Source organism: Tamandua tetradactyla, chromosome 8, assembly GCF_023851605.1.
Source record: "Tamandua tetradactyla isolate mTamTet1 chromosome 8, mTamTet1.pri, whole genome shotgun sequence".
Classification (NCBI taxonomy): domain Eukaryota; kingdom Metazoa; phylum Chordata; class Mammalia; order Pilosa; family Myrmecophagidae; genus Tamandua; species Tamandua tetradactyla.
This window is the reverse complement of record NC_135334.1, coordinates 5,977,182-6,048,254: the sequence shown is the minus strand read 5'-3', so window position 1 is coordinate 6,048,254 and position 71,073 is coordinate 5,977,182. Positions and strand designations below refer to the sequence as shown.

General features: G+C 46.1%; 1 protein-coding gene and 2 pseudogenes across 3 annotated transcripts; 2 read left to right on the top strand and 1 right to left on the bottom strand.

Annotated features, from left to right (window-relative positions):
* Nucleotides 1-1,303: 1,303 nt before the first annotated feature.
* LOC143643973 (putative E3 ubiquitin-protein ligase TRIML2 pseudogene) lies at nt 1,304-2,146 on the bottom strand (annotated as a pseudogene).
* A 9,807-nt stretch (nt 2,147-11,953) lies between these two features.
* LOC143643156 (poly(rC)-binding protein 2-like) lies at nt 11,954-13,516 on the top strand (annotated as a pseudogene).
* Nucleotides 13,517-23,223: 9,707 nt separating this feature from the next.
* On the top strand, nt 23,224-69,975 carry ST14 (ST14 transmembrane serine protease matriptase). 3 transcript variants are annotated; one of them, XM_077112424.1, is made up of 19 exons: nt 23,224-23,488; nt 49,012-49,171; nt 49,533-49,660; nt 49,905-49,975; nt 50,760-50,917; nt 51,020-51,055; nt 51,304-51,544; nt 54,674-54,813; nt 55,075-55,172; nt 55,678-55,787; nt 55,898-56,028; nt 58,230-58,334; nt 58,468-58,578; nt 58,734-58,847; nt 59,165-59,287; nt 60,389-60,575; nt 67,583-67,857; nt 68,931-69,067; nt 69,362-69,975. In XM_077112424.1, the coding sequence occupies exons 1-19, from the start codon at nt 23,408-23,410 to the stop codon at nt 69,521-69,523; spliced, it is 2,568 nt and encodes an 855-aa protein (XP_076968539.1). In that variant the 5' UTR covers nt 23,224-23,407; the 3' UTR covers nt 69,524-69,975. The 3 variants fall into 3 exon arrangements, with proteins under 3 accessions (XP_076968539.1, XP_076968541.1, XP_076968540.1); XM_077112426.1 differs by lacking the exon at nt 23,224-23,488 and adding an exon at nt 26,217-26,631; XM_077112425.1 differs by lacking the exon at nt 23,224-23,488 and adding an exon at nt 41,188-41,466.
* The last annotated feature ends 1,098 nt before the right edge of the window (nt 69,976-71,073 follow it).

Here is a 71,073-nt window from a genome sequence, read left to right as displayed (position 1 = left end):
CCCACTTTTGGTTGTCCTTCTATCTTTCGAGTTATCTGCTTCAGCCTTCTCTTCTCTGCTCTTTGCTCGTCCTCCACCTGAACTCTAGGTATCAGTGCACCTCAGGGTTGGGTCCAACGTCTTCCCTTCTTTTTGCTGCACTTGCTTCTTTTTTTAATTTAAATTTTTAAGCATTTTTCTTTATTAGAGGAGTTGTGGGTTTATGGAACAATCATGCATAACACATAGGATGGGTATATACCACCCCACCTCCAACACCCTGCATTGGCATGGAACGTTTGTTATAATTGATGACAGCACATTTTTATAACTGTGCTATTAACTATAGTCCATGGTGTAACTCAGGGTTCACTGTTCGTGTAGTGTAGTTCCACGGATTAAAGAAAAAATGTATTCTGTTACCATGTATACACTTTAATATTCCCCCTTTTAATCATATTCAGATATATGTGTCAGTGTTGTTAACTATGTTCAAATGTTGTGCCACTATCACCCTCATACCACAGTCAGAAAATATGCCACAAGAAAACTACAGATGTATCTTATATCTTATATTTCTTATGAATATGGATGCAAAAATCTTCAATAAAATACTAACAAACTGAATCCAACAGCATATTAAAAGAATGATATACCATGATCAGGTGGGTTTATCCCTGGTATGCAAGGGTGGTTCAATATAAGAAAATCAATTAATGCAATACATTACATTAAAAGAATGAAGGGGGAAAAAGAAACATGGTCATCTCTATCAGTGCAGAAAAGGCATTTGACAAAATCCAGCACCTCTTCTTGATACAAACACTTAGAACACCAGGAATAGAAGGAAACTTCCACAACATGATAAAGGGCATATGTGAAAAGCCCACAGCTGACACCTTACTCATTAGAGAGAGACTAAAAGCTTTCCTTCTAAGATCGGGAACAAGACAAGGATGCCCACTGTCACTACTGCTATTCAACATTGTCTTGCCAGAGCAGTTAGGCAAGAAAAAGAAATAAAAAGCATCCAAATTGGAAAGGAAGATGTAAAACTTTCCCTATTTGCAGATGACATAATCCTATATACAGAAAATTAAGAAAAATCCACAATGAAACTCCTCAAGCTAACAAATGAATTCTGCCAACGTTTTAAGAACTATGCTAGAGTCCTTAACCTAGGCCTAAGGACTCCAATTAATTTAAGGTCATATTTCCATCTAATTTCCCAATCCTATATTGCATATGCATTTGTTATTCTAATCAGTGTGGAGCCCTTTAGTCATGACTCAGCTTAAATGCAACCTATTCTACTAAATGAAGGTTAAAAATCACGGGATGCAAAGGCTCTGGGGTATTGCACTGGGTTCCAGTTCAAGCGCAAAAAGGCTTTTATAGAAATGCTTTCCAGAGTCATGCTTTTAACTTTCTGGCCCCTCTGAACCTTGGATTTCACACCAAGGGAGTTGGGGGCTAACAGTAACACCACAAGAAGGAACACGAGGGGTGCAGATAATGAAGAGTCTGAATTCATGCTTTCATTTGGGATACAAAGAGAAAATACAGGCCTGAGAGTAACTTGGAAGATAGGATAAGAGAAATTGTAAATGAACGATCTCTCACATTGGAGAGTGCTATTTGCCCATATTCACAGTCTAGGAAGACTCCAACTTTGTACATTTGCTTTCTCAGGAAGACCCTATGAGTGACAATTTATCTACAGAAGATCGGGCCTATCACCCTTTCAGCTTGCAGTCTAGAATATGCCCAACTTCTGCCTTTTCTACATCCATCTCCCAGTAACACCTCCCTGAGGTGAAGCTCTCCACACCCAGCACATTGACACTAAGTCATATCTCTCTGGGTTATCAGGTACATCCTGCAAGATATTTCCAACTCTCCTACTTCTCAGATCCTCAGATGAGACTAGACAGGGATGAGCTTTTTCAGGATCTAAAGTTATATATGTTTGGAATACTCTCAGAGTTTTGCTCATTCCTGTTATTTGACAAAAATTCAGAGTTGTGATATGGGCAGGTTCTAGACACTGAAGCATTAGTAACTCCTTTCCAGAAGAATATCTTGCATTCTGGGGCTCTGTGGTGGTTCTCTGGAGGCTGCTGATGTGGTCAGAGACCCTGATTTCACTCACCTCCAATTTATTCATGTTCAGTCCCTGTAGCATTTCCTGGGACTTCTTTAGCTCTCTGGGAAACCTGATCAGGTGACGCAAACTGGCTTCTCTCATTTTCAGGTTGAATAAGCATCCTTACAGTCTCAAGAGGTTCATCTCATTCTCTTCATTAAACAACCGGAACCTTATCCTATGTTCAGATTCTATCATTTCTTTAAAATTCTGCTCCTCTTTCTGAATCGTCACCATTCTTTCTTGCTCATCAGCCAATATCCTTTTAGCTACTTCAAATTTCTCTTTCAATGTGTTCAACATCTGGAATAACTTCCTGTAATTCACAGCAACCTCTTCTACTTGACACATCATATGATTCTTGTGCTCTTGGTACAGAAAATACTTGACAGAAAGGATGATTTGGTCATCATCATAGAGTAACTGTGGAGGCCCCAGGTGTTTCCCACAGTGCTAATTTCCTGGGATTTTTTGCTGTAAATGGGGCTGAGCCTTTTGGACATCTTGACATGTGTCGTTAGTTGAAGATAGGACTGTTTATTTCTGATGTGGATGGGGAAAAGATTAGTGGTTTCTTCCGCTTTCTGGACCAGAAACACTTGGCATTGCTACGTGTGGCATCGCAATGCCAAGCCTCAGTGGCCCAAGGAAACAGTTCATAGAGGCCCAGCAGTTTGGCTCATCCTACACTCTTCAAATCAAGCAAACCTTCGGGATCCCTTCTTTCTCTGTAATCTTGAGTATTTCCTTTAGAGAAAACGGAACAACAGAGACTGAAGGGCTTTTAGCTGTTCAGTTGTTTCCTCAACCTCCCTCTCCCTCTATTAGGTAGTTAAGTGATTGTGGAGTTTGGTAAGCCTAAATTCCACTGCACAGGCCCGAGGCTAGGAATATCAGTAAAAGTGATATTAAAATCTGGAGTTCCGAATTCTATAGGCTGGAAACTCAGGAAAGAGTAGAGGATGTAATCTCCAGGCAGAATTCCTTCTCATCTCTGTTATTCCTATTCAGAGCTCAGCCTGCATTTGTTTCTGAGAAGATCTCATCCACTGCCATGGCTCTACAAATTATAGTTATGGTGTGACATGGAAATTTGTCTGCAGCCTGGCTTTCTCTTCTGAACTCCCTGACATCTCCACCTGGATGTCTTATAGAGATCTCAGACTGAATTTACCCTGCAACCAAACCCCTCATTTCCTGCACATCAAATCTGCTCCCTTACCCTTCCAGTGTTTCCCATTTGACATAAGATGCCATCATCCACACAGGTGCTAAAGCAGAAACCTGGAAGTTGTCTGTGTTTCATCTTTCTTCACCTACCCACTTCTGCAGGGACCCCTCCATTCTACCTCCAAAATATACCTATATATAATAGATGTGGATATTAAATTTATCTATATCTCACCAACTCCACTGCCATCAATTTATCTGAGCTCTTGCCTGGACTACAAATAGCATCTTGAGATATAATCTCCCTGTTTCTACTTTTGCCCCATTACAGTCATTTCTCTGCTCCACAGCCAAAGGGATCTTTTCAAAATCATGATTTGGATTTTGTCATCTTGCTGTTTCAGCTGCCTCAGGCTTTGTGGTACATATTTCAGCCCTGTGGGTCTGGCCTAAATGCGATCTCATCTTGCCCCCTACCCTCCTGTCACACTGGCCACTTTCTTCTTTCCCCAAAATGCAAAGTCCTTCCTGTCTGAGTGCCTTGGGCCTGCTCTTCTCTCTCCTGGGATGTGTTTTCCCTACTCTTCTGTTTTCTCCAAGCAAAGGGGAGAAGGCTGAGATGAGGCTGGAGTCATATGAATGTGTGATGGATAGACATGTACCTCCTCAGTCCCCCCTCAAGGAGGATCTCCTTTTCCCCGCTGCAGGGAGTGTCATCTGTGAACAGCCTTCAGCCCTGTGTTAGCTAGATTCAGTTGTCAACTTGGCCAGGTGAGCATACCTAGTCTTGTTACTGCGGACCTAAGCCAATGGTACGTGAACCTCATCTGTTGCTAATTACATCTGCAGTCGGCTAGGAGGTGTATCTGCTGCAATGAGTGACATTTGACTTAATTGGCTGGTGCTTAAATGAGAGAGCATAATGTAGCACAGCTAAGCAGCTCGGCATTCCTCATCTCGGCACTTGCAGCTCAGCCCAGGCCTTTGGAGATGCAGAAAGAAGTCACCCCAGGGAAAGTTGTTGGAACCCAGGAGCCGGGAGAGAAGACCAGCAGAGACCATCCTGTGCCTTCCACGTAAGAAAGAACCTCAATGGGAAGTTAGCTGCCTTTCCTCTGAAGAACCAGCAAAATAAATCCCCTTTTATTAAAAGCCAATCCGTCTCTGGTGTGTTGCATTCCGGCAGCTAGCAAACTAGAACAAGCCCCTTCAGGGATGTCCCAGTTGCAGAGAACCACCTCGCCCAAGGCATGCCCTCTCTGGGGTAGCCCTCATCCAATGACTGATGGAAATGGGGTGCGAAGGCCTGGCCACTCTTGTCCAACACGGCCCAACTCTGGCGGTTCAGAGCCATAGCTCCTTGTAGGGTTGGGCAAGACTGTCATCAGGCACCGCTGTAGTTCCACCTCCCCCTCTGCCCAATCCTGCTGCCTTTCCTTCCCTTCCACAGCTCAAGGCACACCCTAAAAACTTAACTCTTCCTGGGGAGCTAACTGGTGGCAGTCAAGCCCTGAGATGCATTATTGGCAGCATGGAGAATTTGGGCTTTTATCTTAAGTGCAATGAATTGTAATTCTTTTTCTTTCTTTTTTTAGCATTCTGATCTCATATAGTCTTTTTTTTTTAAATTTTTTCACTGACATATCTTCACACACAATACATTCCATACATGCTGTACAGCCAGTGACTCACAATGTCATCACACAGTTATTTATTCATGACAATGATCATCTTCTAGAACATTTGCATCACTCCAGCAAAAGAAACAAAAAGAAAAAATTCATACATACCATACCGCTTGCCCCCGCCTCATTGAACACTAATATTTCCATCCACCCAATTTATTTTACCACTCATCCCACCTGTTGTTTATTTACATTTCCCCATATTTTTTTTACTCATCTTGTCCATACCCTGGACAAAAGGAGCATCAGACACAAAGTTTTCACAATCAAACAGTCACATTGCGAAAGCTATAGCATTATACAACCATCTTCAAGAAACATGGCTACTGGAACACAGCTCTACATTTTCAAGCACTTCCCTCCAGCCTCTCCAATATACCTTAACTAAAAAGGTGATGTCTATATAAATGCATAAGAATAACCTCCAGGATAACCTCTTGACTCTGTTTGAAATCTCTAGCCACTGACACTTTATTTTGTCTCATTTCTCTCTTACCCCTTTTTGCCGAGAAGTTTTTCTTAATCCCCTGTTGCTGAGTCCCGGTTCATTCTAGGATTTCTGTCCCACGTTTGCCAGGAAGGTTTATACCCCTGGGAGTCATGTCCCACGTAGAGAGGGGGAGGGCAGTGAGTTTGCTTGTCATGTTGGTTGAGAGAGAGAGGCCACATCTGAGTAACAAAAGAGGTTCTCTTGGGGGTGACTCTTAGGCCTAATTTTAAGTAGGCTAATCTATCCTTTGCAGGGATGTTTCATATGAACAAACCCCAAGATTGAGGGCTCAGACTATTTATTGCTTTGGTTGTTCCCACTGGTTGTGAGAATGTCAGGAATTTTCCACAAAGCTGAATTTTCCCCTCTTCTCACCATTCCCCCAAGGGGACTTTGCAAATACTTTTTTATTCACTATTCAAATCACTCTGGGATTTATCGAGGCATCACTGCCGACAAACCTACAAAATCTCATGCCCTACTCAAGGTTCCATGTACTTATAGTGTTCAATTAAACTGTCCACATAAGTTATATTAGGAGATACACTAGTCAAAATATAAATTTTGTACCAAATAAACATTTTTTGCTTTAGTCTCACACATATATTAAAGTTTTAAAATGTGAATGACATCTATTTTCAACACCCTGCAATATTGACATTCCTTTGTTCTTCCTCATGCAAAAACATTTTTTAATTTGTACATTTAGTCACTATCATTGTACACTCTAGGCGTTCCTAGATTATACCATTTCAGTCTCTATAGTCTATCTTTCTTTCTGATTTCACTTGTGCCCTCTGCCCCCTCCCTCTATCATTCTCACATGCAGCCTCATTCAGTTTACTAATATTATTGTATTACAGTTAGTAATACAATAGTATTCTGCTACCCATTTCTGAATTTTTACAATCAGCCCCATTGCACAATCTGTATCCCTTCAGCTCCAATTACCCAATATCTACCCTATTTCTATCTCCTGATGGTCTCTGTTATTAACTAATATTCTCCAAGTTCATTCACTAATGTCAGTTCATATCAGTGAGACCATACAGTATTTGTCCTTTTGTTTCTGGCTAATCTCACTCAGCATAATGTCCTCAAGCTTCATCCATCTTGTTACATACTTCATAACTTTATTCTCCCTTACAGCTGCATAATATTCCATCATATGTTGGTATACCACATATGGTATTCCATACCACAGCTTGTTTAGCCTATCCTCTGTTGATGGACATTTTGGTTGTTTCCATCTCTTGGCAACTGTAAATAATGCTGCTGTAAACATTGGTGTACAAATGTCCGTTGTGTCCTTGCCCTCATGTCCTCTGAGTAGATACCTAGCGATGGTATTGTCAGGTCATATGGCAATTCTATACTCGGCTTCCTGAGGAACTGCCAAACTGCCTTCCACAGCAGTTGTACCATTTGACATTCTCACCACCAGCAGATTAGTGTGCCTCTTTCTCCACATCCTCTCTAGCACTTGTTGTTTTCTGTTTTATTGATAATGGTCATTTTGGTGGGTGTGAGATGATATCTCATTGTGGTTTTGATTTGTATTTCCCTAATAGCCTGGGAAGTTGAGCATCTTTTCATGTACCTTTTGGCTATTTATAATTTCTCTTTTGAGAAGTGTCCATTCAAGTCTTTTGCCCATTTTATAATTGTGTTGTTTGCCTTTTTGTTGTTGAGTTGAACAATCTCTTTATATATTCTGGATATTAGACTTTTATCTGATACATCGTTTCCAGATATTGTCTCCTATTGTGTAGGCTGTTATTTTACTTTCTTGATGTAGTTCTTTGATGCACAAAAGTGTTTAATTGTGAGGAGTTTCCATTTCTTTCTTTCTTCAATGCTTATGCTTTGGGTGTAAGGCCTAAGAAACTGCCTCCTATTATAAGATTTATAAAATATTTCCCTGCATTTTCTTCTAAAAGCTTTATGGTCTTAGATCTAATGTTTAGGTCTTTGATCCATTTTGAGTTCATTTTTGTATAGGGTGTGAGATATGGATCCTCTTTCATGCTTTTGCATGCGGATATGCATTTCTTTAGGTACCATTTATTGAAGAGACTGTTCTGTCCCAGGTGAGTTGGCTTGACTACCTTATCAAAGATTAATTGTCCATAGATGAGAGGGTCTATATCTGAACAGTCTATTCGATTCCATTGATCAGTTTATCTATCTTTATGCCAGTACCATGCTGTTTTGACCACTGTAGCTTCATAACACACCCTAAAGTCAGGTAGTGTGAGAACTCCAACTTCATTTTTCTTTCTCAGGATATTTTTAGCTATTCGGGGCAGCCTGTCCTTCCAGATAAATTTGGTTATTGTTTTTTCTATTTCTGAAAAGTAAGTTTTTGATATTGCATTGAATCTATACATCAATTTAGGTAGAATTGACATCTCAAGCATATTTAGTCTTCCAATCCAGGGACACGGTATGCCCTTCCATTTATTTAGGTCTTTTGTGATTTAGCAATTCCTTGCGGTTTTCTTTGTATAGGTCTTTTGTATCCTTAGTTAAATTTATTCCTAAATATTTTATTCTCTTGGTTGCAATTGTAAATGAAATTTTTTTTTGAGTTCCTCCTCAGATTCTTCATTACTAGTTTATAGAAACGCTATAGATTTTTGAGTGTTAATCTTATAACCTGCCACTGTGCTCTACTCATTTATTAGCTCTAGTAGTTTTGCTGTGGATTTTTCGGGGTTTTTGTCATAGAATATCATATCATCTGCAAACAGTGAGAGTTTTACTTCTTCTTTTCCAATTTTGATGCCTTGTATTTCTTTTTCTTGTCTAGTTGCTCTGGCTAGAACTTCCAACTCAGTGTTGAATAACAATGGTGACAGTGAACATTCTTGTCTTGTTCCTCACCTTGGGGGAAAGTTTCCAGTTTTTCCCCATTGAGGATGATGCTAGCTGTGGGTTTTTCATATCTTCCCTTCATTGTGTTGAAAAAGTTCCCTTCTATTCCTAACCTTTGAAGTGTTTTCAACAAGAAAGGATGTTGAATTTTGACAAATGCCTTTTCTTCATCAATCGAGATGATCATGTGGTTTTTTTGTGTGTGATCTTTTTGTCATTGTTGTTTATTTTATTGTGGATGGGGTAAGGACAAAGAAGAAATCAGCAATATCTTCTAGAACTGGGTGACAATGGATGACAAAGGCTTTATTAAGAATGGAAAAAATGCCCTTAGAATAGATTTGTTTGATTAGTTTTTACATCGATGACTTTTAACTGACATGCTGTGAATTTGGGGAAAATAACTGGTTATTGGTAAGGTATGTTACAAACCGCTTGTCATTCCCAGAAAATATGAAATCTTCGTTCCTACCTCTGCAGTTGAACTAGTGGGTCAGCCCAGAGACCACTCCTCTCCCCTACCATACCACCCTGTTGAAATCCTTCCCATTTTAAGTGACACTTTCTTCCCAAAGTCTTTTTTGATCTTCTGTCTGGAATAATCTCACCATTTGGCAGTTTGAACCTTTCTCATACCATCTATGCATCTCTTTGGCTACATACCTCACCTCCTTTACAGCCCCTTGATTTGGGGAACCAACATAGTTCATCTGAACTGTCCTCTCAGAGCCTGGATCAAAAAGAATGTTCAACAGCATGCATATAAATTGAGTTGCAAAGACTGAAACCTCTAAGCTACTGTGTCTGTGGTTGTTGGATGAATCTTCTTGTTACATCACAAAAACTCTCCTTAAGAATCTAATTGCTCCTCTGGTTACAAGCAAACCTTCAAGTCAGCTATTTGATGCCCTCTATCAAATGGCCTCAGTGATCCCATTTGGCCTTTTATCTGGAACAAGAATTTATACTCATCTCTAAACTGTCCCATCTACATGCACTTCTGTACATCTCTACCTCTTGGGTTCAAGTATGCTTTTTTCTTAAAGAGCCCATCAAATCCCAGGTCCTATTCCAGTAGCTTTTCCCAATGAACCGTAAAAAGGAAAGGAGTCTTTCAATGCTCTGAGTTTCTATAGAATCCTGCCTCAGGATGCTTGCTGCTTTAAGTAACTGTTAACCCTACTGGATCTGGCTTAAACAAAAAAGGGGATCTATTGGCCCACATAATTGAGATGTCAAAATGGAAGTGGACCACACCCAACGCAAGGTATTAAGAATAGGGTTGTATACATCTGTGTATGATTTTTCTGTAAACCCACAACTTCTCTAATAAAAGAAAAAAAAAAGAAAGGAGGGTGTGCCTCAGGCACTTTATGGGGGCCCCAACTCTCTTTCTGGCTGAGTCACTGGGTTTTGGTCTCTTTCCCCAGTCAGTTTTGGCTTTAGGTTAGCTTTCAAGATGGCTGCTGGAAGCAAACAAGACTGTGTGCTCCCTCCTTCATATCCAGTGGTGAGTGTGCTGCTTTCTCCAATCACTGAACACAAATACTGACTGCCAGATGGAGACTGGCTTCAGGCTGAGTCAAGCCTCCATCCTTGAGCCAATCAATGTGGCAAAGAAACGGCTCACCCTTGGGCCCAATCAGGTTTCTCACCCAATCAGGTCAATCTCACTGAAACTGCCAGACTGCTAAACAGAGGAGAGAAAATAAGTACATTCAGGGAGGATAACCACAGTAAGAAGATCAGTCCCTATTCAATATCCTACTGCCAGAGTTTAAATTGCCTTGATTTTTTTTCAAATTGTTCCCTATGTTTTCAGCCAATAGCAAGTACTTAGTAGAGACCAAATGTACTTCTATTTTGTCTCAAAGACCAAGCCAAACAAAACAGCTATAATTCTGAGCTAATAGTAAAGGCTTACTATACTGATATTTACCAGCTTCATGGACTCTTCTCCCTTGTCCTTCCTTTCAACATCTGGAGAGTTTTATATGTGCCAGGATAATCAAAATACCCTGTCACCTAAGCTGTAGTTAAGGTGTGTACCAACATCTGGGAGTCAGAGGAAGAGGAGGTGGTGGAAGAGAAGCTTATGCCTGGTAAAGCTTCATAGAAGTGATATTTTAACTGAATTTTGATTCATCAAGAGAAGGAGACAAAAGGGAGTGCAGAAAAGTGGGGAAGGGTTGCAGGTAAATGGAGTTGCATATTTAAGGGTCCAAGGGCTCAAGTGTTCAACAAGTCTCCTGTGGCCATGGCACTGTGTGGTGGTGGAGTGTTGTGTGGGAAAAAGGCAGAATTACTTCGTGGCTACTAAAGTACTCATATTTATAAAGAGCACTTTCCACAGAGAAGTGCTAGAGCTATGCCAGCACAAAAGCAAAAGGGCTAGGTGTGTAATGTATAAACCTTGTTGTTTCAGAAGTTTCTGTCCAGGAGATGTTTGCATGAATTAGGCTCTGTAACTGGTTAATTCTGCTGGTTCTAAACCTCTCATATTGTGTAGGACGTGGAAGGCTGTTTACCTCACCTCAAGAACCAAGTAAAAGATGGTCCCTTTGGCTATACTGAGGACTTCTATTTTTTTATGCTAGTGTTCAGATCTCTTAGATCTCTCCTTGTTTACAGATTTCTTCTCCATGAAGGAGTGTGATGTGCCTGTAGGGCAGGCACAGTCAGCTCCTCTGGGTTTGCATGTGGGTCTCATCTTCTTGAATAACAGAGCCCAGTGATTTTAAACTTGCTCTGGGTCCACTTGATTTAGCTTCACTCTTTCCTCAAGTTTCTGGCCAGTTCTTATGGCCTGTGGCCAGCACCACTAAATGGCCCCAGGGAAATGCTGAACTTGAATTAGTTGGAGAGGCCCTCTGGGGAGCCTCAGGGACAGAGACCTGACTTCCCCAAAAGGCTGAGTCCTGGGGTCAGGAACTGACTAACTGGAGAGAAGAGAGATGGAAGCTTTGGCATGGGAGAATTGGTAGGGGTGACTGGGGGAGTGGGGGAGAAAGAAGCCCTGGGTGTGCAATTCTGGTCACTGCAGAAGAGAAATGACACAGGTCTCAAGTTGAAGTCTGAATTTGAGTGCATTTGCCCCTTGTGAATGTAAGAACCTGTCTGTATCCATTAGACTGGGTTTATTTCTTCAATAGCAATTTAGGAATTAAAGTACTTATCACACATGTCATAATTTTATGAGGATTAAACCAAATGGGTCAAAATGTGATAATACAGGGTCACTCTTCTTCCTCCATCAAGCACACAGAGTGTCCTCAAAAACCTGTCTTGACCCAGACCAGCAAAGGCAGCAGCCAGAGCAGCCGCAGCCTGTGCTCTCTCCCGTGCTCTGCTTTGCTGCCAGGTCTCTTTCCCCCTTCCTCCTCCTCCTCCTCCTCACCCCTGCTTCCTCCTTCCCCGGCCCATGGAAGGGCCCCCCTCACCTTCCCGCCCACCCCTATTGTTCTGCCCTGGCCTCCTGTCCTTCCCTTTCCTGCCTGCTCCCCTTTATCCCACAGTCGCCTCGCACCTGCAGTTCTTGGCTTTCACCCCCACCAGTGACCAAAGACTTGACCACTCAAAGTCCAGCTCCCCAGCACACGGCTCAACATGGACACCAGCATGATTGGTGGTGGAGTAAATGTCATTCGCACCATCTGGCTCCTTATGCATGGAAAGGAAGTTGGCAGTATCATCGGAAAGAAAGGAGAATCAGTTAAGATGTGTGAAGACAGCGGAGCACTTATCAATGTCTCAGACGGGAATTGTCCTGAGAGAATGATCACTTTGGCTGGATCCACTAACGCCATCTTTAAAGCTTTTGCTATGATCATTGACAACCTGGAAGAGGACATCAGCAGCTCTATGACCAACAGCACAGCTACTGGGGGTCTATCCAGTGACCCTGAGGCTGGGGGTTCCTGCAAGTCAGTGTGGCTCTCTCACTGGGAAAGGTGGTTACAAGATCAAAGAAATGTGAGAAAGTACAGGGGCTCAGGTGCAGGCGGCAGGGGATGTGCTCCCCACTCAACTGAGCAGCCATCACTTGATGGCATTTTTCAATCCATCATTGAGTGTGTCAAACAGATCTGTGCGGTTATGCTGGAGACTCTCTCAACCCCCCTCGAAGGGTGTGACCATCCTAAACTGGCCCAAGCTGTCCAGTTCCCCGGCCATCTTTGTAGGTGGTCATGACAGGTACAGCACAGGCAGTGACAGTGCGAGCTTTCCCCACACCACCCCGTCCCTCTGCCTCCACCCTGACCTGGAGGGACCACCTCTGGAGGCCTGTACCATTCAAGGACAGTCTGCCATTCCACAGTCAGATTTGACCAAGCTGCACCAGTTAGTGATGCAACAGTCTCATTTTTCTGTGATGCATGGTGTTCTAGTTTGCTAGCTACCCGAATGCGATATACCAGAAATGAAACAGCTTTTATAAAGGGGAATTTAATAAGTTGCTAGTTTAAAGTTCTAAGGCTGTGAAATTGTCTAAATTAAAACAAGTCTATAAAAATGTCTAGTATAAGGCATCCAGGAAAAAATACCTTGGTTTGAGAAGGCTGATGATGTTCAGTGTTTCTCTGTTGGCTGGGACGGGCACGTGGCAAAGTCTGCCAGCTTTCTCTTGCAGCTTCTCATTTTATGAAGTGACCTGGGAGGCATTTTCCTTCTTCATTTCCAAAAGTCACTGGCTGATGGACTCTCTGCTTCATGGTTCTGTAGCGTTCTGAAGCTTTCCCCCAAATCCTTCTTCTTCTATAGGATTCCAGTAAATTAATTAAGACCCATGTAGAATAGGTGTAGACACGTTTCCATCTAATCAAGTTTAATACCCACAATAGATTGAGTCATATATCTGTGGAGATAGCCTAATCAACCCAACTCTCCAGAGGTGAAAGGCTATTGGGGTTTGGATGCATCTGCTCAGACTACTTCTCATGAACTCACCATTCCAAACAATTTCATTGGCTGCATAATCAGACGTCAAGTTGCCCAAATCAATGAAATCTGTCAGACGTCTGGGGCGCAGATCAAAATTGCAAACCCAGTGGAACGATCTACTGATAGGCAGGTTACCATCACTGGATCTGCTGCCAGCATTAACCTGGCTCAATATATCTAATCAATGTCAGGCTTTCCTTGGAGTCAGGTGGCATGGGAAGCAGTTAGAATAATGCAGATTCATCCATAATCCTTTTCTGCAGCTCATCACCACCAATCATCCAACTGTGTAGTTTATGAACAGTCAAGCGATTCCAGGTTTTAAATAGTTTGGAAATACCCAGTTTCTACACTGTCATCCACTTGTGTTTTTTTTTTTTTTTTTGGTATGCTGTATGGCGGAGTCACATTTCATTATTTTTCCATGTGATGATCCCGTTATTGCAACACCATTTGTTGAATTTTTGTTTATTTGCGTGCTTATTCATTTTTGGTTAGTGCATAGACCGGGTGTCCCAAATAGCAGGCAAGAATTCTACCACTAAACTACCCTTGCACACTTGTGATTTTTTAATTAAAGCGTTTTAATTCCTTTCTCTGTTCAGTTGTTACTGCTGAGATCTGTATTTAGTTTTATAATCTTCTCCCTGTTTTTTTTGTTTGTTTGTTTGGGCTCATGAATTTTTTTTTATTTGTCATGGAAATGTAAGAGTAGAATATTAATACATTTCAGTTTAGTTTTGTAAGGTCAGGAATTTTTTTTTTTTTTTAATTAAAAGGTGGACTGGAGTTTTTCCTTTGTAAATAGAAACTAGGAAGAAAAAAAAAAACCTGCCGATACAATGAACAGTAAATGCCTTGCATATCAGTATGTTGAATCATGGTCCGAATGAAAGACAAGTTCTTAATCTGCATACCAGTGGGTGTGAATTGATTTATAAATAGGGCTTGTTTTTAAAACTTTTAAAATTATATAATATAATATATATAGAAAGCAAAGAATGGAAAAAGCAATAGTTTTCAAAGCACGCTCCAACAAGTAGTTACATGACAGATCCCAGAGTTTGTCATGAGCTTACCATACCATCATCTCAGATTCTTCCTTTTAGCTACTCCAGAATATAGGAGGCTAGAAGGAATAAATATTTTTTTTATCATCCCAGTTGACTTTTTTTTTCTTTTCTGTGTACAAAAAAGCAATAAATTTCAAAAGACAGCTCAACAATTAGTAGTAGAATGGATTTCAGAGTTTGGTATGGGTTACAATTCCACAATTTTAGGTTTTTACTTCTAGCTTCTCTAAGATACTGAAGACTAAAAAAATAATCAATGTAATGATTCAGCACTCATACTCATTTGTTAAACCCTACCTTCTCTGTATAACTCCACCATTACCTTTGATCTTTCTTCCTCTCTTTAGGAGTATTTGGACTATGCTCATTCTAACTTTTTCATGTTGGAAGGGGCTGTCAATAATATGGGGTAGGGAGTTGATGTTCTGGAGAGGATGGGCCCTTTAGGTTTCAGGACTTATCTGGTCCAGGGACCCATCTGGAGGTTGTAGGTATCTGGAAAGTTACCCCAGTGCATGGAACCTTTGTAGAATCTTATATATTGCCCTAGTTGTTTTTTTAGGATTGGCTGAATGGTTTTGGTTGAGGTTTGGCAAGGTATGATAGGTAGCAATGTCTAACTGAAGCTTGCATAAGAGTGACCTCCAAAGTAGCCTCTTGACTTTATTTGAACTCTCCCAGCCACTGATACCTTATCTGTTCCACTTCTTTTCCCCTTTTGGCCAGGATGGCATTGTTGATCCCATGGTGCCAGGGCCAAACTCATCTTGGGAGTCATCTCCCACGCTGTGTAAATAGGGCTGTTTGAAGATGTTATTTAGTTAAGGTATGGCCAACCGAATCAGAGTGGGTCTTAATCTATATTACTGAACGCCTTATAAAGAGAAGAAACTGGAAGCCAGAAGTCAGAGATGGCCACAGGGAGAAGCAAGAAGATAGCAGAAATTGGAAGGGCCAACACAAGGAGAGAGAGTTCACCATGTGTGTGTGCAAGGGGGGTTATTGTGCAGGGACACAGCCAAGGAACCCCAGCTACAGACTCAGAGAGGGAAGGGTTTGCTCACACCTTGATGTTGGATTTCTAGCCCCCAAACAAGCCAATAAACACTTGTTGTTTAAGCCAATGTATTGTGTGGTGTTTGTCATAGCAGCTCAGCAAACTAAGGCACATATGAATTTCATTCAAATAATAGTGCTGAATGCCACTTGCATTCCATACATGATACTAGGTTCCATGAGCTCAAAGAGGCTGCACTAGGATCCGAGGATATAACATGTCTCACTCTTTTTATAGTAGAATAGCAGACTGGGGTGCTCTGAGTGTCATGCTCATTTTTGTTATTGGATCTGACTTACTTGTAATTATCCACACTAATTGAAGGGTGTTGGGCTGTTGATCATCCCAAACAGAAAAATAAATTGTTTTTAATGCCTTCTATTTAGTTTTGGAATGTTTTATATGATGGAAAGTGGCAGATTTATTTTCCTATTTATTAATTTCCAGTTTATTGTGATAGGCATTTTGCTTGTCTCTGAGGACTCAAAGATGAGTGAGAAGGAAGTTTGGGGCTTGTTGACTTCAAAGCATGGATTTTTGCCTATTTTGTTCACTGTTGCCTCCCAGCATTTAGACAAGTGCTTAGCACATCATAAATGTTCAATGATATGTGTGGAGCAAGAGTGGAACACAAATGGAGACATTCCCAGGTGATTGTTAGTGCAGAATTGGCACTCAGGGTTGTCAGTACTAGCAAGGCAAACTTACCTATTTGAAGTTATAAGATGAATGGCTTGTCAAAGGAGAATGCATAGAGAAAGAAAGGAAGAGGTGGCAGAGAGAGCTTAGGGAACCATCCCATTTAGGGGGCCACAGAGTAGAATGGGAAACTGGGGAAGGTGGGAATTTGAAGAGGATCTGCAGATGCTGTGAATGGGTGGAGAATGGCATGAAGTGATACATGGGCATTAGGTTGAACAGCTTGGATCCCTGGTGACACACTGGGAGGGCTGGGTGCAGCGACATCAGGGGCTCCTAAGAATGAAGAGGTGGCAGCACTGTCCTGGGTAAGGAAGAGCTCAGTGGCTTGAGGAGAAGGTTGGGCCAAGGGGCTCTTTTGTGTTTTGTTTGGTGTTGGAGAGGGCATAATTGAGATTTAGCCACGGAGCAAGGTGGCCATGGTGAAAGATGTAGTGGAGGAAGAGTGAAGATGCAAGAATGAGGGAGTGACTCTCAGCCAACATGGCAAACAAACTCACTACCCTCCCCCTCTCTACATGGAGCCTGACTCCTAGGTTTGTAAATCTCCCTGGCAACATGGGACAGAAATCCTAGAATGAGTTGGGACTCAGCATCAAGGGATTGAGAAAACCTTCTCGACCAAAAGGGGGAGAGAGAAATGAGACAAAATGAAGTGTCAGTGGCTGAGAGATTTCAAATAGAGTCGAGAGGTTATTCTTACACATTATATAAACATCCCTTTTTTAGATCAAGGTGTATTAGGCTAGAGGAAAGTGCCTGAAACTGTAGAGCTGTGTTCCAGTAGCCATGTTTCTTAAAGATGATTGTATAATGATATGGCTTTCGCAATGTGACTGTATGATTGTGAAAACCTTGTGTCTGATGCTTCTTTTATCTACAACATGGACAGATGAGTAAAACATATGGATTAAAAATAAATAAATAGTAGGGGGAACAAATGTTAAAATGAAAATAAACATTTATTAGATAGATGGAAATACTAGTGGTCAAAGAGAGGGAGGATAAGGGGTATGATATGTATGAGTTTTTTTTTCTTTCTATGTTTTTTTCTGGAGTGATGCAAATGTAATAAAAAATGATGATGGTGATGAATATACAACTATGTGATGATATTGGGAGCCATTGGTTGTACACCATGTATGGAATGTTTGCATGTTAAGAATGTATGTGCTTGAGTGGGCCACGGTGGCTCAACCCAGGTTTGATTCCCAGTGCCTGCCCATGCAAAAAAAAAAAAGAAAGAAAGAAAAAAGGAGGAGGGAGAGAAATAATGTTGGAATCAAGGAGATAGACCAAGGATTTCTTTTCCAGTGGAAAAGGGCACTTACTCTTCAGGAGAGGAAAACAGTGGGAAGATTTAACTCTTTTTGTTCGTTTTAATTTTTTGCTTTAACATGGCAACATATATAACACAAATTTGCCATTTCAACTAGAACATAATTTAACGGGGGCCAGGTGGGAGTAGGGAATGGGGAGTTAGTGCTTACTTGGTGTTTTGGTTTGTAAGCTGCCAGAATGCAACATACCAGAAACGGAACAGCTTTTTAAAAGGGGGAATTTAGTAAGTTGCAAGTTTACAGTTCTAAGGCCATGGAAATGTTCAAATTAAGGCCAGGCTATAAGAGTGTCCAAATTAAGGCATCCAGAGAAAGATATTTTGGCTCAAGAAGGCCGATGATGTTCAGGGTTTCTCTCTCAACTGAAAAGGCACATGGCGATGGCTGCTAGCTTTCTCTCCAGGCTTCTCCAGCAGCTTCCCCGGGGGTGCTTTCTTTCTTCATCTTCAACAGCCTCTGACTGTGTGGGTTCTGTTGGTTCTGGTGGCTCTAAAGCCTTTTCGAAAACGGCTCTCTTAAAGCGCTCCATGAGCAACCCTACCTTGAATGGGTGGAGACACATCTCTATGGAAACCATCTAATCAAAGGTTACCACCCACAACTGGGTGGGCCACATCTCCATGGAAACAATCAGAAAGCTCCCACCCAGCAATACTGAATGAGGATTAAAGGCTATGGCTTTTCTCGGGCACATAATAGCTTCAAACTAGCACACTTGGTGAGGAGTTTCTGTTTGGGGTGATGGAAACATTTTGGCAATGGATGGTGGTAATTGTAGCATAACATTGTGAATGTAATTAACAACACTGAATTACGTATGCAAATAAGGTTAAAAGGGGGAATTTTAGGATGTATAAATGACAAGAATAAAAATTTTTAAAAAACACTAAAACTGTACAACACTGTAGACTCTAATGTAAACTATGGACTATAGTTAATAATATGTTATTAACAAAGTTACCAGACTAATGCAAAAGGTTAATAATAGGGAAAACTGTGTGTGAGGGTGGGGAAGTATGAGAACTCTACTTTCTACAACTTCTCCAATTAAAAATAAAGTATACAAAAATTTTGTCATTTTATTTTTAAGCATACAATTCAGTGGCAGTAATTACATTTACCTTGTTGTGCTACCATCACCACCATCCATTATCAAAACTTTTCCACGATCCCACGCAGAAACTCTGTATCAATTAAACAATAAATAGCTCACCATTCTCCCTACTCCCAGCCCCTGGTGGCTTTTTACCTCCTTTTGGTTTCTATGAATTTGCCTGTTCTAGATAATTTGTATATGTGAAATCATAGGATACTTGCCCTTCTGTGTCTGGCTTATTTCACTCAGCATGATGTCTTCAAGGTCCATCTATGTTGTCGCATGTATCAGGACTTCATTCCTTTTTATGGCTGAATGATATTCCATTGTGTGTGCAGTGGCTTGGAATTACGTGCTCAAGAAAAGCATGTTCTCAAATTTAAACCATTCCTGTGGGTGTGAACTCTTGTAAGAAGGACCTTTCGATGTGTGGTCCTGCTGAATTTGATTGATTCTTACTCTTATTCCTGAAGGCTTTATAGGGAAGACCATGGAGAGAAGCCACAGGAGGTATACAGAAGCTGAAGTCAACAGAAGATGGAAGAGAAAGGAGATGATGCTGCCATGTGCATTTGCCATGTGACAGAAAAGCCAAGCACCAAGACCAAGGATCTCCAACAGGCAGCCCCAAAACACCACAGTCTTCTGGGAGAAAGCATCGCCTTGACAATGCCTCGATTTTGGACTTCTCCTACCCTCAAACCTGGGACCCAATAAATTCTTGTTGTTTAAGCCCCCATTGTATGGTATTTATTTTAGCAACTAGGAAACTAAAAAGATTGTATATACATACACTTTTGTTTATCCATTCATCTATTGATAAACACTTTGGTTTGCTTCCACCTTTAGGCAATTGAGAGTAATTCTGTGATGAACATTGGTGTGCAAATATCTGTTTAAACTACTGTTTTCAGTTCTTTTGGGTAGATACCTAGAAGTGGGATTGCCAGGTCATATGGTAATTGTTGTAGTTTCCTGGATGCTAAAACAAATACCATACAAGGGGTTGGCTTAACAACAGCAATTTACTGGCTCAGGGTTTCAAAGTCTAGAAGGCTTGCTACCTCCTGGGGTTGGTATCTTCTGGTACCTGGCAGTATTTGAGGTTCCTTGGCTTTTCCATCACATGGCAATGCACATGGCAGCGTCTTCTCCTTTTTTTTCAGGATTCCTTTCACTTCCAGTTTCTGACTTCTCTCTGTGGCTTCCTCTATAAAGCCTCCAGTAGCAGGATTAAGGCCCAACCTGATTCATTCAGGCCATGTCTTAAGGAAGCAACCTCATCAAAAGCTCCTATTTACAATAGGTTCACACACACAAGAATGGTTCAAGAAAAAGAACATGTTTTCTTGGGGTACATCACTCCAATCCACCAGAGAAATTCTATGTCTTACTTTCTGAGGAACCACCAAACTGTTTTCCGCAGTGGCTGCAACATTTTACATACCCATGAACAAAGCCGGAGCGTTCCAATGTCTCCACATCCTCCCCAACTCTGGTTATTTTTTTCTGTTGCTGTTATTTTTAATAATAGCCATCCTAGTGGATGTGAAGCAGCATCCCACTGTGGTTTTGATTTGCATTTCCCTAATTAATGGCTAATGATACTGAGTATATTTTCATGTGCTTATTGGCCCTTTGTGTATTTTATTTGGAGAAATGCCTATCCAAGCTCTTTGTCCATTTTAAAATATTGAGTTGTTTGTCTTTTTGTTGTTAAGTGTAGGAATTCCTTACATATTTGGGATATCAAACTCTTCAAATATTTATATATTTCTCTCATTCTGTAGGTTGTCTTTTCACTTTCATGATAATGTCCTTTTTTTTGAACAACTTTTCATGTGTTTATTGGCATCTTACCTATCTTCTTTGGAGAAATGCCCAAGTTTCCTGCACATTTTATAATTGGGTTATCTTTTCCTGTTTCATTAACAAGTTCTTTATATATTCTGGACATTAAGCCCTTATCTAATATACGGTTTTAAACTATTTTCTCCCATCCTATAGGTTGTCTTTTCACTTTCTTAATAATTTTGATCAATGCACGTAAGTTTCAAATTTTGATGAAATCAAATTTATCTATTGTTTCTTTTGTGGCTTATGCTTTTGGTGTCATATTTAAGAACCCATTGTCAAATTCAGATCATGAAGAACTGCTTCTATTTATCTTCTAGGAGTTGTTTAACTTTAGCTCTTATATTTTGGTCCTTGATTCATTTTGAGTAGATTTTTGCATATACTGTGAGGTAGGGATTCAATTTCATTCTTCTGCCTGTGACTATCCAGTTTTCCCAATACTGTTGGTTGAAGAGACTGTTTTATCCCCATTTCATGTGCTTAGCGTATTTGTCAAAAATCAATTTGCCCTAGATGTATGAGTCTATTTATGGATTTTAAATTCTGTTCCACTGGTCTATCTGTTTTTGTGCCTTTACCACACCGTTTTGATTACTGCCACTTTGTAGTTCAATTTGAAGTTAGGAAGTATTAGTCCTCCAACCTCTTTTTCTTTTTCAAAATTGTTTTGGCTGTTCAGGGCCCCTTGAAGTTCCATAAAAAGTTGAAGCTCAGGTCTTCCATTCCAGATTCCTGGAGGGATTGCAGAGATTACTGCCATTTTTAAGGACTTGAAGGATGCAGGAAGGGATAATTCTGATCACATCGCCGTTCAACTCTTCTATTTGGCCTGCTAGACGAGGCGACAGCAGCAGTGCTGTCTCCATGACTTGGCCACGCTGTGGACCTGGTACCCAGCAGTGTGCTCCGGCCTGGCAGCATCCGGGACGTTGGCTGCCATGATAATGTCCTTTGATGCACAGCAGTTCTTAATATTGATGGAGTTCAATTTATCTATTTTTTTCTTTTGTGGCTCATGTTTTTGGTGTCATATCTAAGACTCCATTGCCTAATACAAGGCCCTGAAGATATTCCTCTATGGTTTCTTCAAAGAGTTTTATGGTTTTAGCACTTCTATAGACTAGGTAGTTAATTCATTTTCTTTTCTTTTCTATTTTTCTTAAACATTTTTATTGCGAAATAAATACAAAAAACAATACATTTCAAAGTTCATTGTAACAAGTAGCTATAGAACAGATTTCAGAGTTTGATATGAGTTGCTATTCCTCAATTTTAGGTTTTTCCTGGAGACTAAAAAAAAATCAATATAATGACTCAGCAGTCACATTCATTTGTTAAATCCTACCTTCTCTGTTATAACGCCTCCTCTTTTGATCCTTTTTCTCCCAATCTTTAGGGTTATTTGGGCTATGCCCTTTCTAACTTTTTCATGTTGGGAAGGGGTGTTGACAATATGGGATAAGGGGATGGAACTAGTTGATGTTCTTAGAGAGGCTGGACCCTCTGGGTTTTCAGACTTATCTGGCCTAGGAACCTATCTGGAGGTTGTAGGTTTTTGGAAAGTAATCTTAGTGTGTGAAACTTTTGTAGGATCTCAGATAGAGACCTAGGTGTTCTTTCGGATTAACAGGAATGGTTTTGGTTGGCATTTGGCAAACTGTGGAAATTAGTAATATCTTGCTGAAGTGTACACAAGAGTAGACTCCAGAAGAGCCTCTCGACTCTATATGAACTCTCTTAGTCACTTACTTTGTTACATTTATTTTCCTCCTTTTTGTCAGGAAGGCATTGTCGATTCCAGGGTGCCAGGGCCAGGCTCATCCCTGGAAAGAAGTCGTGTTCCACATTGCCAGGGAGACTTTCACTCCTGGATGTCATGTCCCATAAGGGAAGGGTAATGATTGTACTTGCCGAGTTGGGCTTAGAGAGAGAGTGAGAAATCACATCTAAGCAACAAAAGAGGTTTTCTGGAAGTAACTCTTAAGCATACGTATAGATAGGCTAAGTTTCTCTGCTACATACATAAGCTTCACATACATAGGGAAGCTTCACAAGAGCAAGCTTCAAGATCAAGTGCTTGGCCTATTGACTTGGGAATGTCTGATGTTTGAGACAGTGTCAGGGGTTTCCCTGGTGATAAAGCTTAATAGTTCCACATTTTTTCTCCTGTCCCTCAAGGGACTTTGCCAATACTTTCTAATAAACTGCCCAACATACTCTGGGTTGAGTTGATTCATTTTCAGCAAATTTTGGTATATGGTAAAAGCTAGGGGTCCAATTTCATTTTTTTGCAGGTAGATATCCAGCTTTCCCAGCACCATTTGTAAAAAGAAGAGACAATTCTGCATTCAGTGGACTTGGCATCTGTCTGCAAAATCAGTAGGCCACAGATGTGGGGGCTTATTTCTGAACTCAGTTCTATTCCATTGGTCTATTAGGGGCGATAGTCTATCCTTATGGAAGCACCACACTGCTTTGATTACTGTAACTTTATACTAAGTTTTCAAATAGAGTAGTGACAGTCCTTCAACTTTGTTCCTCCTTTTAGAGATTGTTTGGGCTATTCATTTTGTTTGTTTGTTTGTTTTTAGGTGATTACCAAGGGCCTGCTCTGTCCGGGTCCTGGTGGACGATAAAGACATCATCTCCCCCACCAACCAAGCCTCAGCTCCCAATTCTCCATCGCCTTCAGGCATTCACCCGAAAGCGGAGGGCTACTTATTTGGTTGAGAGGAGGGTAGGACCCTGCGCAACGCCAGCCTCCAGGGAAAGGTGCGCCGGCGAGCGTGCAGTGGGCGGGGCCGCGGGCAGGCCACACCCTGAAACTACCTGGGCTCCTAGGAACAGTGAGAGTGAGAGCGAGAAGGCGGCCTGTTGCGATATCTGCGGACCCCCCGCTCTGCGAGTCCCTTGCGCCTCTGCGTCCTGCGTCCCCGAGCCATGGGAACGGGTCGCCTGGAGAGAAGGCGCCTCTGAGACCCGACCCACACCGGGACCATGAAGACCAATCGGGCCCGGAAGGGCGGCGGGGGCCCCAAGGACTTCGGCGCGGGGCTTAAGTACAGCTCGCAGCATCAGGTGGGCGCGAGCGGGCCGGGGACACCCCGCGACCGTCCAGCCGGTGTGCTTCCCCCCTGCCCGACAGGGCGGGCGGCACGGGGACGGACAGACCCCCATCGGGGCTGGACGTCGAAGACTGGATGGGTGGAGTGGGGGTGGGGCGGGGGCGCGATCGGAGTGGGGTGGGTGCGTCCCATCCGGTCTCGGCCGCCCTGCGCCTTGTCTCGGTCCCGCGCGCCACCGCAGTGCCCAGCTGGGCGCCCGAGCGCTGGCGACCAGGTGGAATTTCCTGTTTGGCGGGTACCGGGCGGCAGCCAGCCGCGGCCGGGGGAGGAGGAGGCTGCCGGGCAGGCCGGACCCTGGGGACCAGGGCCCGACGCACCAGCCATGATGGAGGCGCAACCCCGGGCGCCTCGAGGGGCGGGAACCCCCGGCTTAAGGGAGGCCGCGTCCCTCCTCCGGGCTTCCCGTGCCTCTCGGTTCTTTTGAGAAAAAGGGCTCTGCTCCCGTCCTTCCATGAACTCAGGGCTATTCATTCACGTCTGGAGGAAATCAGGGCGCAGAGGCTTTGGTATTGGGGTGATTTGTCCGGGAGGCAGGAACGTTTGGAGTCTTAGCGATTCTTGGCCTCTGAAGGGATTTACTTCTTTCTTCTTGATTAGAGGGTACTTGCAGAGGACAACCGGAAGGTCAGAGCTTTGGCCCCCTTAGAGGCTGGAGCAGGACTCCCCATCTGTCCTGCCTGGGCCTCTCCAAGAGTGGATGAGGCCTTTTGGGAAGGCGCCTCTTTGGGGAGGGATGTGGGCACACCTCTTGAACCCTTTTGGATACTGAAGCAGGAAGCTCTTTGGCAAGGAGAGACCTCTTGAAAGAGCTCAGTAACATGCTATCTTAAGTCGGGTGTTGGGGATTGGGTGTTACTTTATTGGAGATGAGGATTGGCTGTCTAGGTGGAGTGCCCAGGCCCAAGGAAAAGGCAGGACCCTATGCTATGTCGAGCGGAGCCCAGTTTCCTGGAAGGGCAGCGTATCCCGATCAGGGCCGGCTACCGCGAGAGGAAGGGAAATGTGCTACTGTGCAAATGGTGTATGGTGACCCAGGGCCAGCCTCACTTTCTCTCTGTGCTCCTGGGGCTTGCTGAAGCTGTTGCTTTGGGTTAGGCTACATTTTGGAGATATCTCAAATCGATTTCTTTTCTCCATGTAGCATCCTGACTTAAGGAGTTTGTGGAACACCCGATTCTGGGGCTGCTGTACCTTACCCAGATCACAAATAGCGTGGAGTTTTGGGTGCCCCAGTTTCTCTATTTGCCTGGCAAGAGGAAGGAAGCATGGACTCTGCAGCCAGATGGAGGGGCTGCCTCTCTCTGCCGTGCGGGGGATTCGCCTGATAACTTCTAGTTTCCTTTCTGTAATTGCAATGGCTGTTTATGATTCCTTGATAATGGCCTACCTGGGCCTCTAGGCCCCTGCCTCCTCGACAGAGAACCTGCTGTTTGCTCTTTCTTATTTCAAGGCTGTTTTTTCTTCCCTTTTTGAAAGTCGTTTGTTCTTCTTGACTTCTCTTTCTCGGTCTTTCTCCTGCTGACACTGGAAAAGCTGGAGTTGTAAGGGCTTCTCAAGCTAGTCGTCAAGGAAATTAGGGTCTTGAGAGCAGTGCTGAGGAACATATGCAGAAGTTAAACACGAGGCAGTGTTTTGGGAAGGAAACAGCCGGCTGTGCCCAGAGCTCATTTCTCTTTCTCCCGGAAGTCTTCAAATCTTACCCCCCTGCCCCTGCCTTCCTGGGAACCTCACCTTCTGAGTTCACTTTACATTGGGTCTACAGACCCTGCCGTGAGGCATTCCGTGGCAGGTGCTGCCTGGTGACCTTCTGTGTCAGCAGAGTCGTCTCAGGCCCTGCTGAGCCTCCCAGGGGCCCTGTTGCTCGAGCTTCTTGTCCCCAGGCTGCTCCAGGGCTCTCCTCTCTTTGTGTGGGTGCAGAGAGGTTCTCTCTGGGGATACTGTTTCTGGCTGTCTCATGGGCCCAGTTCCCTCACCCTTTCCCATCAAAACTGTGAGACCCATGGGAAGAGGCTGTTGCCACGGCCCCCACTGCCTGCAGGGTCTGGTGCACACACAGGGTGGATGGGGGCTGTGTGAGCCCTGCCTGAGTAGGAGCTGGGGTTTAGGGGTGAGAACTGGGCAGCCTGCCTCACTGAATACCTTGGTCCCTGTTGACTGTTGGATGGCGGCTATGAAGCTGCTTTGACATCCATTGTTTTTTTTCAGGTCAGGATTGGCTCAGGGAAGACGCAGAGGCCAGGGTTGGAGAATCAGATGTTGTGGGGTCAAAGGGAAGGCAAGGCACTGGGGGCCTGGCTCCATGGCTCTGGCTACTGGGAGAACCATCTCTTTGTTAATTGCTTACTCATCCATTCATTCAACCCATCACTCCTGCACAAAGGGACCCACTGATTGAGCATGTGTTAGGGACCGGGAAGTAACCAGAAAAATGACTGCAGTCAGACAGCCCTGACCTTCCAAGAACACCCATGCGAGACACCTGGAATTACCATGCCGGGTAATAAGGGTAAACCCAGAGTAGGCACTTAGGAGGGCATCTGTGCTGGTTTGAGAGGATGTATATACCCTAGAAAAGCCATGTTTTAATCAAAATCCCATTTCGTAAAGATAGAATAATTCCTATTATCCTATGTATTATATATATATTATAGAATATATATGGTATTTCTATATATTCTATATAATCCCACCTGTATTGTTTGAAACTGTAATCAGATCATCTCCCTGGTGGTTTAATCAAGAGTGGTTGTTAAACTGGATTAGGTGATGACATGTCTCCACCCATTTGGGTGGGTCTTGATAAGTTTCTGGAGTCTTATAAAAGAAGAAACATTTTGGAGAATGAAGGAGATTCAGAGAGAACAGAGAGTGCTGCAGCACCATGAAGCAGAGTCCATCAGTCAGGGTTTTGGAGATGAAAAAGGAAGATGCCTCCCGGGGAGCTTCATAAAACAGGAAGCCAGGAAAGGAAGCTAGCAGATGAAGCTGTGCTCGCCATGTGTCCTTCCAGCTGAGGGAGAAACCGTGACTGTGTTCACCATGTGCCTTCTCAGATGAGAGAGAGACCCTGAACTTCACTGGCCTTCTTGAACCACGGTATCTTTCCCTGGATACGTTTGATTGGACATTTCTATAGGCTTGCTTTAATTGGAACATTAACTCAGCCTTAGAACTGTAAACTAGCAACTTATTAAATTCCCCTTTTTAAGAGCCCTTTCATTTCTGGTATATTGCATTCTGGCAGCTAGCAAACTAGAACAGCATCTAACCTAGGCTTGAAGGGCAGCGGGGATACTCCAGGGCTGGGGTGGTTGGTCTGTGATAGTGGCAGGCGTGTCCAGCAGGGAGCCACGGTTATCTCTCTAAGCTTCAGTGTTTGTGCCAATACAGTGGGGATGACATGTATGTTAACGTTTTGTGGCAAGGGTTAAAAGGGACACTTGACATGTAAGCTCTCTGCAAGTTGTGGTGTGATGTGTGAATCACACAGTTTGAATTTTTCGTGTTGGAAAAGGCCCCAGAGACAAACATGAGGTGACAGTACTGGTCAGATGCTGTGAAGAGAACCTGCCTTGTCCCAGGGGCGCTGGCTTCCGGGAAGCCTTAGCCTGCCTTGCTGCGGGGCGGGGGTGGGGAGCCCTTAGGTGAGTATCGGACAGCGGTGTCGGTGTCGCAGCAGTCGAGGCTCTCTGCCTTCTGGACTTCGGGTTTCCACTTCCCTCCCTTTGCCTGGGCTTCTGTGAGAAAGGCGTCCTGAAAAGGACGACCTCTGTCATGCCTCCCCAGACCTCCACCAAACCAAGTAACACGTTACAAAAAAACTTCCTTCTTTCTTTGTTCTGAGCCAGTGGGTGAGGGCGAGGCAGAAGGCGTGTGCAAGGAAGCTGGGAAGGCGTGTGCCAGAGAGTGAGAGGAAGAAAAGGGAAGGTAAGGAACAGAGGGGAGCAAAGACTGTTCTTCCTGTGGGACTGAGCTTCCCAGGGGCTGGGAGTGGACTGGAAGCCCGTATTCTCAAGGGACCTTTGTAGGGCCTGCTCTCCACCTTTGTCCTGGAAAGAACTGGGACACCTGCAGATTCGTGGTTTCCATTAGGTGATAGGGAAGCTGGGGTGCAAGAAAGAAGACCTTGCTTGATAGCTGTGGGCAAGAAGTCTTGTCCTGGCCACGGGCATTGTCTAAGGGTGGATCTGCGGAGAGCCTTGGCTAGCTGGAGAAGGAGCCATGTCACCACAGTCTGTGCAGGAAAACCTGTCATGACCCCTCCCCACCGCCCCACCCCCCACCCCGGCCTCTCCCTCCGCACCCCTAGGGGGGAGTGCATAGGCCACTCTGGTCCCTGGCCTGTTCTCTCGGAACATTGCGGATCCTGCAGTTCCCTTGTCGTCTGGTCCTTCTCTGGTCTGTGGTTCTGTCCAGGCTGCTTCGGGAAGAGAAGGGGGGCTGGGACAGACGTTGTTGCTTCTGACAGTGTGCACGTGGCTTCTGCAGGGTCTGGAATTCTCGTCACCATTCCTAGCATTTGTTGCCCAGCCTTGGCTCTCTTCTCAGTATGTGGAAATGGGTTACACCTCTGAGAGATGGAGGGCTGTTGTTATCACCTCTTCTTTGTGTGCTGTATGGTGGGGGTCACTTTTCATTCTTTTTCCTTGTGACTATCCAGTTATTGCTGCACCATTTGTTGATTTTTTGTTGTTGTTGAGGGGTAGGGTGGGAAGCGCATGGACCGAGAACTGAACCCGGGTCTCCCGATGGCAGGCGAGAATTCTACCACTGAACTACCCTTGCTTCCCTTGTCTCACCTCTTTTAGGGGAGGAAAAGTGGGGGCACAGCCAACCCAGGTAGCTTGGCTTGGCTGTGTTCTTTTTGAACATTGGCGGTGCAAGGCAGGTCTGTCCACTCAGCAGGCTCTGCAGCAATGGGCTAACATAGGCAGAAATTGGTCTGATTTGGGCAAGAAGCTGGATTTCTCTTCTCAGGATGTTTCTGAGATGAGAAGCTATAAAAGCCGCTTGCTAGTCACTAAAATGAGGATGGGGGGCTTCTCAGTGAGTTCTTGTGCTGGCTGCCAGCGGCAAGAGGCTGTTTGTTGGGTATTTGCTCTGAGCCCAGGAGTAAATATTGCCCTTTTCGTGATTCAGAGCTTTTCCAGAAACAGGTCTGGCTGAAAAATTCAGACTTGATGTCTCACAACTTCAGAATCTGCCTCTGCTGTCTGAGCTTAGCAACATCCTGGAAATAAGGGGAAACATTTCCCCGGAATCCTTGTGACGGTTGGCTAAATCTGGGGCAAAATCTTGGATTCTTTGTCTCCTTTTGGCCCACACTGGTGATACTGAGGCAATGGGTAAAGGTGCAGAACAGAGATGATGATGGGCATTTCCACCCCTCACTAAATATGTGTTCTTCAATTCATTATCTCATCTTATCCTCGCCGCAACTATATGAAGGAAAAAAATGCCTCTTTTACAGGTGAGAATATGGCGGATCAAAGGTTTGAGTAATGGCCCAAAGACAGAAAGGGGAGAGCGAGAATTCCAGCCTGTATCTGTCCAACTTCAAAGCCTTTGGCCTGAGCTGCAGGGCCAGTATAAAATTGTATCCCAAAGCCGATGCTGATTGATGCATATCCCCCGCCAAACCCGAGAATGCATCATTAAGCAGAGAGTTGGGCACATTAAAAAAAAAAATGATCAGCAGGCGCCGACACACCTGCACTCAAAACATCTCGCAGCACACTCGTCTGGTTTCCCCTTTTGATGAGGTTCCTTAGCTGGTAGATTAGAAGCTCTGCTGGAGACATGATTGCAACACGGCTTTCAACAAAATGTAGCTTTATTTATGATCTATATGATTAAAAGTAATGGTGAGAATTTTTTAATGAAAAAAATAAAAATCACTCATAATTGGCTCACACCAATGAATCAAATTGTTGACATTTTTCATGCCTCTTTACTTTTTGATATGTTTTATCTAGCTGGTGATTGCAGCGCATATGCCGTGTGTGTTCTGGGGAGGCCCTGGCTGTCAGCCCCATGTGTGCTTGGCACCAGGCGAGGCAAGAGGAGGATCTGGTAGATTTGGGTCTGATTGCCTCAGAAGGTCCATTCATGGACCCAAGTCACCGGGCAGTGACCTCTGGCCGCTACTCCCTCCCTTCTTTAGGAACAGCTTGGATGAAAACTTGGAGCTTATGATTATCGGCTTGGTGCATGACACACAGCTGAGTGGGATGGGCTGATACCTTTGGATGATTTCATTATGAGTCAAAAAGATCTGAAGAGCCTAGCCGGATAGGCTGGGCCAATAGGAGTTAAGTGATGCTCTGCCGCCACCACCATCCATGAGGAGGTCCCGCGTTCAGTACGTGGAACCTGGCGCCACGTTAGATCTGCAATTCTGAGTTGACTCACAGGCCACTGAAGGCCAGGCTTGTCATGATGCCCCTCTCAGTATTTAATTTGGTTATATTTTTTCCATGTACAGAATAGAAAGTGAAATTCTCCCTGGGATATAGCTGCTGTAAATAGTTTGGCTTACGTTCTCTCACGAGTCTTTAGTGCATGTACTAATATTTATGCAGATACTGTGTTTACACATATTTCCCCAAAATGGAATCATTATATAGTTACTGTTCTGCGGCTTAAGACCTAATTGTAATAGAAAAATGGAACAAATGAACCATGCAGAGGCATTTTAACAACTCAGTATTTTCTAAGCATGATTTCTTAAAATATCTATTAAATATCTACCTCCTTCAGGATTGGGAGCAAAGGCACACCTCCTGTCCCTATCACGAGAAGCAGGTGGCTGACCTTGGGGCTTTGAGGTGCTGGGACAGGTGTGATCAGGGTGCCAGGGAAATGAAGAGGAAAGCACCAAATTAAAAAGGTGGGAGAGGGGTTTGTCCTTGAAAGTTTCCCAGAGAAGGGGACGTGTGACTTGAATTTTAAAGAGTGAGAAATGATCTCTTTTTCTTCTCTTAGGGTTGTTCATTCATTTAACTTTCTCCTATATTAACATATATACAAACTGAAATTTCCATTCTAACCACTTTCAAGGGTACAGTTCGGTGGTATTAATTACATTCACGATATTGTGCTACCATCATCCCAACTTCTTCACCCCAAACAGAAGCTCTGCAGCTGCTAAGCAGTCACTCCTCCTGGTAACCTCTAATCTACCATCTGACTCAGAATTTGCATATTCTAGGTATTTCATATAAGTGGGATCATTTAACATTTGTTCTTTTGGGTCTGACTTATTTCACTCAACATGATGTCTTCAGGGTTCAAACGTTGTAGTGTGCATCAGAACTGCATTTTTTTTGTGACTGAGTAATGTTCTAGTGTATGAACCGGCCATATTTCATGTATCCATTCATCATGAACTTGGGGCTTTGAGGTGCTGGGACAGGAGTTATTAGACTCTTGGGTTGCATGTACTTTGGGGCTATTGTGAATAATGCTGCTGTGAACATTGGCATCCAAGTATCTGTTTGAGCCACTGTAGAAATTTTTTTTTATTTTTTTGGCATGGGCAGGCATCGGGAATTGAACCCAGGTCTCTGGCATGGCAGGCAAGAATTCAGCCTGCTGAGCCACCGTGGCCCGCCCAGAAAATCATGTTTGACTCCTGCATGAGCTTTCATCAAGTGGCTATATCATTCTTTGTTCAACAAATCCCTTATAGCCAGATGTTATTGTCTCTGTGTGCTAATAGAATGTATTACTGGATAATTGATGAGAATTCAACAGTGAGGATGCAGGGAGGTGATTAGCAAGCTGCCTTGATGGGGTCTCATTGGAGAAAGCTATCAAATTCTGGGTACCGTGTCTTAAGGGGAATATTGCCAGTGGTGAGATTGAATGGCCAGAGGTTTAGAAAACATTTTGTTTGATGGGTGATTGGAGGGATTGAGCATATTTAGCCCGGGAAGGCGAAGCCTGAGAGGGTGCTGGGCATATGTGGAGGCCTCTGTTAACCTGTGTCTGCGGGCCTCCTGCACCCACCCCTCTCTGGGCTTCTGTTCCCACCGCAACCATGTGGCCATGGGGGCCGTGCACCCCTTCTTCCGTGGGTTGGCAAAGGAGAAGCGTGAGGGTGCAGCGTGTTTCTTTTTATTTATTTACTTATTTTTTAATTTTTATTAATAAAATTGATCGACATACAACACGAACATTCTTAACGTATGAACATTCCATACTTGGTGTGCAATCAGTGGCTCACAATATCATCACATAGTTGTATATTCATCACCATGATCATTTCTCAGAACATTTATATCACTCCAGAAAAAGAAACAAGAAAAAAGAAAAAACTCATACATACCATACCCCTTTCCCCTCCCTCTCATTGACCACTGGTATTTCCCTCTACTCAATTTGTTTTAACATTTGTTCCCCCTATTATTTATTTATTTATTTCTAATCCATATTTTTTACTCATCTGTCCATACCGTAGATAAAAGGAGCATCAGAACAAGGTTTTCACAATCATATAGCCACTTTGCGAAAGCTATATCATTATACGATCATCTTAAAGAAACATGGCTCCTGGAACACAGCTCTACAGTTTCAGGCACTTCTCTCCAGCCTCTCTAATACACCTTAAACTAAAAAGGGGATATCTACATAATGCATAAGAATAACCTCTAGTATAACCTCTCGACTCTGATTGAAATCTCTCAGCCAGTGACCCTTTACTTTGTCTTATTTCTGTCTTTCCGTTTCAGTCAAGAAGTTTTTCTCAATCCCTTGATGCTGAGTCCCAGCTCATTCTAGGATTTCTGTCCCACGTTGCCAGGAAGGTCCACACCCCTGGGAGTCATGTCCCACGTAGAGAGCGGGAGAGTAGTGAGTCCACTTGCCATGTTGGCTGAGATACAGAGGCCACATCTGAGCAACAAAAGAGGTTCTCTGGGGGTGACTCTTAGGCCTAATTTTAAGTAGGCTTGACCTATCCTTTGTGGGAATATGTTTCATCTGAACAAACCCCAAGTTTGAGGGTTTGGCCTATTGATTTTGTTGACCTCACTGCTTGTGAGAATATCAGACCTTCTCCAAATGGGGAAGCTGAATTTTCCCTCTTTCTCACCATGCGGAACATCTCTTGAAGATGCAACATCGGCACGGTGCCTGAGCTCTCCCAGCCCCTGCAGAGGCCGTCCCGAGAGGAGGGGGTAGACCCTGGAAGCCATGAGTCCTCCCCGGTCCCGAGCGAGAGCCTGGGCCAGACCCTTTGGAACTGCATGCCCTGGGCTCCGCTGACACAGACCCTCATCTCTGTGACTCCCTGGAGAACCGTTTCCTAGAGGAGGAAGCAAAAATGACCAAGAAGATGACCAAGCTTCCGCAGGCTGGCAGCCCGCAGGGTGAAGGCTCACCCTCAAGCATGACCAGGTGCCTCTGGACCCCAGAGGTCTTTAGGGGGCCCCCTGCCTTCCCCTGGCATCTAGGCTTCTCCCTCCAGCCAGCACCATCTTTTTAACCAGTCACCCACCACCCCCTAACAAGCCATATACCAAGTGTGAACAATAAAGCTTTTTGCAGAAAAAAGAAATAGTTCAGCAGTTCCCATGGTGCTTTTACCCCCATACTTTTAACATGCAGGATTATTTTTGTGTGTAATTGTGCACCCTGGACCTCCAGCCCTGTCCCCATCCCCTCCCTCTTCCCCCTACTTTGGGGTGGAGGTTTTCCTATTTGCATCTGCAGTCCTTGCACAGGAACAGCCTCTTAGACTTGTGATTCAGGTCACCCTGTCTGGGAGCCCCAGAGAGGTGTTTCAGAATGAAGTCAGCTCTAGGAGACTACGGCCCAAGACCTGGGCTTTTCCACCAACTTCTGCACATCTTTCAGGGCACTAAGTAGCTAGCAAGCAAAGGTCAGACAAACCTTTAACAGCTACACCAGTGGACATGGTTCAGCCACCTATCGAGCTGGGTGTGGGTGGTGCTGGTCTTTAACAGGGTGACAGGTCCTGGGGAGAAATGGCTCAGCTGCTGAATTGAGGTGCTGCAAGGAGGAGCTCAGCCTTGGGCTGGGTCCTCAAGGCCAGGTAGGATGCACTAGGAGGTGAGAGGGGCTAAATCATTCCCAGCCGGCAGAGGAGGGGCCAGCAACGAGCTGGATGAATCTCCAGGGACTTTTATTGAGCAAAAAGAGCGACCAGTTCCCAAGAGTTGCATACTGTATGATTCCATGTACAGAACATTTTAGAAATGATAAAATGTAAGAAACGGAGGACAGATTTCGTGTTGGGGATGGAGGGAGGGGAGGTGAGTATAGATTTAAAGGGGCAACAGGGAGGATCCTGTGTTGACTGTGGTGGCAGGTACACGACCCTACACTAGTGATAACATTCTATTATACGTAACTTAATACTGTGTCAAATAGGAGTTAATACACACACACACGAGTACAGGTAAAATTGGGGAGACCCGAATTAGACCTGTGAATTGTAGCCATGCCAACATCCTGGCTGTGATGCTGTGCAAGACACTAGCATTGAAGGCAACTGGGACAAGTATAACAAGGGGTCCGTCTGTATTATTATTTTTTTCAGACAAAACATCTCACATATTTATTGCTGAGCCAACTTATTTATGCAGAAGGATTAAAAAAGAAAAACAGTTATTTTCCCAATGAAATAAATCCAACTGTTGAGAAAGGGTGACTCTACAGTGTCCTTGATAGTGACCTTGATACAGTGTGTATTTATGTGCCATCACATATGCCACTTCTCAGAGACCCATTTTGGCTTTTCTCCAATATTTCCTCTTAGAGTTGCACCTGATTTTATTGCCAGGTTTCATTCGAATCCATTGGGGAATGACACAGTTCTGTTTTTGTTCCTTGGTCAGGAATCGCTTGATTCTAAAAGTCTCATGAGAAGATATGGTAAGGCTGGGAGTCAAAGGCACAAATGGTGATGGTGGAGGAAGCTGGCGAGAGAGCCGTTTTTTTTGAGCTGTATTATTTCTACAAATGACATGTGAATCTACAATTATCACAATAAACATGTCGACTAAAAATGAAAGCACTTGGTCATAAAATCAGAATGTGGGTTCAGTGAAAAGTCGAAGAAAAGAATATAAAGATGTAGGTGGTGTTGTTCTCCCCTTTTCTTGTGTGGCTTCTCCGGGAGTCTGCCTGAGTGTGCTCTGGCAGGCAGGTGCTTCTCTCCTCTGAGGCTGGTGACCTGTGTAGCAGGAGAAAGGTGGGAGGTGGCCCTGGGTGGGGTGGGGGTGGGGAGGTTGAGGAGGGAGGGGAAGGGAGGAATGTGGGACAAGAAGGAAAATGGGCTTTCCTGGCCATGTCACTGCTGCCAAGTGGGTGGTGCTGGTCTTAAACAGGGTGACAGGTCTTGGGGAGAAATGGCTCAGCTGCTGAATTGAGGCACTTCAGGGAGGAGCTCAGCCTTGGGCTGGGTCCTCAAGGCCAGGTAGGATGCACTAGGAGGTGAGAGGGGCCAGCCTCCTGGATTCTTACCCTGCTGGGAATAGGGTTAGAGGTGGGGCAGTCGCCACCTCAAGAGCCATGTTGAAGTGGCAGAAATCCATCCAAGAGTGGCCATTGCGTGCATCCAGGGAGCGGGCTTTGTAGTTGATAGAGTTTCCAGAGTGTTCTTTAAGTAGGGGAATCTCTCTGAGCTTCGGTCCCCTCTTCTGCCTGGTTGGGTCCCTTTGAGAAGCTGCAGTGTAGACAGTGGGCAGTGTAGACAGGTCAATTTGGGTCTGCCACTTTGCAGCTATCGCGGTTTTGGATCTTACCCTCTTTTAACCCATCTTCTCATCTGAAGATGAAATCTGCTTTTTCTAGGAATTAGAATATATTAACACCTAACCTGGCATGTAGATACAGAAAAAGAATGATTCTTTTTGTTGCGACCCTCCTCTGCCCCTGGAGCTGTGAAAGTTCTTAGGAGCTTCTCTTCTTAGCACTTCTTGGCCTCCAGCGTGTAGGCAGACCTCCTTTCCCTGCAGGCCTGGAAGGGTCCCAGGCACTGTCTTGTGCAGTGAATTTGAACTCTCTGCCGAGGTCTTTGGGACACAGCTACTTCCACCAGGCCAACTCCACTTTTAATGCTTTATTATTTTGAGGTCCTGCCTAAAATTGCATTTGGAATAAGATTGTCCTTGTTTTTAAAAATATTTTGGAAGCGATTGGAAGCTTACAGATATGTAAACTGAGGCTTGGAGGGTAAGCCTGATCAGGTGAACACTGGACTTTGCTGGATCAGTTGTGCCCAGGCAGCTGGTGAAGGGTGGGGTGAGAGGCCCCAGGATGGGGGGGTCTCTCTCTCTTCTCCCTTCTTGGTAGCTTTCGGAGGGGGCTACAGACAGGGGTGGAACTTGACTTGGCTCCCCTTGGGCTTCTAGTGCGGGCTTGGCAGGTGGGCCCCCAACTGGATCTTTGGGTCTGTTGGGAGGCTCATGCTGTCAAGTGTGTGTTGTTTTATTTTAATGTTTGAACTTGGCGTGCCTCTCCTTGGGCAGATGGCTGGGTGGTGGGTGGAGAAATCAAATTGGAAGGAGACAGTAGGACAGCCCTGCCTGTCATTATCTCCCCGGTAATAAGCAGCTCTTCTTTAGAGAAAAATCAGCTAATTATGTTTTACAACACCTCTTCCCGGAAGGGCACAAGGGATTATTAACCCACTTTTCAGATGGGAAAACTGAGGCACAGTGGGAAACACTTGCCCCAGTGACTCAGGCCCCCTCCTCCAGCTCCTTCCCAGCCCAGCCCTGAAAAAGGGAAGGAAGAGGCTCTGCATTTGCGGTCCCGCCCCAGGCCCTTCTCTGTCCGCTCAGGGAAGAAACCAGGAGTGTGGGTTTCTGAGTAATGACAGCTTTCGGGAACTTCTGACTGATGCTTGTAACCTACGCTGGGAAGGTCCCTGGGCGTGGGAGCCAAGGCCAACCCCGAGAAGCAGGTCTGTGCAGCCCAGGTGCCTGCTGGAAATAGACTGAGAACTCCAGGACAGCCCAGCTGGCTCGTTCCACTGAGGATGGGAAGTGGGTCAGCCAGCCTGGCGGCCTCCTGGGTACAGTAGGTGGCATTTCGCAAACTTTCAATTTGTGAGAAGAACCTGGGCAGGGGGGTTGTGGGGGGGGGCACTTGGCAAACTTGCAAATTCCAGGTCCCTGCCCCTGACTTCGGAATCTCCAGGGAGAGGGGCTTGGGAATCGGGATGCGTCACAAACACCGTGAGTGTTTGCTTTCTGTGATTATTTTATTATCTTTTTATGACCAGAGAAGTTTGGGGAGCACTGCTGTAGTGAGGCTGTCAATAGGGAACCTTATCCTTTTGGTGGGCTTCTCTAGACTCTGGCTTCCTGCTAGGTAAATACTCCCCGGGTAGGTGAGGGGGGATTGAGGGACCCCACGTGAGCTTCCCATCCCCCATCATTGGTTTTTGTGCCCGTTCCTGGATGGACAAATCAAGCGCCCTCCCTGTGTCGGGTATGGAGCTGGACTCTAGACCTTTTTTATGGGCAGAAGGGCCAAAGTTTTGCCCTCAGGGGCCGCCACTGGACCTCTGGTTTCTGCTCAGCAGCTGCCCATGTGGACCTGGAGAGGGTTATTTAACTGGATTGACCCCATCCAAGTAGGCGCCCCACTCTTTGTTGGAGATCGCTTCCTTTTACCATGAGAAAGGTGAAAATGCGGGCTTTCTCCAGTTTCACTTCTGGTATCTCGGCATTACCACATTCTGATAATGTTCCGCATTGCTCAGGATGACAAGTCCATTATTAGCTTTTGGAAGCCATTCCTGGTTCTTTCATCCGCAGTGGCCTCGAGCGAGGATCTGCCTTGAGCCACTATCTGCCTCAAGCCGGTGAGCAGGGGGGGCCCTGAGAGTTATTTCTGCCTTGGTCTTTCCCCCGGGAAAAGGGAGGCGTGTCTGAAAGGCCACAGCTTGTCCTCCAGCCTCCTGTGACTGAAGGGCCGTGGCAGATGCTCAAGCTGTACTTTCCTTTCTCGCTTGAACAGTCTCAGCAGGTTCCTGGGCTCTGTGGTTCTCAGGCCCTGATGATGTCATGGAATTGAAGTCCGTGCCCTCTGATGGGCGGGCGGGTAGATTGAGTCACTGGACAAGGAGGTGAGGACAATGTGCCGCAGATCAGGGGCCCGTGAGCACTCGTCCTGGTCTCAGGTCTGAGCGCCACACCTGGCTCCCCAGCCGGTGACATCACCTCTGCCCCTTGACCTTGTTCTCCAGCAGCAGAGGCACGTGACTGTTAGTCAGGTGGCTGCCTCTCTGGGTCCCTCCCAGGACTTTCAGTGACCTGCAGGTTTCCAGGGCTGCCCTCTGCCTTCTCAGCAGGTCTTACCCAACCTTAGCCAAATGAGAAACTAGCTTAAAAAAAAAACAGTCTTGGCATGAGGATTTATTTTTTTCCCTATGCTTTGATTGGAATCTTGTGTGGATTTATGGATTGTCAGTAGTATTTTTTAAAAAAATAATTCTATTATTAACTAAAATCCATAGTTTACATTAGGGCTTACTCTTGGGTTGTACAGTTGTCTTTTTTTTTTTAATTAAGTTTTATTGTAGTAACATATCTGCAGTACAAATTTTCTTCTTTCAACGACTTTCATGCATACAATTCAGTGATATTAATTACATTTGCATCACCATCCAGTACCAAAACTTTTTCATCACTCCAAACAGAAATTTGATCCTTTAAAGCAATAACTCCTCCCAGCCGCTGGTAACCTCTAATCTAGTTTCTGTCCCTATGAATTCACATATTCTGAGACTTTCATGTAAGTGAGTTTATACAATATCTGTCCTTTTGTGTCTGGCTTATTTCCCTCAACAAGATGTCTTCAAGGTTCATCATGTTGTCTCATTTATCAGAACTTCATTCCTTTTTACGGCTGAATAATATCCCATTCGGTAGTAGTATTTTTGCTGTTTATTAGTGTAGACCATGCATTAACGAAGTCAGCTGCCACTCAGAGGCCCCGCACTCTGAGCCGTCACATTTTCCAATCCCCAGAGCCAGTGGGATCATGGATCTGGGAGTTTGGAACTGATGAGTCTATTCGAATATGTTAGGGAGAACAAGGAGCAGATCGAGAGGGAGGATTCTTTGGTTGACTTAAACACACAGTTTTGTGTGTTCAACTCTGGTCAATTGCTTCTTTAATGGGAGAGTAGTGAGAACATTTTAGTTTGTAAAAGCTGCTGGAATACAATATACCAGAAAGAAAATATTGGGAATTTATTAAGGGAAATTTATTAAGTTGCAAGTTTACAGTTACAGAAAAGGGGACTTTATTAAGTTGCAAGTTTACAGTTCTAAGGCTATAAAATGTCCAAACTAATGGCATATTCCAGGGAAAGATACCTTGATTCAAGAAAGGCTGACATGTCCAGGACACTTCTGTCAGCTGGCAAGGCATATTACGACATCTGCTAGCTTTCTCTTCTCATTTCCTAAGGCTTCCTCAGGGGCCTTTTCCTTCTGCACCTCCAAAGGTCTCTGGCTATGTGGGCTCTGGAGCTTTTTCCAAAATGGTTCCCTCTTAACGGGCTCCAGTCAGCAACCCCGCCTTGAATGGGTGGAGACACATCTCCTTGGAAACCATCTAATCAAAAGTTACCACCCACAGTTGGGTGGGTCACATCTCCATGGAAACAATAAAAATGTTCCCACGCAGAAATATGGAATGAGGATTAAAGGATATGGCTTTTTTTGAGTACACAATAGCTTCAAACCTGCGCAGTGACTAACAGGGTCTTTTTCATATGTATCATCAAATAAAATATGCCTTTTCTTACCTTCTAGAAATCAGGGTTTTTTTGACAGTCGGTGGCCGTGGGGTGGATATGTATCACTCGCCTTATGACTAGCATGCTTAAAACAACAGAAAGCATGATATACTGCAGAACTTACACTTCCTCCCCGCCTGGATTTCTGGACCTTCTCTTTCTTTCCAAGAAGCTAGATAAGGATTGCAATCAACCGATCTTGCCTCTGCCTCCTGCTCCCTATGAGTTTATCCTTTTCCTCAGTCCAGGGTCTTTCTCCTGCCTGAACACCAAGCCCTGTATTCCTTTCCATCCACCTACCCCTTACACCTTTTCTTTCTCCCGAGGTGGCTTTGAGCCAGGCCAAGTTTCTGGGGACTCTGAGCAGGATCTGCTGGAGCTGCAGGTAGGGAGAGGCCATGAGAGTTATGCAGACCCCATCTGTGTTTGGGGTGAGCAACCAGCTGGCTGCCCAGCACTATGTGTGGTAGGTGCACCTGCACGTGTTTACTTTTTCTTCTTGTGGGTATGTGTGTTGTATGGCCAGGGTCACATTTCATTCTTTTTCCATGTGAGAATCCTGTTATTGCATCACCAATTGTTGATTTTTTTTTGAAGATGGGCTGGGAATCGAATCCAGGTCTCCTGCATGACAGATGAGAATTCTACCACTGAACTACCTTTGTACCCCCCATAGGTTTACTTTTAAGAAAGGGAGAAGAGAGAGAGGCAAAAGTAAGCATGCTGTGGTGGATCCCACCGAAGGATAAGTTCAGGGAGGCTTGAGATGGGAAAGTTTGTGCTGTGTATAGTATTTTCACAATTTTTTTTAAAAAGAGCATCTAAAGAGACAGTGACATGCAATACATGAACCTGGACTGGATCTAATCATGAAGGAGAAAAGGCTCAAAAGGACATTATTGGGACATATAAAAAATTGGAAGAGGGCTTCTAAGTGTTACATCATTGTTAAATTTCTCAACTTGATAACTGCACTTAAGATGGTTACATAAGTGAAAATCCTTGTTCTTCGAAAATGTGTATGGAAGTATTATGTGTTCAGTAAGCGTAATGTATCCAACCTACTCTCAAATGTTTAGACGATAGTTATAGATGAATAGATGGATAGATGGATGGATGGATGGATAGATGGATAGAATGATACAGCAAATGTGGCAAAATGTTAAAATTGGGTGGGCCTGGGTATCTGGACGTGGGATTATGTTGGAGTTCTCTGTATGGGGTTTGTATTATGTGTTTATTTTGTTAGAGAAGTTATAGGTTTGCAGAAAATATAGACTTCCCATATACCCCCAGCTTGTATTATTTTTGCAGCTGTCCTGTAAGTTTGAAATTATTTCAAAGTACAAAGCTTAAGTAAACAAAAAGAAAAACAAAAGTAGGCCAGGGTGTGGTTTCTTGTTCCTTGGCTTCATGACTATGTGGAGTTCAAGTGTACAATTAAACCGAGGTGCTGGAGCTCCCTGGGCAGTGTCCCTGCTGCCTCTCAGACCTCCTTCCTCCTCTATCTGCACATGACCCTGGAGGTCACCTGTACCACCCACCTGAGAAAACACCCATCTCAGAGTTGTCCCACCTGGGCTCCTGCCCCAGCTTCCCTGCTTTACTGACTGAACTAACTTTGTGACCTTGGACAGGCCACTCCCTCTCTCTGCCTCAGTTTTCTTTTCAATAAAAGGAAGGGGTTACGCAAGGTGTTCTCTAATATGCTTCCTTACGGAGCTGAGCGCTAGGGTTGTTAAGGAAGCAAGTCAGTTACTAATTAAACAGTGCCTCTGGGCTGAGTGGAGCCACAGAAGTTAAGCTGCCCTGATACCCAAAGCCCTGTCCTTGAGCGCGCCCCACCCCAAGAATCTTGTTCTCTACAAGCTCGGGGAAGCCCCGGGATCCAGTCCAGGCCATGTGCTGCCTTTTTCCTTCCCGCCCGAGCCTTTGAAAAATGACTTTTCTTTCCTGTTTCCCTGCAAACTTGGTCCCTGAGGTCTGAAAGCAAACCGCACTGGGGAACAGAAACCTGTATTCAAATCCTACAGCTGCCACTGGCTGGCTGTGTGATCTTGGGAAAGTTATAACATCTCCCTGCCTCATCTATGAAATGGGGCAATGCATCGGTCTTGAATGAGGGGTATGACTGTTGTGAGGATCAGGTAAGAAACTAGTTGTAGTATTACTCTGTAAATTAACGTAAATGCAATTAGAACAAAGTAGTATTTTGCTGTGTTTCTGCCAGCACACATACATACAGTCTGAAGTCCATGTGAAGCTTTTCTCTTTTCTCATTCTTAAATATGATTAGAGAAAAGCAAGGAGTACTGAAGATAAACTAAAAGAAGAAAAAAATCTGGTTGGCATCCTAAGAAAGAGTCAAGAAGTTATTGCGTTCATAAAATAAGAAAAGGCTGCTCAGAAAAGTAGCCATCAAAGAATAAAACCTTGACTGCTCTTGGAAATAAAATATATGATTGTTGAAATTAAAAATAAAAATTGCCTTTGTAAGCCTTGACATCAGGTAATTTTAGTCCTCCAACATTGTTCCTCTGTTCATTGTACTTTGACTATTCTAGGTCCTCTGCATTTCTGTATGAATTTTAGAATCACGTTGTGGATTTCCACAAAAAAAACCTGAGGTTTTGATTGGGATTGCACTGCATCTTTAGATAAGTTTAGGAAGAATAGACTTCTTAACAATATGAATTTTTTTATTCTATGAACATGATATATTGCTCCATTTATTTAGGCCAGCTTTAATTTCTTTTAGCAGTATTTTTATTTTTTAGTATATAGGTCTTGCACATCTGTTTCAGATTAACCCCTAAGTAGTTTGTATTTTTTGATGCTATTGTAAATGGTATTTTTTTTCCATTTCAATTTCTGATTGTTCATTGTTAGTATGTAGAAGTACAGTTGATTTTATATATTGATCTTGTATCCTGAAATCTTGCTCAATTTATTTCAATTGTGTTTTTGACCTTATTATAAAGCTACAGTAATCAAGACAGTAGGTTGTTGGCATAAAGATGGACAGTAAATCAATGGGACAGAATAGAGTCCAGAAATAGAACCATAGGTATATGGACAGATGATTTTTGACAAAGCTGCAAAAGCAATTCTGTGGAGAAAGGATAGTATTTTCAACAAATGGTAGTGTAACAATGGGCCATCATATTTAAAACAAAAACAAAAAACACTTTTATTTGTAATAAACTTTACATAAAAAACAAAACAAAAAACGAATTCAAAGTGGATTTTAGGCCTAAGGAAAACCTAAAACTATAGATCTTTTAGAAGAAAACATAGGAGAAAATCCTTGTTGCCTTAGACGAGGAAAAGATTTCAAAGCTGTAACAGCAAAAACACAACCCATAAAATAAAACGTTGACAAATTGGACTTAATCCAAATTAAAAACTTCTGCTCTCCAAAAGGCAAATAGAGAATGAAAATACAAGCCCCAGACTTGTGATGACAAAATCATCACAAAGCATTTATCTGACAAAGGACTTGTTTCCAGAATATATGAAGAACTCTCAAAATTCAATAAGAAAATAAGCAATTCAATTTAAAAATAGGGAAAAGATTTGAAAAGGCACTTCACCAAAGAAGATAAACAGATGACAATGAAGCACATAGAAAGTTGCTCCATGTCATTAGTCATTACAGAAAAGTAAATTCAAACCCCAATGAGTTGTAACTATTCAAATTGCTAACATTAAAAAGATTTACCATACCAAATGTTTCAGAGAAGAAGCAGGGCTACTGGAATTCTCTTACACCACTGGCAGGAGTGTAAAATGGTACAACCACTTTGGAAAACAGTTTGACAGTTTCTTAAAAAGTTAGCTCTACGCCTCCCATATAGCCTTGCCATTCTACTGCTAGGGGTCTGCCCAAGAGAAATGAAAGCGTATGTCCAAGCAAAGGCTCATATAGATATGCTCAGAGCAGCTTTCTTTTGTAATAGTCAAAAAACTGAAAACAACCCATGTGTCCCACAGCCAGTGAACAGGTAAACAAATTACTGTGTATCCATACAATAGGATACTACTCAGCAATAGAAAGGAATGAACTATTGATATATGCAAAAATGTGGATAGGTTTCAAAATAATTGTGTTGAGTAAATTAAGCCAAACCAAAAAAAAGAAAAAGGATATACTATATGATTTTACTTGTATAAAGTTTTAGAAAAAAACCAATTTTAATAAATATTAATTATTTTTTGTGAAAAACAACATATATACAAAAAGACAATAAATTTCTAAGCATGTCACAACAATTAGTTGGAGAATAGATTTCAGAGTTTGGTATGGGTTACAATTCCACAATTTTACTTTTAGCTGCTCTAAGGTACTGGAGACTAAAAGAAACATCAATATAATGATTCAGCATTCATATTCATTTGTTAAACCCGACCTTTTCTGTATAACTCCACCATCACCTTTGATCTTTCTCCCACTCTTTAGGGGATTTGGGCTATGGCCATTCTAACTTTTTCATGTTGGAAGGGGTATCGATCATATGAGATAGGGGAATGGAACTATTTGATGTTCTAGAGAGGCTGGTCCTCTGCATTTTAGGACTTATCTGGTCCAGGGCCTCATCTGGAGGTTGTAGGTTTCTGGAAAGTTACTCTAGTGCATGGAACTTTTGTAGAATCTTATATAACGCCCTAGGTGTTCTTTAGGATTGGCTGGAATTGTTCTGATTGGGGTTTGGCAAGTTATGATAGGTAGAAACTCTCTCACAGCCACTGATACCTTATTTGTTCTACTTCTTTCCTCCCTTTTGGTTAGGATGGCATTGTTGATCCTATGGTACCAGGGCCAGATTTATCCCTGGGAGTCATCTCCCACGCCGCCAGGGAGACTTTCATCCATGGATGTCATGTCCCACGTAGGAGGGAAGACAATGATTTCACTTGCAGAGTTGGCTTAGAGAGAGTGATGCCACATCTGAGTAACAGAAGAGGTGCTCCAGAAGTAACCCTTAGGCATACCTATAGGAAGGCTAAGCTTCTCTACTACACACATAAGCTTCACAAGAGCAAGCCTCAAGATCAAGGCCTTGGCCTATTGATTTGGGTGTCCCTAATGTTTGACACAGTATCAGGGGTTTCCCTGGTGGAAAAGTTTAATAGTTCCATACTTTTTCGCCCATCCCCCAAGGGACTTTGCCAATACTTTTTTTTAATTTTAACATTTGTTCCCCCTATTATTTATTTTAATTCCATATGTTCTACTCGTCTTTTGACAAGGTAGATAAAAGGAGTATCAGACACAAGGTTTTCACAATCACACAGTCACATTGTGAAAGCTATATCATTATACAATCATCATCAAGAAACATGGCTACTGGAACACAGCTCCACATTTTCAGGCAGTTCCCTCCAGCCTCTCTATTACATCTTGACTAACAAGGTGATATCTACTTAATGTGTAAGAATAACCTCCAGGATAACCTCTCGACTCTGGAATCTCTCAGCCATTGACACTTTGTCTCATTTCACTCTTACCCTTTTGGTCAAGAAGGTTTTCTCGATCCCTTGATGTGAGTCTCAGCTCATTCTAGGGTTTTCTCAATTCCTTGATGCTGAGTCTCAGCTCATTCTAAGATTTCTGTCCCACGGTGCCAGGAAGGTCCACACCCCTGGGAGTCATGTCCCACGTACACAGGGGGAGGGTGGTGAGTTTGCTTGTGGTATTGGCTGGAGAGAGAGGCCACATCTGAGCAAGAAAAGAGGTTTTCTTGGGGGTGACTCTTAGGCCTAATTTTAAGTAGGCTTGACCTATCCTTTGGGGGGTTAAGTTTCATATGAACAAACCCCAAGATTGGGGGCTCAGCCTATAGCTTTGATTGTCCACGCTGCTTGTGAAAATATCAAGAATTCTTTGCCAATACTTTTTGATTATTTGCTTAATATACTCTGGGATGTATTCAGGCATTACATTAAGCTATACAAGATTAAAGGCTCTCATTCTTATTCTGGACTCCCTGTGTTTGGATTGTTTAAATGATCTATCCAGACAGGTTGAGTTAGATTATGTGCTACAGAAAATATAGGTTCTGGGCAAAATAAACCTTTCTTCCTTTGGTCTCAGAGAGAAGGTGAGGTTCTAAAATATAGACATTGTCTTCCTTACCCCTGTGTTCTGAATTACCTTAATACCCACGTGACTGGCTTCATTCTTATCTCTAAATATCAGGTTATGCATAAATAAAATAGCTTCTCAAAATCCAGAAATAACAATGACCACTCTGGACTAAATGCGACTGTTATAAGAGCTTACATTAGAAGTATTTTCTAAAGGAGACCAAACAATATTTGCTTTTTTGTTTCTGGCTTATTTTAATTACCAAATGTCTACAGATTCATTCACAATGAAAAAGCAAACCAATTTTTAATGACAGGAAGCAGATCAGTGGTTGCCTTGAGTCAGGAAGATGGAGCAGGGAGAGCCAGGAGAAAAGGATAATGAAGAGCCAAGAGGAAACTTTTGGGGGTGAAAGACAAGTTCATAATCTTGATTGTGGTGATGTTTCCATGGGTACATACATATACTCCAACTTACGAATCTGTACACTTTAAGCATGTACCATTTATTTTATGTCACACCTCAGAAAAGGTATTTATAAAATTCATGGAAGGTTTGCAAGAATAAGTAAAAAAGCTCTCAGAGTAGAACTAAAAGATGAAGAAATTTAAAAATTATGACAGTGAAAAGAAAAGATAAAGGTATAGAGTTCTTTATCCTGGGTAGTGACATTTCATTATGCTATGTTTAGTTATGTGTGCTTCTTTTGCATCCTTCTTTCTCATCATTTGGTGAGCCCTTTGGATTTGAGGACATGCATCACTCTTCAACTCTTAGAAATATTCTTCCAATATTTCTTTGATAGCATTCTGTTTTCTACCAGGTTCAGGAATTGGCTTCAGGTAATACAGAAGCTAGAGGTGAGTTGGAGAAGGGCAGATCCGTCCCAAGCAAAAACACAATTACTTTGTTAGGCTCCCATGGGAGGAACAGTGTGGGAAAACTGAATCGAGAGCCTCCAGAGTTCTGGACACCCAGCGCATACAAGGGCCAGAGGGAGGGGTGAAAAGGAGAATGAGTCCACTATCTGTTCTCCTGTGTGGATGGGTTTAAATCGCTCTAGGCAGGAAATAAGAAAATTAATCTCTGGAAGAATTAAACTACTCATAGCAAAGATCTACATAACTGAACAGTTGGGAGTGCCCAGTAAAAAACAATCTGGCTAGCCACAAAACAGTGTTTTACAGGGAAGTCATTTGTGGCAAGCCATGCACACGACCTTCCCAACAGCCTCTGGGTCCTCATTCCTAAATATGAATGAACAACCAGGATCCTCAGGCATTTGAGGAAGGCCTTCAACACGGAACAGGAAGTAAAAACCAGAGAAAAAGATACTCAATAGAAATATAGAGATGAGACGACTTTGCATTCATAAAACAAGTACAAGATGCCAATTTAAAATAGGGAAAATTCAGAGCACAGGAAAGAATTTTTGGAAATTAAAAATTTGATAGCTGAAAGGAAAACCAATGAGGTGAATACTAGCAGAGAAAGGGTAAGAAAAGTAGAGGATCATTACAATAGGAATTGCAGAAAGATAGAACAGACAAAATGAAAGGGAGGACATAATCTAAGAAATAAAACAAAAAAATTTCCCCAGACTAAAAGACATGTGTTTTCAGATTAAAGTGGCATTGGAGAGCCTGGCACAATAATTTTAAAGACTTAAATTGAAGGCATATCCTCAAACCTTTCTCTTCACAGAAAGAACAAAAGTCATAATTAAAGATACGGATTTGTAGTATTGTCATATTTCTCAAAAGCAAATTTGCAAGCTAAAGGACAATGGAGCCTTCAAAATTGCAAGTGAAAATTATTTTATGCCCTTATTTCTCTACCCAGCTGTACTAGCCACCAATGTGAGGGCAGAGTTGATCTTTTCACAAACATGCAAAGTCTCAAAAAATTTGCCTCTTGGGAAACTACTGAAGTTGGTATTCTTACTAAAATGAAGTCAAGAGAGATAAAGAAAATCCTGAGAATCCAGAAAAGAGGAGTTCAAACAAAGGAAGGAAATGAAAGAAATTCCCAGGGAGATGATGAAGGCAGGCATACATAGCGCTCTGGGAGGGCAGGAGACCCAAAAGGGGTGCCCCCAGAAAGAAAAGGAAATGATAGCTTATTTGATAGATTTTATATGTGAAGATTGATAGAAGAGTATTACAGAGTTCTAAGATTGCACAGAAAGACTTGGATGTGTGTTAAAAAGAAACCTAAGTAAATGAAAATTTGTAATTTTTGGGAGGATGGAGGAGAGAGGTAAAGAAGAACATTAGAAGGCACATTCTGATAATAGGAAGTCAGTTGATTATATTTTAAATTGACAAATCGAGAGCTAGTGGTATTGGCATATTATTTAGACATATGGAGTCAAATTCCAGAAGCAACAGCTTGAAAGTATTTAAAGTGGTTACCTCTGGAGTGTGTTTCTGTATAGGATATTAGATAAAGTCACAAATGTATCCAATAGAGAAACTAAAATTAGAACTATCAGTATCCAAACATGGCAGCAGTGGGGAGAATCTTTCATAGCATTGAGTTAACAGACAATGAGTAAGGGTTGTAAGGCATGGATTGTTAGATTAGGCACATGATTTCGAGTTAGGAAGGTAGCCAAGAGAAGAGCTGCATCTGCAAATTCTTAAAAGCAGTTGCTTCTGGGCGATTTGGGGTAGGGGACTACAGCTTTTAACTATAAACCCCTGTGGAGTGGTTAGGAGGTGGTCAAACCTAAAATACCCCAGCTAAAGGGCACAGTGCATCACTAGGATTTAGGGGCAGCAGGTCAAGTTTGTGGTATAGGGCAGAAAAGGCTGTGGATCTATCAGTGAGTGCTGCAGATGCTCACCTGTCCCCATCCGTGTTGTGCCCCTCTCGTCTGGGTATTCCTCTGGCAGAGAGGCACCCAGGAAGCTGCCTGTCCTCTTTGCAGTTTTGTTTGCTTAGTTTGCACTCTCTTGGGTCTGAGCATGCGTGTGGATTCCAGCAGAGAGCTGGCCTTCTTACCTCAGATTGAAGTACTGGTCTGGGACTCTTAGGGTTGAAGACAGAGTGCTTTGTTCCGTGACAGAGCTGCCCAGGGCTGACTGAATGATTGCAGGGTCAAGGTCGCTGGTTAGGCACTGCCCAGGAGCTCCCAGACCAGGTGAAGAGGGGGCACTGGAATAGTCCCAGATCCCTGTGCCATGACCGGACAGTGTCTGCCTGGGGAGGGCTGCCATTTGTAATTTGCAGAGACATCGTGTCAGCTGGCCATGGCGGCTGGGCTTGGGTTTACTCTCCCACTTCTGGGCACCTGCTGCCTTGGATGATTCATTTAAGTGGAGAGCCTCAATGACTGCATTTAGAGATGTCCTTCATTTTTATTTAAACGAACCCTCCTTAAGCATTACATGCCAGGCACTGCCCAGACACCGGGTTGCCTGGATGGGAAGGCCACTTCTCACTTCTCCGATTGCTCATGGACTAGCCCCTTTGCTCATCCGAATCCTTGCTGTTTTTCTCCAAGCTGGACTTCAAGAGATGTAAATGTTTGTCCCTGATCTGGGCCCCGGAGGCTGGTGGGGGAGAGGGAGTATCTGAGCCTGCACTTCTCTCTGTTCAGAACATGAATGGCTTGGAGGAAGGCGTGGAGTTCTTGCCTGCCAACAACACCAAGAAGGTGGAGAAGCGGGGCCCAAAGTGCTGGGTGGTGCTGGTGGCTGTAGTGATCGGCGTCTCCCTGCTGTCCCTCCTGGCTGGCTTCCTAGTGTGGCACTTCCAGTGTGAGTGGGGCCCAGGGGAATGGGCTGTGGGGCGGGCAGGGCTGGGGCGATGGGCCTCACCTTCAATGCACAGACTGTCATGGCCCTGCTGCAGCTGGGTGGGCGTGAGGCCGAGAGAGGGAGCAGAAGACGGGGTTCAGGGGTGGCTGGAGGGAGGCTGAGGGTTTCAAGCCCCTGGGTCCAGGCACCTGCTCTCCTGGGCTTTTGGAGCCCGAAGGAGGGAGCAAAGAGGAGCTGGTCAGAGCAGAGTCTGCCTGTCACCTCCTCTCCCCGGGGAGTTGGAGTCTGGCCTGAGGGGGGTGGGGGCCAGGTGAGGAGGTGGGCCCTTCCTCTGACCGTCCCCTTCCCTGGGCTGGCTCAGACCGGAACGTGCAGGTCCAGATGATCTTCAATGGCTACCTGAGGCTCACGAATGAGAAATTTCTGGATGCCTATGAGAACTCCAACTCCACAGAGTTTGTAAACCTGGCCACCAAGGTGAAGGAAGCTGTGAGTCCCGGCCTCAGCGGGGGCCCCATCTCCAGCCCTGCCCATCTGCGCCGACCCCTCACTCCCTGGCACAAAGATGGACACTCAGATTCTCTTTGGCCTCCCCGATTGCGGGGTAGGAGGCTTCCGGCACCTGGGGAGGCCCTGGGCCCCGCGTGGAGGGGAGCTGCATGGGCTTGGGGGATGGGGCTCCAGGCCAGTCCCTGGCCAGCCCTGACCTTCTTCCCCGCTCCGCCCCCTCCAGCTGAAGCTCCTCTACAGCGGGATCCCCATCCTGGGCCCCTACCACAAGGAGTCGGCTGTGACAGCCTTCAGGTGGGTGTGAAGATAGGGTAGGAATGGGGGTAGGCTGTGGGGTCTCCTCGGGGTGGCAAGGCCCACCCAGGGCTCCTGTCCCTGTCCTGTCCTTTGAGCAAGCTGTGAGCACCCTTTGTCTCTGAGGTGGGTAACCAGCGCAGGACAGCTAGGGTCAGTGAGCAAATATTTGTATGTGGAATGCTTTGCCCATTTGCCACAAGAAAAAAAGAAAAGAAAGAAAAGTGCTTTGAGGGATTGCAGCTACCCTAGCCGCAGTCCATAATGGGGGTGGCATTTCCACACTCCGGTTGGGGGGAAGTGTTCAGAGGACTTCAAGGCGGCCTCGGCTTCCCTTCTTTGGGCGTGCTTGTTAACAAGAACTTGAACCTGTTTTCAAAGCACTTTTTTATTTTGCTGATTGACTTCAGTCCTTGCGGCAGGAGGCTTTGTCATCCCAGGTCACAGGTCAGGAGGGTGGTGCTCAGCTGGAGGTTGAGGCAAGTCTCTGCTGCAGACGTTGTTCTCACTCTGGAACCTGAGAACCCCAGAATGTGTTTGGTTGGGGTGAGCCTGGTAGAGCAGAGGGTTTGGGGTGGGGGTGGGGAGAAAGGTAGCAAGTGGTTTGCTTAGAAGATGCAAAGTTCAGTGAGAAGGTTGGGGACGCTGGGCCTGTCTCGGCCCCGAGGGAGGACCCTGGCCGGCCTGTTTGAGGGTGCCACGTGTGCCCTCAGCAGTCTGGGAAGCTGAGGGGAAGGGGGTTGGGCAGAGCCCCTGCATCTCAGGCCGGCCCCCCTCTCCCCAGCGAGGGCAGCGTCATCGCCTACTACTGGTCTGAGTTCAGCTTCCCGAAGCGCCTGGTGGAGGAGGCCGAGTGGTCCTTGGCGCAGGAGCGCGCTGTCACGCTGCCGCCCCGCGCCCGGGCTCACCACTCCTTTGTCATGGCCTCCGTGGTGGCCTTCCGTGAGTTCTGGGGTGGGGTGACCTGGGTGCCTCCCATTAGGCTGATAAGGAAGCAGGCGTAAGAAGTAGATGCCAAGAAACGCTTTATTCTCCCTTCTGCAGCCACGGACCCCAGAATGGCCCAAACGACCCTTGACAGTGAGTACCATGCTGGGCCCCACTCTCAGTCACGGGGTTCCCGCAAGTCAGTCGATGGTGATGGTCTCACGGCCTCTCCCACGCCCCCTTCCCGACGTGCTCCAGGTGGAGCCGTGCCCAGGGGCCTGGGGCTCTCCGAGAGGCCGGACCTCGGAGCACCCCCGTGGGTTCCAGGGCACGAAGCGCGGCTCTGCCTCATGCCTGCGGCTCTGCCTCATGCCCTAGTCTCCGCCCTGTCTCCCCTGCAGACAGCTGCAGCTTCGCCCTGCACGCCCGAGGTTCGGAGCTGACCCGCTTCACCACGCCCGGCTTCCCCGACAGCCCCTATCCAGCCCGCGCCCGCTGCCAGTGGGCGCTGCGGGGTGACGCCGGGGCGGTGCTGAGCCTCACCTTCCGCAGCTTCCACGTGGCACCCTGCGACGGGTACGGCAGCGATCTGGTGGCCGTGTACAACACGCTGAGCCCCATGGAGCCGCACGTGCTGGTGCAGTGAGTGTCCTGGGTGGGGTGGGGGTGGGCAGCTGGAACGGGCCGCGCGTGTGGGTCTGGAGTAGATTTTATGACTCTCAGCCAAAGGCCATGGCAGAATTTGCAGGCAGCAGAAAACAGAGGTGCTTTCATCTTTGGCAGGTCCAGGGGGGCTTTGGAGGTGATTTTCAGCTTTTGGGCAGGAGGGCTCAGTGGTCCCTTGGTAGGAAACCCAGCACACGCAGACGCGCTGCTGTGAATTGCTGGAGCTCAGGCCCCGCCCCTGTGGGGGTGGCGAGCTGAGGGGAAGCCCAGCCCTCTCGCCTCAGGAGGGAGCACAGGGTACTCCCTCGGCCTGGCTCTCATTATTAACGGATGTTAATAATCCGTTAAGATTCAGTCCCTCAGGAGAGAGAAATCATTTGCCACCACCTTCTTGGGCAGCCAGGATGCTACCCAAACTCCCCTTTTATGGAGGGTTTCCTTCCCTCTCTTTGACCACCACTTCTACTTCTCCTTCTTCATCTTTCTTCTTCTTCAATGTTTCTTATTGTGAAATGTCATATATACAAAAAGGCAATACATTTCAAAGTATATTGTAACAAGTAGTTATAGAACAGATGTCAGTGTGTGGTATGCGTTACAGTTCCACAATTTTAGGTTTTTCCTTCTAGTTGTTCCAAGACACTGGAGACTAAAAGAAATTTCAATATAATGATTCAGCAGTCATCATCACTAGTTAAATCTTATCTTCTCTGTTATAACTCCTCCTCCTCTTTTGATCCTTCTTTTTAGGGATATTTGGGCTAGGCCATTTCTAACTTTTTCAAGTTGGAAAGGGGTGTTGACAATATGGGATGGGGGATGGAACTAGCTGATGTCCAGCAGAGGCTGGCCCCTCTGCATTTCAAGACTTACTTGGCCTAGGAACCCATCTGGAGGTTCTGGGTTTCTAGAAAGTAATCTTAGAGTGCAAAACTTTTGTAGGATCTCAGAGAGAGCCCTAGGTGTTCTTTAGGGTTAACAGGAATGGTTTGGTTGGGGTTGGGCAAACCGTGGAAATAAGTAATGCCAAGCTGAAGCTTGCATAAGAGTAGCCTTCAGAATAACCTCTTGACTCTATTCGAATTCTCTTAGCCACTCATGCCTTATTTTGTTACATTCCTTTCCCCTTTTCATCAGGAAGGCATTGTCAGTCCCACAGTGCAGAGCTGGGCTCATTCCTGGGAGTCACATCCCACTCCTCCAGGGAAACTGTCACTTCTGGATGTCTGTCTACTTAATTGAACAAAAAGCAAATACATGGTCCCAGTAGGGAAAAGTAGAAAGCAGGAAAGTAAAAAGATAGGAGTCACTCATAACCTCACATCTAGAAGAACCACTATTAAATTGTCGATATCTATTGTTCTTGACTTATTTTTGTGAATATGTATGTGTATTTTAAAATAGGATTTCACTGTACATTCAGATTTTTTTGTTTTTGTTATGTTTTAGCAATCAATGTATTTTATTTTATCAAAAGGCATTGCAATAAATCCTCTGGTTTTGGGCTACTTATTAACATCTTATATATGTAATAAAGAGTTGGACACTATTTTTTTATTTGATTTCTGACAGTTTTTAAAAAAAATTAGAGAAGTTGTAGATTTATAGAAAATTCAGAGTTCCCATATAACTCCTTCTCTTATTAACACTTTGCATTAGTGTGGTCTTTTGTAATAATTGATGAAAAAATATTATTATAATTGACTTATTAACTATAGTCCTTTAGTTTACATTACGGTTCACCATTTGTGTTGTACACTTCTAGAGTTTGAAGAAAAGCTTTTTCTTTTATCGTAGAAGGATATATATTGTTCTTGTACATTCAGTATTGTCACCTGTTTGTTTTTTCACTAAGTATATTATGATGGTTTTTCCAAATCAGTTAACTTGTTTCTAACTGTCATTTGTAATAGCTTCATCAAGATATACTCCACATACCATGCAATTCACCCATTTAAAGCATGCAATTGAGTGGTTTTTAGTATTTTCACAGAGTTGTGCAATTATCACCACACTCAATTTTAGAATATTAGTATCATCCCCCAAAGAAACCCTGTTACCAGTCACCTCCTGTTTTCCCCCAGGCGCGCCCCCCCCCCTCAAGCCCTAGGCAATCACTGACCCACTTGCTGCCTCTATGGATTTGCCTATTCCTAGCATTTCATATAAATGGAATCCTACACTATATGGTCTTTCGAGACTACCTTCTCCCACTTAGCGTAATCTTTTCAAGGTTTATCCATGTTGTAGCACATATTGGTACTTCATTCCTTTTTATAGCTGAAGAATATTCCATTGTATACATACAGAGACCACATTTTATTTCTCTGTTCATCAGAAGATAGACTTCGGGTTGTTCCTCTTTCTGCTATTACAGATAATACTGCTATGACCCTTTGCCTATGAGTTTTTGCACGCACATATGCTTTCACTTTTCCTGGGTCTCACCCTCATTTTCATTGGTTGGATAACGTTGCATTATTTGGAAGCAGGAGGGCCCAGTCCTTCAGAGAGGTGTGGGCAGGTACTCTGGAGTCTGAGTTTGAGGTGCAGCTTTGGCACTTATTAACTGCATAATCTTGGACATGTGACTTAATCTCTTCGTGCCTTGGTTTCTCTATCTGGGAAATGGAGACAGTCATATCTGCCTCCCAGGGTTGTTAGGATCACATGAGCTGATAGAAAAGCACTAGAATAGTACTTGTGGCATGTTTTAAATAAATGTGGATGCTGCTATCGCTGCTACCTTTGTTTATGCCACAGCTTCTTTATTGAGTCCCCTATGGTCAGGCACCTAACGTGTCTGAGATTTTGCTTTTTGGGGGGGGAGGGGGAGGTGCAGGGTTGAACCCAGGTCTCCCACATGGAAGGCAAACATTCTACCACTGAACCACCATGCACCCTGATTTTGCTATTTTAAACAAAGACCAACAGTCTCCTCACCAGCTCCTATGTTTGCCATTGATTATTTGGGAAGGGACTTGACCAAGGGTCATTTCACCCCCTTCCTTGGCCTTGGGTGGGTGGGGTGGGCTTGAGACCAGGGCTGGCTCTGTCTGTGTTCCTGACCCCCACCTCCCTCTGCTCCCCACTCCCCCCACGCAGGCTCTGTGGCACCTACCCTCCCTCCTACAACCTGACCTTCCTCTCCTCCCAGAACGTCTTGCTCGTCACGCTGATCACCACCACCGACCGGCGGCACCCTGGCTTTGAGGCCACCTTCTTCCAGCTGCCTAAGATGAGCAGTAAGGAAGGGCAGGGGCGGGGCAGGCACAGGTGGCCTCGGGGTGACCTGGCTGGAGGACTCACCTGGCAGCCACCGAGGTCTGCAACCTAAGCCAGAGGGCGCTCTGCCCGCCAGCAGCCTCCAGCCTCTTGCTGTTAGGGGTGCAGGGGTCCAGGGGCTCAGCTTTCCACTCCTGTGGGGATGGCAGGAGAGCAGTGCATGGTTTTGCCTCTGTGCTTAGCCTGGCCTTCACACCAATCCTTCTGCATTTTTCTGCCAGGTTGTGGAGGCTACTTTCGTCAAGCCCAGGGGACGTTCAGCAGCCCCTATCACCCGGGCCACTACCCACCCAACATCAACTGCACGTGGAACATCGAGGTAGGAGCTGCGAGTGCCGGAGAGGAGTGGGTGGTCTCGATGGTTGATGAGGAGGAGTGGGGAAGGGGACCGCGAGGGCCAGGGGTAAGGTCTCCTGCTGCAGTGCTGAGCCAGGGACTAGCCGGGTGGCCTCCATGGGCCTCGGTTTACCCATAGGTAAATGAGGGTGGTGGTTGTTTGTCTCTTGGAGGCGTTGGAGGGTGTCTGAAAGGCACCAGTCCTGACCAGGAGAAGCCCATGGGAAGGGGCCCTCGAAAGAGAGGTTGGTCAGAGGTCAGCATCAGGAGAACTTTCCAGCCTCCCCCAGTAACATAATAGCATTCTTGTCTTTGAGTCTAAAAGTCCTTCCAAATAGCTCACCTGAGTTGCACCTCCTCTGCCTTCCCTGTGGCCCACCTGGGCTCCGTTTGGAAGCGATCAGCAAATTAGAAGGAAAAGAAGGAAACCTGGCATGGCCAGGTTTAGGGGAGCGGGAAGGAAGGCCCAGCGCATCCCTCTCTCTCAGGTGCCAGATAACCGGAACGTGAAGGTGCGCTTCAAGTCCTTCTACTTGGCCGAGCCTGACGTGGCCCTGGGCACCTGCACCAAGGACTACGTGGAGATCCAGGGGGCGAGGTGGGGGTCCCGGAGCACTGGGCGCGCGGTCTCCCCCACCCCGGGGGCGTGGCCGCCCCTGCCCCTCGGCCCCGCGTCCCTAGCCGCCACCTCCCCCTCCCATCTTCCAGGTACTGCGGCCAGAGGCCCCAGTTCGTGGTCACCAGTAACAGCAGCAGGGTCACCGTGCACTTCCATTCGGACCAGTCGTACACCGACATGGGGTTCCTGGCCGAATTCCTCTCCTACGACTCCAGCGACCGTGAGTGGGAAACCCACGGGAGGAGGGTCCTGGCGAGAGGGCGTGGCCGCTGGAGCTTTCCTGGTTCTGAGATACCCGGGGCGTAGGAGGCATATCACCGCAGGAGCTCTTCTGGGGGAAAAGTGCTACTTTTGTTTTTCCTTAACATTTGTTCCCCCTATTATTTATTTTTATGCTGTATTTTTTACTCTGTTGATAAGGCAGATAAAAGGAGCATCAGACACAAGGTTTTCACAATCACGCAGTCACATTGTGGAAGCTGTATCATTATACAATCATCCTCAAGAAACCCGGCTACTGGAACACAGCTCTACATTTTCAGGCAGCTCCCTCCAGCCTCTCCATTATACCTTTAGGTGATATCTGTATAATGCATAAGAACAATCTCCAGGATAACCTCTCGATGCTGCCCAAAATCTCTCAGCCACTGACACCCTGTTTCGTCTCATTTCTCTCTTCCCCCTCCTGGTCCAGAAGGGAAAACTACTGTTGATGTGTCTATTGAGGGGCCTATGGTGTAGGATTCCACCCTGGCCCTCCCGAGTTCCTTGGACCACTGTCTCTTTTGTCACATATCACCAAGACTTTGATAACCTGTGCTGGTTTGTGTGGTCTTTTTTTTTGGCATGGGCAGGCACTGGGATTTGAACCCGGGTCTCCAGCATGGCAGGCGAGAACTCTGCCACTGAGCGGCCATGGCCCACCCTGTGTGGTCTTTTTTTGTTGTTGTTAAAAAAGCTGCCATCACTTCCCTCCACTACCAAGACTTTTCCTTACCCCAAACAGAAATTCTCACTCATTAAGCAATAACTCCTATCTCCTCCTCCCCCCAGCCCCTGGAAACCTCTAACTTTCCATCTCTGTGAACTTGCTTATTCTCGATATTTCATATAAGCAGAATCACACAATATTTGTCCTTTTGTATCTCTGTGGCCTTTGAGCACTTGTACGATTAATTGCATCATTTGGAGACATAGTAGAAAACACTGAGGCTTTGGTCTACGGTTTTTCTTTTGGCAAACTCACTGTTTCAGTTTTTCCCCTAAAATGGAAGTTAAACTATTTCAAAATCACCTGGAAGGTTTTGACCAGTGACATTCAGCGCGAGAATGATAGTTTCCATAGTGAACGAATCATCACGCTAACCACGTCTAACTTTGAAAGTCTGTGATCTATATGTTTTAAGAGTTCTGGTGATTTCTGTTGCCTTTAATTTCATTCTGATGTGTGAATAGCAGTTCTTCTAGGTACACAAGAATTTTTTGTTTCAATCCTTTTTTGGAAGACATTCTTTTTGTTTTGTTTTGTTTGTTTGTTGTGGTAACATCTACATTTCTCATTTTACCCGCTTTCAAGGGTACAATTCAGTAGTTTTAAGTACACTCGCAATATTGTGCTGCCATCCCAACATCCATTACCAAAACTCTTCCCGTACCCCAAACAGAAACTCAGTATCCATTAAGCATTAATTTGGACTATACTGACAAATCCAAATATAAGTTAAAAAGTAACTGCATAGTTAATAACCAGAAGTATAATTGGATGAACCGATCCCTTTGATACACGGTAAAGCTTACTGCACAGAGGAAGTGATACCAGCCTCATCTCAACTCTAATCCTCCCCATGGCTGGTAATTCCATTTTCATGTCAGTCCTCAGACACATCTCAATTTTGGAAACTTTAAAAGGTGGACCATATTTCCATAGGAAGGAAATAAGGTGATGCTGTCTTATATTCGGACAGTACCAGTATATCATCAACCCTCTCTGCTCCCACTGCTCCCACCTTATGGACAAGGAGCTGGGACACAGAGAGGGCACGTGCCAGGCCAGGGGCATGGTGGCAGCAGGACTGGGTGCAAACGTAGGCCAGAGTTCTCTAGATTTCCCCTGTCAGGAGCCAGGAGGAATCTCCTGGCCGGCCTAGGCTGGAGCCCATCGCAACCCTTGGCTTGCGTGGGCCATTTGGCTATGGCCACACCCTTTGCCAAGGAAGCACCTCATTGACACGAAGCCCATCATAGTGGCTGGGGACCCCTGCCCTGGGCCGTGGCTCCCTCCTGCTGCCTTCTGCATCAGGGGTTTGGCTGGGAAGGATCTGTCTATTGTCCCAAGTGTGGCTGCAAAATTGGCCCCGAGGGAGGGGAAGCAGGACTGGCCTGGGGTGGTGGCGTGGACTCCAGGCCTACCTGTCCCCGTAGCGTGTCCTGGCATGTTCACATGTAAGACGGGGCGCTGTATCCGCAAGGGCCTGCGCTGCGACGGCTGGGCCGACTGCACGGACCACAGCGATGAGCTCAACTGCGGTGAGTCCCTCCCAGCCCGGCCCTGCCGTGTGTTTGTACCCCCTCAGGTGTCCCCAGGGAGCAGCAAGGGGCGCCGCTGTTGGTGAGTGGGTGCTGAACCCACTCACCACCACCCTCGCCCCCCCCACCCCAGAATGCAACCCAGCCCACCAATTCACCTGCAAGAACAAGTTCTGTAAACCCTTCTTCTGGGTCTGTGACGGTGTCAACGACTGCGGGGACAGCAGCGATGAGCTGGGCTGCAGTGAGTGCCTGGGGTGGGGGCGCTGGCTGGGCTTTGTAGGTGGGGTGGGCTGGGGTCTCCTCTGGGGGAAATCACCTTCCCAGCTGGGCAGGGGGGTGGGGCCGGGGGTAAGGGCAGGGCTTGTCCAACCTCCTGGAGTCCCTGCACTTCCCCAGGTTGCCCAGCTCAGAACTTCAGATGTGGCAATGGGAAGTGTCTGCCAAAGAGCCAGCAGTGTGATGGTCAGGACAACTGTGGGGATGGTTCCGACGAGGCCACCTGCAGCAAGGGTGAGGACCGCATGAGGGGGGCAGGGCGGGGCATGGGAGTGGGGCCAGGGCATGGTTGTTCCTGCTGGGGAAGCACCATCCCTTCTTGTGGGGAACTTTCTCCCTAATGGAGAGACACCCCTTGGAAGCAGCAAGTGCAGTGTGCCACCAAAGTTGAATAGGCACAGAACCGTCTGCATGTTGGAACGAGGAGGGCCATTGCCTAGGGAGAAGGACAGTGGACGTGGGTGGGTGGGCGCTGAGGTGGTACTGTCCTGGGGGCTCAAGGGGCTGACCCCTTGCCCCTCCTTCTGCCCTGCTCCCCCCTCCCTGGGCAGTGAGCACTGTCACCTGCACCAAACACACCTACCGCTGCCACAGCGGGCTCTGCGTGAACAAGGCCAACCCTGAGTGCGACGGGAAACAGGACTGTGCAGATGGCTCGGACGAGAAGGACTGCGGTGAGGGGTACAGGGTGGGCAAGGGGCGAGGGGCAAGGGGTGGGGAGCCCGAGGGCCCAAAGTCAGGCCAGCCCTCCCACCCTTGCCCAGCCTGATCTGGTCCTCGGTGGTTTGGGGGCATCTGCCAGGGGAAGGGTGACATCAGGTCAGTGGCACAAAAGCATTGCCCTGCTAGCTGTGGTCCCAGTGGCCAGGCCTGGCCTGCAGACACATCTGAGACCTGGGTGGGGCAGGCCCTTGCCCTGTGGCAGTGGCCAACCCGGAGGGGGTGCAGCCAACCTGAACAGCCTGGCCTTAGGTTAATTCAAAGATCGCTGTGGCCATCCTATGACTTCCCATTGCCTGGGCTCTCTTCCCACTGAGAAAGCGAGGAAATCCATGCAGTCTGTGCCCACCCCAACCCAAGCAGACCAGCTGCATCTGGAGGCCCCTTGGTGCACCGTGGGGTGGGGTGAGGGGGTCGGTGGGAGGGTTTTAATTTGGGAGCAGAGGAGAGGCGCCGGTTAGAAGAGGGTTGATGAGGCTGGAAGAGACTTCTGGGGTGGGGGTGGAGGTCCCTCAGGCCCTGGATGCCACCTCCCAAGAGCAACATTCTGACAAGAGTCCGGGCTGGGGGTGGTCCCACGGGGCCTGGGTGCCCCCCGCCTTGAGTCACAGTCAGAGTTGCCAGGGCCGCTGTAACAGGTAGCACAGGCGAGGCGCTGGAACATGAGGCGTTGATTCTCTCCGGTTTTGGAGGCAGAACTCTGACATCAGGGTGTCAGCAGGCTGTGCTTCCTCAAGGAGGAAAATCTGCTCCATGGCTCTCCAGGGTGACCTGTGGCCTCCCCTGCTTGGTGGTGGCCTAACCTGAGCTCTGCCTTGGTCACTTGGCCGTCCCTCGCTCTCTTCTTGTGTCCGGTCTCCCTGCTTGTAAGGACTCTCTTCGTTTTAAACGAGGCCCCCGTCCTCTAGCTCAGCCTCATCTTCACTAACAGTGTTAAGGAACCTGTTCTCTGATGTCACGCCCGGGAGACCAGGCTTTAGGAATGGAATGGGTCCTCCCGGAGGTCCCCATGCAGGCGGTCACCCCACCCTTGGGGGTTCTCTGTCCCTTTCCAGATTGCGGGCTGCGGTCATTCAGCAAGCAGTCGCGGGTCGTGGGGGGCCAGGACGCGGATGTGGGGGAGTGGCCCTGGCAGGTGAGCCTCCACGTGCAGGGCCAGGGCCACGTGTGTGGGGCCTCGCTCATCTCGCCCACCTGGCTGGTGTCTGCAGCCCACTGCTACGTCGATGACAGAGGCTTCAGGTGGGTCACTGGGGAGGGAGGGGCAGGGGAGGGCCGGGAGGGGTGGGGTCTTCCTTGCACGCTCTGAAGGCTTTTCTGAGGTTGCAAAGCCTGCCGACCTGGGTGTCCGTCATGCCAGGGTTGGGTGTACAAGGCAGGGCCAGGGCGGGAGAGGTGGTGGGTACCCCAGGACTGGGCCTAATTCCAGTGGTACCCAGAACAAATTATATCACTTTAACTCTGTAATTAATTTATAAATATGTATTCATTCTTACAACATCTACATATGACATCAAATTTGCCATTTCACCATTTTCAAATATACAGTTCAGTGGCATTACTTATTTTTACTATGTTGTGTGACCATCTGTAATTCCCATCATGAAAACTTTTTCCATCACCCTGCTCAGAATCTTGGGATCTGAGCATTAAGCAGTAATTGCCCATCCCCTGGTAATCTCAACCTACTTTCTGCTCTCTGAATTTGCCTCTTCTAGATGTTTTATATGAGTGGATTCATATAATACGTCTCCTCTAGTGTCTGGCTTATTTCGCTCAGTACCATTTCCAGGGTTCATCCATGTTGTTGCATGGACCAAAATGTACCTTTGGTCCCATGCTCACGCTCTGTCAGGCAGTGACCTGGTGTGGCAGGCCGCATTCTCTCTCCATTTAACGGAAATCGAGGTGTGGACAGGTGAGGGCCCTGGCTCAGTTACAGCGAGGAAGTGGCCAAGCCCAACGTGAATCAAGATGCGCTCGATTCCGAAGCCTGTGCTGTGAGCCACTGCATCACGTGGGCTCCACGTGGGCTTCTCAGATGGGTTAGGACAAACCTGGGTTCAAGGCTCAGCTCCGACGTGCTGCTTGATGTTGGACAAGTCAACTCGGCATCCTAGGCCACAGGTTCCTCATCGATTATGGTGATACTATTGGCTCTTTCCGTGAGAGCTGTAAGAATTAAATAGGATAATGTACTTAAACCCTTAGTTTGTGCCTGGCATGTAGCAGGAGCTCAGGACAGTGTAGCCGTGGAGACCTGGCCCACGGGAGGCGACTGAAGGGTCAGACCGGCATCTCAGGACTAGGTGGGAGGGTCCCAGACTCTGGGAGACCAGGGAATTCACAGGATCAGGTGGCTTACTCTGGGGAGGCGTCTAGCCGTGTCTCAGCTCCCGGCCTTGCCAGGGGGCCACTGGCTGCCTGAGGGAGTCCCAGCTAAGGGACAGAAGTAGGGGCAAAGGAGTGGGCATGCCAGGAGATTCCTCTCAGGGGGGCCTTTTGCTGCCCTCCTGTTCTCTTTGAGGAGGTAATGCAGGCTGCCACAACCTCCCTTTTGTGGGGAGGAGAGGAGAACCTGCCACCAGCTTTTAGGAGAAACAGGTCATAAAGCACGAAGTAGGCACGTGGCACAGGTGTTGGGCGGGGCCGAGCAGATGCACGTCAGGTGATGTGGGTGATGGGGTGACGCGGGTGATGGGGGGACGTGGGTGATGGGGTGATGGGTGGTGCAGTGAGCGGCGCTGGCCTGCCTGGCTCGGGGCTCTGCTCGGCTGTGGACGTGCAGCCTCTTCCAGCCTGGCACTCTCCTCCTTCCTCTGCTTACTGTGCCACATTCATCTACACCCTGTGCAGGAATGAGTTGCTTTCTTTTGGGGGGTGATGTTTGCTGATTTAAGAATCTTTTAAAATAAGCTTTCCATTTTGGAACAATTGCAGATTACAGATAAGCTGCAAAGATAGTCTGGAGAGTTCCCAGGTACTCCTCCCTGAGTTTCCCCTGCTGCCAGAACTTCAAGTGGGATTATCCAGTACACTCCACTCCAGGCTTCCCTCGGATTTAGCCCCTTTAATGACCATTTTCCATTCCAGAGGCCAACCCAGATCCCACAGGGTATTTAGTTGTCATATCTCCCAGCCTCCTCTGTTTGAGAAGGATTTTCAGTCTTTCCCTTGTCTTTTGAGATCTTGATGGTCTTGAGCAGTGCTAGCCAGGTGTCCTGTAGGAGGTGCCCCCATCCGGGTTTATCTGCTGCTTTCCTCCTGGTTAGGTCGGGGTTATGGGTATTTGCAAGGAAGACCACAGAGGTGTAGCCCCCTTCCCCACCATGTCAGATCACAGGTTGGGGACAGCAATGAGACTTCTCACTGGTGATGTTAATTTTGATCTCTTGGGTAAGATGGTGTTTGCTAGCTCCTTCACCAAAAAGTCACTGCTTTCCCCCTTTCTGTATCCTATTCTTTGTTTTATTTTTTTGTACCCTGTTCTTTGGATGTGGGTCACTAACTCTAGCCTGCTTTCCAGGGAGGGGTAAGTAAGCCTCGCCTTCTGGAGTGGAGAGTATCCACTTAAGTTATTTGCAACTCTCCTCTAAGGGAGACTCGCCTTCCCCCCATCTGTTTATGCACTCCCTTATTTACATCAGCACAACCCAGGCAGATTGATGCTATACTTTGGGTTGGAATCTAGTACCATTTTATTTGCTTTGTTGCTTGAGTTGTCCCAGCTTTGGCCATGGGGCACCCCATCATTCGGCTCCTGGGTCCCTTTGACCTGCTTCACACCTGTTGCTTTTTGAGCCACTACCTGGCTCTCTGGCACTCCAAGGTGCACTGGGCTCATCTGGTGTTTTCCCTGCCTCAGCCCAAGATTAACCATTTCTCCATGAAGCCCTGTGATAGACTCACATTTAGACCCCAAGATCTCGACTGCCACTCGGCTTGGTATCTCGGCCCTCCCAGCAGACAGAGCTAGGGAATGGGTGTGCTCAGTTAGGAATTCACCTCCATGCCCCATCACTTCTTCCTCTTTCCCTTTGCTTCATTAACAACCCTTTCCTACATCTTCTGCTCATCTTCACTCTTGTTTCTGCCAATTAATTGTACAGTGACTATATTGAACATCATTATTATCATTGACACTGAAGTTCAGAGGAGACAAAGTTGAATAAGACCTAGTCTTCACGCTTTACAGTCTTCGCAGGGTAAGGGGACAAGATGTGTTATACATGCGTGCATCCATGCACACTCACATGCACACATGCTCACACACGTGCACATGTGGGCACAGATGTGTGCACACACACAGAGCCATGCAGAATGTCTGCAGGTTACAGAGGGGAGAAGGTATGGAGTTTGGAACTCTGCCTGTGGGCAGGAGGGTGACTTTAGAACTTTAGAAGGAGGGGCAGCTGAATAGCTGAATGGAGCTTTGGAGGCCGGGGGGTGGGTGGGGGGTGTCTGTGGATGGACTAGGGGGGCATCAGCCTTCCAGACAAGGGGGGCCTTATGAACAAAGCAAGGAGGCATGAAGTGACACAAAGGGCATAGGTGCTGTCACTTTGAGTACATTTCTAAGACTTCACAGAAAAGGGTTCATGGAGAAGAGGGGTCATGACATGGGCCAAGAGCAGAGGCTATGTCTGGGTTCATGTCCTGGCCTGCTGCTTCTAGCTGTGTGGCCTTGGCCAAGTGCATCAACCTCTCTGAGCCTGAGTCCTCATGTTTTGGTTTGTTAAAGCTGCAGCAAAGCAATATATCAGAAATGAATTGGCTTTTACAAAGTAGATTTATTAGGTTACAAATTTACAGTTCTAAGGCCAAGAAAATGTTTGAATTAAGGCATCAACAAGAGGATACCTTCACTGTGGAAGAGCTGTAGCCTCTGGGGTTCCTCTGTCACACGGGAAGGTACATGGTAACGTCTGCTGGTCCTTCTCTCCTGCATTCTGGTTTCAAAATTCCTCTCTCAGTTCCTGTGGGTCCTTCTGGCTCCTTCTGGGGTGTTTTCTGTCTCTCTGCATCCTTCACTTGGTTTCATCTGTCTGCTCTCTGTCTTTGTGTTTTCTGTCTTTATTCTCTTCATAGAGGACTTCGGCAAAAGGATTAAGATCCATCTTGAATTGGGTGGTCATATCTCCATGAAAACAACCCAATCAGAAGGTCCCACAATGGGTCTGTACACACAAGAATGGTTTAAAAGAACATGGCTTTTCTGGAGTATGTAACAGCTTTAAACCAGCACACACATATATATAGAGAGAGAACATAACATTTCCCATCCCAACCGCTTGCAAGTATATAATTTAGTGCTGTTAATTATATTCATTATCATGTGCTACCATAATTATCCATTTCCAAAACTTTTCCATGACCCCAAACCTGAAACCTGTACCTATTAAGCTGTAATTCCTCATTCCCCACCTCCACCCCTGTAACGTGTAATCTACTTTCTGTCTGTATAAATTTGCATATTCTAATTATTTCATATAAGTAGGTTCAGACAATATTTGTCCTTTTGTGTCTGATTTATTTCATGCAATGGATGTCTTCGAAGTTTATCCAGGTAGCATGTATCAGAACTTCATTTCTTTTTATGGCTGAATAATATTCCATTGTGTGTGCAGTGGCTATTTTGTGTCATATCATTCCTCCTATATTTATTAGCTGGTGTTTTTCAGAAAAGAATAGCTTGTCTTCCCCCTTTGTAAAGTTTTTGAAATTATCATTATTATTATTATTATTATTATTATTTGGCTATGTAATAGTTCTTTTATTTCCCATTCAGATCACATACACTTCTACTGAAAGAGGCCTCACAGCAAGGAGTATGATATTACAGTGTTTTCAGGAAGCGGTAATTGAATACTCCTCATTAGAAAAGTTCATAAAAGAATTCTATTAAAAGCAATATATATAATAAACTTTGAAAATGCTGCTTTAAATTCCAAGAGGGTGGTGAAGATATGCTACAGTAACAATTTTCCTAGTCATCCAGTGAATCTTACTGGCTGAATTTTTCTAAGCCATGCAGGCGCATCACTACCAAATGAAAGACTTAGGAAATGACATGATTTTTTAGACTCAGAATGGACTCAAGAATCTAATTTTTTATTATTTACCATGCATAGTAATTTAATCCTGTTGTTTTTTATTTCAATGTTCAAATTATCCTGAATCTCACCAATGAAAGCCTTTTCAGACTGGCTCCTTTGACATATTCCCATCCGTCTTTGAGCACTCATTCACTTTCTGGAAAAACAAAATGTTCCAGGTTTACTTTGTGTTTTAAATGCCTGTTTTAGTTTCCTTGTTGGTAAAGCAAATACCATGCAGTGGGTTGGGTTAAATGATAGGAATTTATTGGTCCATGGTTCTGAGGCTGGGAGAAGTCTAAACCTAGGTGTGATCAGGGTGATGCTTTCTCCCTGAAGACCAGCTTTCTGGGACTGGCTGCTGATCAGATCCTTGGTCCTGGGGTCCTGAGTCACATGGCAGCACAGATGGTGGCCGCTCCTGGCCTTTCCATTCTCTTCCAGCTTCTGCTGACTTTCAGCTTCTGACTGCTCCTCTGTGGCTTTCTCTCTGTCTGAAATTTATTCTGCTTCTGAAGGACTCCAGTAATAGCATTAAGAGCCATCCTGAATGAGACGGGTCAAGCTTAACTGAAGTATCCTCATCAAAAGTCCTCTCACAATGGGTTCACACCCACAGGAATGGATTAAGTTTTATTATTATTATTCATTCAGATAGTTTTTAAAGAGTGAAAGTCGGATCGTCCCATCTATGTGATATTACAATATGAAAAGTCACTTACATACTAGGAGGCCTTATAGAGTTGAGCCTTTCAACAGTACAGAGCCATAGAGTAGAAAATTAAAATGCAAATGGTCTCCCACATTTGGTAGGAAACAAATACAGTATGAGAAGGTCTGGAATGGAAGTGCAGTTGCTTTTTGATAAAGCAGTTAAAAATGAAAAGAGAAACAATCACATCCTAAAACATACTCTGATGGGCATAAATGGACAATAGAAATGTAAAACAAGGGTTTCTGTACAACTCTCTGTCACTGGCAAAGATACGTTCATTAAATGAAAACTGAAGGCTTTGTGTTTAAAGATGCAGCCTAGACAAGAGATTGGAGACATCTACCTCTACCTTAAGAATGGGTCCTATCTGGTTCTAGGCTGAACTCTACCTCCAGACATCAGACCAGCTTTACTTTTCCTAACCATAAACTTGGAAATAACTGGTATTCAAATAAACGGGAATTAAAAAGGCACCGCCAAAGCACCGTGCTTCTCAGAACACCATCCTGAGCTCACGTGTCCTTCAGTTTGGCTGCCTCACTTAAACTTGAGAGATTGGAGGCTGCAAACTATGGAGTGCCCGAGGTGTCTGTCCGAGCCGGGGCCGACAGAATTGCACCACCTCAGAGGACTGCCTCGAAAGGCAGAAGTATGGCCAAGAAATCACAGACCAAACCTACTTCATGAGACTTCAGATTGTGGGGTAAATGAAGAACATGTTTTTCTGGGGTACATACAGCTCCAAACCACCACAATGCCCCAGTCCTGAGACCAACCATTTCTCCAAGGAGCTCTGGTTCCTTTTGGTGAGAAATATTTAGAAACCAAATTGGGCATGTCTGGGGTTGCCAGTGCTTTTTTGGCCTTTTCTTTTTTTGAGGCATGTGCTTTTACCTCTAATTACAACTCCAGGAGCCCAAGTAGTTCTTCTTCTTCCCCTATTCCATATTTGTGTCTGTCTCCTTTTTCCTACACTTAAAACTGGCTTACTACCCATTCAGCATGATTTACTCATTTGCTGCGTCCTGCAGTGCCCCCGACACAGCTTCAGAATTCCTAAACCTATTCCACCCCCAATAGCAAACCTAAAAGACGACGTTCCATATACTTTTGGATACTGCCATGCACTAAATGTGGATTAATTTTTTTACTCCCATGCGATTAGATATCTACTTATCTGTGTATCAATCTGTATATAATATACATATAAACAAATAATATATAGATAAAATGTCTTTTTGTAATGAGATTTTAAATGTATTAAAAAAAGGTAAAGACAGGGCAAGTGCTGTGCCCTGGTAAGGTTTCCTGTTTAGGGGGGTAAAACAGCAGGCATCATTGGCCATCTGTCTGTCTGGTGAGAGACCTTGTCTGTGGCAGGAAGCATCCTCATGTCCTCTAGGTGATGATGTGGCTGCCCTCTTCCCGCCCCTCCCCAGGTACTCCGACCCCACCCTGTGGACCGCCTACCTGGGGCTGCTGGACCAGAGCAAGCGCAGCGCCCCGGGGGTGCAGGAGCACCGGCTTAAGCGCATCATCCGCCACCCCTCCTTCAATGACTTCACCTACGACTACGACATCGCGCTGCTAGAGCTGGAGCAGCGGGCCGAGTACAGCAGCGTGGTGCGGCCCGTCTGCCTGCCTGACACGACGCATGTCTTCCCAGCCGGCAAGGCCATCTGGGTCACGGGCTGGGGCCACACCAAGGAGGGAGGTGAGCGCCGGGCACCCCGCGGGGAAGCGCATCTGCCTCCGGGCCTCTGGGGGCCCCAGCTGTCCAACGTTCCCACGTGCGCAGTGACCCAATTCCTTGACCCCAACAGAGGGAGAGGCTGACCTGGAGAGAGGCTTCTAGTTCTAATGAAGGGAGCAGGGGATTTGGGGCAGGCTCATGCTCAGGCCACTTAACTACCAGAGTGGCTTTTAAAACTCTGAGCTGATTTCTTCATATGGAAAGCAAAGATAAAAGCACTATCCCCAAAAGGACGGAAACTGGCTTAGTTTGCTAGAGCCAGGACACACTCCACCCAAGGGGTTATTTTCACAAGCATTTATTGCCTCACAGTTTTGAAGGCTAAAAGTTCAAAGTCAAGGGTCAGCGAGGCCATGCTCTCTCCCGGGACTGGTGGCATTTGGATGATGGCAGTCCTTTGCCATATGGCTATGGCCCTCTCCTCTCTGGCTCTTTCTGCCCTCTGCTGACTGATGGCCTCTCCTAATAAGGACTTCCGACATATGGATTAAGCCCTGCCCCGATTCACCTTGGCCACACCTTAATTTATAGTGACAGCTTCCAAAAAATCCTGTTTGCATAGGGGTCACCTCCACAGGCCTGCCAATTAAGGTGTAAACACGTCTTCGGGGTGGGCAGGTGGCGGTCTGATTCAATCCCAGAGCCCAGGAGGGGCTGCACCCTTCCCCCATCAGAGAAAGGCCGGCCGTCAGATGCTCAATGTTATATTTAAAACGTCAGTTATGCTGGAAATTAGTGGAACATAAAGAGGAAGAAGGAAAGTAAGCTCACTGGTAGTCCAAACACGCTAACCTGCACCCGTGGGCGTTTTGTGACATTACTTCTCAGCTGCGTCCGCATCTGTGGATGCATCTCCTGGCGCCTGTCTAATGACCGTGGGGCGGAAACGCTCCAGTTGCTCACACTGTGGCTCGGCTCAGACCTCGGGGTTCGTTAGTGTCGGTCCTGAGGCGTCGAGCTCCTGTCCCCCAGCCCCCCACCCCCCCACCCAGTCCTCCCTTGTTCACCCCCCCACCCCCGCCCTCTCCCCGCAGGCACTGGGGCTCTGATCCTGCAGAAGGGCGAGATCCGTGTCATCAACCAGACCACCTGCGAGAGCCTGCTGCCGCAGCAGGTCACCACGCGCATGATGTGCGTGGGCTACCTCAGCGGGGGCGTGGACGCCTGCCAGGTGGGCCCAGGCCTCGCGGGGAGGAGCGGCTGGGGGCGGGGAAGGAGGAGGAGGGACTAGGGGCGGGGAAGGAGGAGGAGGGACTAGGGGCGGGGAGAAAGCGGAGGAGGTGGGGGAGGAGGAGGAGGAGGTGGGGAGGAGGAGGGGTTGGGGGCGGGGAAGGAGGAAGGAGGAGGGGCTGGGGGCGGGCGGGGGAGGAGGAAGGAGGAGGAAGGGCTGGGGGCGTGGGGAGGAGAGGGCAGAGGGGATGGGGCGGGGCGAGCGCACTCACGGCCCCGGCTGTTCTGCCCTCAGGGCGACTCCGGGGGTCCGCTGTCCAGCGTGGAGGCCGACGGGCGAATCTTCCAGGCCGGCGTGGTGAGCTGGGGCGAGGGTTGCGCTCGCAGGGACAAGCCAGGCGTGTACACGAGGCTCTCGGTGTTTCGGGACTGGATCAAGGAGCACACGGGGTTGTAGAGGCCGGGGCCGCCTCCTTGCGCCCCTCCGCGCACCCCTGGGGCCGAGGACATGCATCGCGCGTGGGCGCCCCTCCCTTGGGGCCCTGTGGAGCCCGGACTGTGAACCGACCCCCAAGGACCCCGGAGACGGCGCGTGGACCCGGCCTCCTCGCCTCGCTCACCTCCCAAGCCGGCCGGGCAGGGAGGAGGACTTGGTGATGCCGCCCCGCTGGGCCGGGCTGGAAGAGCCAGGTCGCCCCGCCCCCTTCCGCCCCTCTGCAGCCCTGAGCGGGGCTGAGCCCGAACCCTAAAGTCCCGCTTGTCCTCTCTCCAGGGAGCAGCTGTACCTGCTGCTCCAGAGTGAGGCTCTTCAGAAGCCCAGGCTGAGATTGGAATTGTTTTAGCAGCCTGAGGAGTGGGGCCCAGTTTGTGTATGTTGTGTGTATGAGTAAAACATCGTGTTTCTTTTTAGATTATTTTTTTATTTCTGGAGTTAACAAGTTCTTCCGCCTGCTTCCTCGCAGCCCTAGTTGCAATAAATTCGGGTTAAATTCCCCTGAGCACAGACCCTGGGGTCAGGCTGAGAGGCTGCCACAGTCCCTGCCGCATTCTCCAGGCCTGCCCAGGCTGCGTTTCTGTTCCCACGTGGGGCATCTAGGGGTGCGGCTGGGGAAGAGGCATGTGATGGGAAGGGAGGGAAAGCTAGTCTTGAGGAAGATGCAGGAAGCTGGGCTTCCCATGAAAGAGGACTGTAGTGGGTACACAGTCTGCATGGGGCTGAGTGCATGCAGCCAGAAGCTTGCTTAAGACCCCCAAACCTCTAGTGCCATTCCCCTTGATTTTTAAGGATTAACTTGAAATAGTCTCTCTCCTTGCTTGGGGTGGCCCGGAGGGACAGTGTCAGGGAGTTAGGAAGGGGTTAGGAGCTCTTACCTCAAAGAAGCTTGGGGACCCCCCTGCATGCCCAGACACTAACACCAACCAGCTGGCGGGGAGGAGAGGACCTAAGGAGGTGAGTTCCACAGTCACTGTTTCGAGGGCAGATGTCCCTGCTCATCTCTGTGTCCCCAGGGTCTCGCTCTGACCTGGCCAGTACAAAATGCTGATACATGTGGAATGAATGGTCTTTGCCTTCCATGCATTATGGAAGCAAAAGGAAAGATACAGCCTGATTAGAGCAATCTGGGAAGGCTTCTTGGAGGAAGTGGGATTGAGCTAACTTTTTCATTTGAACCTGAATGTTTTCCCGTCATGGGAAGGAGAAGCACTGTCTTGACACCTATCCAGACATCTGTGTTGGAGTTCCCTCCCACCTTAGCAGGGGCCCAGGCTAAGGAAAGGGAAAGAATACTTGCTTTTATCAAGGGGTGGAAGGAAAAATAAAAATACCATCACAAGGCTCCTGTGCACACTGTAAAATGTAAATAGCACCAGTTTTCTCTCATGATATGGTGCCCTCTTCCTGGTTGTTTCCAGCAGAAGCATCCCAGTGTCAATGCCAAGCAAGTACGTGAATTAAATGGAGATGTTTCACATGACTTGTGTGTGCTTTGAATGGAAGTCCACCAG

Bases quoted from the DNA above. Each gene is read 5' to 3' on its own strand.
- ST14 (XM_077112424.1), top strand. From the start codon at position 23,408: ATGAAGACCAATCGGGCCCGGAAGGGCGGCGGGGGCCCCAAGGACTTC. The intron at 51,545-54,673 runs GTGAGTGTCCTG...CCCCCCACGCAG, and splicing joins GAGCCGCACGTGCTGGTGCA to GCTCTGTGGCACCTACCCTC. The intron at 56,029-58,229 runs GTGAGTGGGAAA...CTGTCCCCGTAG, and splicing joins CTCCTACGACTCCAGCGACC to CGTGTCCTGGCATGTTCACA.